Source organism: Palaemon carinicauda, chromosome 7 (genome assembly GCF_036898095.1).
Source record: "Palaemon carinicauda isolate YSFRI2023 chromosome 7, ASM3689809v2, whole genome shotgun sequence".
Lineage (NCBI taxonomy): Eukaryota > Metazoa > Arthropoda > Malacostraca > Decapoda > Palaemonidae > Palaemon > Palaemon carinicauda.
In genome coordinates, this window is record NC_090731.1 from 174287429 (window position 1) to 174359517 (window position 72089).

Consider the following 72089-nt stretch of genomic DNA (forward strand, 5'->3'; position numbering starts at 1 on the left):
GGTCCGTGATTTACGTAGTTTATATTCAACCTTACAGAAAAACTTATAACGGAGTATAATCAAACTTTGAATAATATATCTTTATCAAATATTACTATAATGGACAAGAAATATATTTTTGGGATATAAGAGGAAGACATATTTTAGAAAGTTCATAATGGGAGAATAAAAAGGAACAGAAAATCAAATGATCGATAATGAACCAATAAAAGAAATATAGGGAAAACCCGTTTATTAAAGAATGAAAATATCGAATTACTGTACATTAATGTGAACTTGGATTTACTGTATCTTAATGTAAACTTCGATTTACTGTACCTTAATGTATAAATGTCGATTTACTGTACCTTAATATAAACTATTGATTTACCGTACATTAAAGTAAACTGTAATGAGTTACTGTACCTTAATATAAACTATCGATTTACAGTATCTTAGAGTAAACTGTAACGAGTTGCTGTACCTTAATATAAACTATCGATTTACAGTATCTTAGAGTAAACTGTAACGAGTCACTGTACCTTAATATAAACTATCGATTTACAGTATCTTAGAGTAAACTGTAACGATTTACTGTACCTTAATGTAAACTATCTATTTACAGTACCTTAAAGTAAACTGTAACGAGTTGCTGTACCTTAATATAAACTATCGATTTACAGTATCTTAGAGTAAACTGTAACGAGTCACTGTACCTTAATATAAACTATCGATTTACAGTATCTTAGAGTAAACTGTAACGATTTACTGTACCTTAATGTAAACTATCGATTCACAGTACCTTAAAGTAAACTGTATCAATTTACTGTACCTTAATATAAACTGTAACGATTTACAGTCAGTATCCTACTGTCAACTGTATACCACATGTGATTCGGGCAGAGGCGTATTTAACAATTTGAACATGAATAAATCCCTTTTTAAAAGGCGAAAACACATACCACTACGTTTGGGTTTCTTTCTTACGTCACAAGAGGGACACATAAATATCCCTTTTTCAATAACAACAACAACAACAACAACAATAATAATAATAATAATAATAATAATAATAATAATAATAATAACCTACATAAATATCTCTTATAATACAAAATTCCGTCTGTAGAAAATTCTACTAAAGTTGAAAAAAAAAAAAAAATCACATTATTAAAAGAAATGTTTGTTTACTTTACAACCAGATGTCTATTGACATTACACATTTGTATACAGATTTCCTATGTATCCTTTTCATCACATTGCCACCAATGACGTAAACACGTCACGAGGAAGTAATGGAAGGATGAAATATTTTGGTTTCATCGGGATATTATGAAACCAGATTCAAAACAAGATAAAAATATCTCAAGCAATATATATATATATATATATATATTTATTTATTTATTTATATATATATATATATATATATATTTATATATATATACATACATACATATATATATATGTATATATATATATATATATATATGTATATATATAGTATATATACATATATATACATCATACTATATATAGGGCATCTATATATATATATATATATATACACACACACGTTGGTATTACTTAACGTAGTGAAAGAGATGTGTATCGCGATGATCAGCAAAGCTGTATTAATCAGGGCTTCCCATACTAGGTTGGTCTGCTGTGAGCGACCAGACGAAAACCTCCCACTAATCCGCAATGGTCAGCGTGGTGATAAAAACTGGCCAACCCCCAGACATGTATAAAAGCATATCTGAGGCCTTTGTCCTGCAGTGGACTAGAAACGTCTGCATTGATGTTGTGTTCTTCCTAAGACAAATAAGAATGTATATTATAGTATCTTGCTCTATGCCTATGACAATTTTGTCTTTCTCTAGACCTAAGACAATTCTGAAACACTTTTTTCACAAAGGGTGGCATATGGCCTATCAACCTAAACCACCTGCTAACACCAGGTATTTAAAAACTATAGTCCATTTCTTTTAGCGATGCATATTTGCACGGACTCGTAGCGGTGCCCTTTTAGCTCGGAAAAGTTTCCGGATCGCTGATTGGTTGGACAAGATAATTCTAACCAATCAGCGATCAGGAAACTTTTCCGAGCTAAAAGGGCACCGCTGCGAGTCGGTGCAAATATGCATCGCTAAAAGAAATGGACAATAGTTCTAAACACAAGGCGAGATCCAGAGCTTAGACCTTATGCCCAAGTACTGTACCCTGGTTAGCAACGTGGATTCTCCCAATCATTATCTCGAACACAGGTAAATGGGTTAATGCTGTTTCCCAAGTGTGCTTTAGACACGAAATTCCCTCATCTACTTCTCCTTTGCTCAGGTGCGTGTCGTTCAACGATGGCCACTGATGGAGAGCTGATGTTCGAAAACAGACAGAAAAACAATGTAGGATTTCCATTCTCTATTTTACTGCAATGAGAGATATCAATCTGGTTTGTTCCAATTGAGGAATGGATTTTCTTTCATGAAAGACTAAATTTAAATCACAACGTTATTTCTGAGTATGTGATTTCTACAATCACATTTCTTATACGTTTGCCACAATCACAACGATATTACTGATATGATTGCTACTATTACCACAATATTTTTATGTGATTGCTACAGTCACAATATTTCGGATATGATTTCTACAATCACAATAATACTTCAGAGAATATGATTGCTATAATTATAACCCTATTTCTGAGTATATGATCGTTACAATCACAACAATATTTCTGAGCATATGATTGCTATAATTACAACCCTATTTCTGAGTATATGATCGTTACAATCACAGCAATATTTCTGAGCTTATGATTGCTACAATTACAACAATATTTCTGAGTATGTAAATGTTACACTAACAAAAATAGTTCTATGTAAACGACTGCTACAATCACAAAAATATTTCTGAGTATATGATTGCTACAATCACAACAATATTTCCGAGCCTATTATTGCTATATTTACAACCATATTTTTAAGCATATGATCGTTACAATCACAACAATATTTCTAAGTATATGATTGCTACAATCACACCAATATTTCTGAGCACATAATTAATACAATTACAACCATATTTTTTTTTAGTATATCATCGTTACAATCACAACAATATTTCTGAGTATATGATTGCTACAATCACAACAATATTTCTGAGCATATAATTGCAACAATTACAACCATATTTTTTAGTACAATCACAACAATATTTCTGAGTATATGATTGCAACAACTACTCCTATCTTCAAGTCGCCAACAATGACAGGCCATCTATTATTTTTCCTTCAATATACCTATATAATTCAACAAGATTACGAGACGCCATGAAACACCCTCAACAAAAATTCGAAAGAAGAAGAAGAAGAAGAAGAAGAAGAAGAAGAAGAAGAAGAAGAAGAAGAGAGAGAGAGAGAGAGAGAGAGAGAGAGAGAGAGAGAGAGAGATTCCAATTTTATGACATTTCTCCCTATTGACCAGAATTATCCTCGAGGGCCACAGACGCAACTCGTGTGACGTTGGTAATAAGTCTTCACCTTGGCGACCGAGTTTACGTAAAGGTCGCTGTTTGAGGAGGAGGAGGAGGAGGAGGAGGAGGAGGAGATGGAGGAGGAGGAGGTCCTTCTCGTGTTAACAAGATTACAAAGGTTAAGAGGGATTGAGCCTGAGAACAGCACATCCAATGCTTGCGTATCACTCTCGACTGTCCGAAGTATTATTATGGACTTTGCGATCCTTACCAGCGATTGAAAAATTATCCCCGTTAGTATATATTATATTTGTTAATGTTATATTATGTATTTAATACATGTATCACATTTGTTTGTTTTATATTACACATGTAGAATATGGTATGTACTATATTTGTTAATTCTATATTATGTATGTAATACAAGTACTACATTTGTTAGTGTTATGTATATAAAACATGTATCATATTTGTTTGTTTTATATTATACATATAAAACATGTATCATTTGTTAGTCTAATATAGGAAGGTTAATTGCCCAAAATACTGGAAATATAAATAACTCAAATATTATATAAAGTTTATGAACGTCTTTTGGCAAAACTGTCTAAATAGGTATGCTGAAGTAATCATCTTTTCCTTAATTTGCAGTTTGGCTTAAGTAAAGGCCTTGGAGAATATGATGCCCATCTTACAATTTCCAGTGGTATACTAAAATCCCCTAATTTCATAACTTCTAAAAGTGACAAAAAATACTCCTTGGGGAGAAAACTATTATACAAAGACAACTTTTTTATTCGTCTATCACAGGAATGGCAATTGCACGAAATACTAGAAATATAAACATATACCTTTACATAGGCTCAGTACCATGGTCTTCCACTGTCTTGGGTTAGAGTTCTCTAGCTTGAAGGTACACTCGGCCACATTATTCTGTCTCATTTCTCTTCCTCTTGTTTTGTTAAAAAGTTTATAGTTTATGTAGAAAATACTTATTTTGGTGGTGTTATTCTTAAAATATTTTATTTTTCCTTGTTTCCTTTCCTCACTGGGCTACTTTTCCCTGTTGGAGCCCTTGGGCCTATAGCATCTTGCTTTTCCAACTAGGGTTGTAGCTTAGCTAGTAGTAGTAGTAGTAGTAGTAGTAGTAGTAGTAGTAGTAGTAGTAGTAGTAATAATAATAATAATAATAAAATATGCCCGACCATCATGGGAAAAAACAAGGTTGGGAATAAAAAAAAACTATACGAGAAAGATAAAATAACCCATAAAAGAACTACGCATGGCAGCCAAATAAATTACAAATGCATTCGGGGTGTTGGCCCTCAAAATCTAAAAAAGAAGAAATCACTAACTTACATCTGTTTGTTTGGATAGTGAACCCGGTAGTGTAAACACCAATCACATCTCGACCAGCCCTTATACATCATCAAACACGACCCCACCCCCTATTTCAATTCCGGGTTCTAAAACAATGCCGTAGAGGATCTACCACAATCACAATTTTAAAGAATTATACAAACTTTTGCCACCACAAAAAAAAAAAAAAAAAAAAAAAAAAAAAAATAAAATTGCTGAATTCCCTTTTAGACGATGGTTGAGAGTAGCAATACCCTTTAATTTTTTATTCTTTTTTTTTTGTATAGTCAAGGATTTTTGCTCTAGGTGGCTTTAGAAGCTACGGTTCAGTTACGAGGTAATGGGCATTCTCGTCTTACTTATCTCCAAGGGTACTAGATAAAAAAAAAGGATGGCTGAATGAAATGGGAAGGATTATGGTGTCGTAAGTCAAATCGTACCGTGGGAATACTTTTGCAATATCATAAGTAAAAATAAATACATTCATGATTACTTTTACCAAGTTCAGAATAATTTGCTTAATTGCAATTTTACAAACGTCATGAATGCATATATACAGTATATATATATATATATATATACATACACACACACATATATATGTATATATATATATATATATATATAGTGTATGTGTGTGAGATACAGAGAGAGTGAGAGAGATAGAAAGGGGCACATAAATATATACATTATGCGATATATATATATATATATATATACATAATATATATACTGTATATATATACATAATATATATACTGTATATACATAATATATATACTGTATATACATATATATATATATAGAGAGAGAGAGAGAGAGAGAGAGAGAAAGAGAGAGAGAGAGAGAGAGAGAGAGAGAGGCACACCCTCCAGTTATTCAAAAAGAAAGATAATGCAACTCTGATCCTCCCATTGTTTGCAACAGCACGACTTACCGTTGACTCGCCTTGGAAGTAACCCGTTTTTTTTTTGTCCAGATCAAATGTGCTGGCGGTGTACAAATGATGGAGAGAGAGAGAGAGAGAGAGAGAGAGGGGGGGAGGGAGGGGGGGGAGGAGAATAGCGGGATGCGCGTATGTAGGAGGGGGAGGGAGGGGGGGGGGACAAAAATAGATGCTGGGTGTCAGGCTCCAAAAGATTTCGTGACAAAGAAAGAAAAAGGAAAAGAAAAAACTAGAGACCGCAAGAGTAACTGGAGTTAGTTCTTAAGTTGACTGGTAGATATATAGAGAACATTAGCGCAACTGCCTCTTGATATATATATATATATATATATACATATATACATATATATATATATATATATATACATATATATATATATATATATGTATATGTATATATATAATATATATATTAACACAATAAACTACGTTGATATGGCGTACCGGTATGCATATAATTTCATTTACTACGTTAATATGTATGCATAAAATTATTTCATTACTAAACTATACGTTGATATGCCGTATGCATTAAATTATCTTATTTACTAAACAACGCTAATATGCCGTATGCATAAAATTATTCCATTGACCACGTTAATATAGTGTATGCATAAAATCTTTTTATTTTATAAACTACGTTAATATAGGGCATGCATAAAATCATTTTTATCTTGAAAGTATATAATTGATTTTTCATATTGATATAAATGAGCCTTAAAAATTATTATTCGAAGTTTCAAAACAACTAGGAGTAGTGTATGCATAAAACCATTTCATTTCGCATGTACATGATTTTTCATAGGGATATACATGAAACTTAAAACTTATCATCATAATCAAGGTCTATATTCTATAAACCTTGATTATAAATTTCTAAACGTCTAGGAATAAAATAAAAACAAACAAGAAAAAATTTACAGAATTCAATTTGCTCGTGTTGTTTTCACCTCGAAATACAACATAATGAACAAAAAGTTGTTTACACCTTCGTCCGATAGCTATAATAAAGCAAAACTATTATGATACTTCTGTGACCTTTAAATCCGTCATCATTATTACAGTAATAGTGTACGCGACCTGTCAAAAATGGAGGTTTGACTCCTCCCTCTCCTCATTACCCGAGGAATTTGGAGAACTGACAGTGACCGGAAATAATTTATATATATATATATATATATATAGATAGATAGATAGATACATAGATAGATACATAGATATATATATATATATATATAGATGGATATAAATATATACATATATATATATATATATATAGATAGATATATATATATATATATATATATGAGGGAGCTTCTAACTAATAAGAAAGAAACATATTTCCACAAAGTAATCTAACAAAAACGGTAAAGATAATAAAACAAAAGTAATACAAAAATATCTTGCATACAAAGCTATCATCCAGAACTCAAAATATCTCACTTGCAAACCTCCCATTCATCCAGAACTCTCCAACAAAACGTGACCATAAAATTACCACCCGCTTCAGGTGGGCACTTACCCTTCCTGAGAGGCGCAGGTAACCGCGAATAAAGAACTATAAAAAAAAGGGGTTTCATCCACTTTCTCTGGGCAATATGACCTACCCGTCGTGACAGTACACAGCCAATACGGGATTTGCATATCAAATAGATTCGACTTTTGAAAGTAAATGGTTCAAGTACCTGACGTCATTGAGCCCTCGACCTCTAACCTAGAAAAGTCCCTTTTGGGCTTTTTTTTATTTAAAACGTCAATATCAAAATGATTATAGCAAGGGCGAGGGAAAAAGATTTAATGCTCTTACTAGAGAGAGAGAGAGAGAGAGAGAGAGAGAGAGAGAGAGAGAGAGCTCAATATCAAAATGATTACAGAAAGGACGAGGAAAAGAGATCTAATGCTCTCACTGAAGAGAGAGAGAGAGAGAGAGAGAGAGAGAGAGAGAGAGAGCTCAATATCAAAATGATTACAGAAAGGGCGAGGTAAAAAGATCTAATGCTCTCACTGAGAGAGAGAGAGAGAGAGAGAGAGAGAGAGAGAGAGAGCTCAATATCAAAATGATTACAGAAAGGGCGAGGTAAAAAGATCTAATGCTCTCACTGAGAGAGAGAGAGAGAGAGAGAGAGAGAGAGAGAGATCCTGCTCAAGAAAAATAATCATGTGTGTATGAAACCATTTCGCTAATGCTATATCTTCATCACATTCTAAGGTTTCTTCTTCTTAGTTTTAACACTCTCTTTAGTTTGTACAAAGAATCAACAACAACAACAACAACAACAACAACAACAACAACAGCGAACCAAAAGGCCGTATCTTTCTGGCACCATTTTTTTTTTTTTTTTTTTGTCAGCAAGGATACAAGCATATGGATGTGGTAACCCCCCTATAGAACAACACAATGTTTAAATAGCAATCAGCCAAAGTGAACAATTTGACTTGAGGGGTGAAACGCGTTTGAATAATTATGCCAAAACGTATTTACCGAGTCAACCAAGATGAGGACGGAAAGATGGATTGATGGAATATCACTACTGGAAAGGGGGGAGAGTCAAAATATAAGAAGAAAGTTTTGCATATGTAAAGTAAAGTTGAAGACTAAGGAAGATCGTCTGAGGTACTATAGCCATGTAATCAAAATGGAGAGGTGGAGCCAATCAAGAAAGCTGAGATGATGAAAGTTGAAAGTGATGGGGGAATAGGAGTGTGTAGCATCAACGGATCAGATGGATGGATGTGGTCAGGAGGGATGTAAGTGAGGTGGGACTGAGAGAAGAAGATGCAAGGAATAGAAATAGATGGAGAAAGTTGAATTGAGTGACCAACCCTACTAAAATGATCGAAAGAAGAAGAAAAGGGAGGAGGAGGAAGAGGAGGAGGTGGAGAAGAAGAAGAAGAAGAAGAAGAAGAAAGAAAGAAAGAAAGAAAGAAAGAAAGAAAGAAAAAAGAAAGAAGAAGAAAGAAAGAAAGAAAGAAAGAAAGAAAGAAGGAAGAAGAAGCCCCACTGATTATAAATCGTATAGCTATCACTATAGCGCATATAAAATCACACCCATTATCAAGGGATGGCTTCAAAGAAAAAACATTACATACCAAGTTAACAAAAGCAAAAAGTTATACATATGCAAATTCTACTCGACTAAGACATTAGGATTTCTGTCACTCTTGGATGACAAGATAACGTAGAAGATAAAACATAAGAAAAATAAGCTCCTATTTAATAAATCATATCTAACCCTTGTTAGGATCAAAGTTAATTTGCAACATTTACAGCATTCATTGGAAATTATTTCTTAATAAACAAGTGTCACTATGTCTTCGTACTTGCTTTACGGTTACACAATTCCTAAAACACTGATTATTAAATTTTAAAGGCAATAATATCTATCATTTTCTTTAATAGATTAAAATTAATTTGAAAAAATAGTATGTGTATATATATATATATATATATATATATATATATATATATATATATATATATATATATATATCTGTGTGTGTGTGTGTGTGCGTGTGTTTATGTATTATATATACAATATATCCATATATATATACACTGACGAACCAAGAAAGTTTGCGGGTATGGACTGGCATTGGGATAGAAAGACCATAAACAGACGCAAAAGGAAGGACATGTCTGAGGCCTTTGTTCTGCAGAGGAATAACAGTTAATTACGATGATGTAATACACCCAATATATATATATATATATATATATATATATATATATATATATATATATATATATACATATATATATATATATAATATATATATATATATATATAATATATATATATATATATATAATATATATATATATATATATATACATATATATATATATATATATATATATATATATATATATATATATATATATATATATACACATACATAAAGTACCAGATAAAAATACATTTTCCCATAGTCAATAATAACCTTGACAAGTCCCTCTATGAGGAACCAAATCCCGTTGGATGGCAACAGAACAAGAGCGCAAACAAAACGAACAAATACTACAAGTGGCCTTAAAAAGAAATGCGGAGTCAGCTTGGAGAAGAAAAAGCCGTTTATGGAGGACAAAACGTAATCTTTGCGGATTAAAACGTCCTCAAAGGGACACAAAACGTCAATTTATAACTCTCGAGGGATCTTGTAAACTCAATTTATTGGTTTATTAATTCAATTGGATTTTCCACAGCAAAGGTCAATGACGCCATGACTCCACTTTAACGGTAAAGGTTAAAAAGATGAAATTACATTAAATTAAATGCAGAACTCAATAAATGTCATTCCAATAATAAAATAATAAAAAGACAATAAATAAAAACATCCGTCAATTATAAGTCAGTGATATCTACTTATTACTGACCTGGCATTACAACCAGTCACTTATGACTCAGGTATTAATAAATAATAATTACAGTATTGCATTATAAAAATGAGAGAGAGAGAGAGAGAGAGAGAGAGAGAGAGAGAGAGAGAGAGAGAGAGAGAGAGAGAGAGAGAGAGAGAGAGAGAGAGAGAGAGAGAATACAACTTATGTCTCAGGTATTAATAAATAATAATTACAGTCTTGGATTATAAAAATGGGAAGCCATATACGAATTGAGAGAGAGAGAGAGAGAGAGAGAGAGAGAGAGAGAGAGAGAGAGAGAGAGAGAGAGAGAGAGAGAGAGAGAGAGAATACAACTTATGACTCAGGTATTAATAAATAATAATTACAGTCTTGGATTATAAAAATGGGAAGCCATATACGAATTGAGAGAGAGAGAGGAGAGAGAGAGAGAGAGAGAGAGAGAGAGAGAGAGAGAGAGAGAGAGAGAGAGAGAGAGAGAGAGAGAGAGAGAGAGAGAGAGAGAATACAACTTATGACTCAGGTATTAATAAATAATAATTAGTCTTGCCTTATAAAAATAGGAAGCCATATACGAATGAGAGAGAGAGAGAGAGAGAGAGAGAGAGAGAGAGAGAGAGAGAGAGAGAGAGAGAGAGAGAGAGAGAGAGAGAGAGAATTATACAGTCTCAACTTGCATAGTTTCATCGTTTAATCTTTTGGGAGCTTAACGTTACAAGATAATCTTTCTAGTATCATTCAGCACGTTTTGTTTCCCCCTCAGGATTTCACTTTGAAAAAAAAAAAAAAAAATCTCCTTTTTTCGTGCACACCAAGTTTGACTGAAACCCTTTCAATCATGTACAGTAGTTGTAAATTAATAATGACAAAGTGAGTGTGTCAAATGCACTACCAAACATGGACACCAGCGATTGTTTATCTCTGCACCAAGTTTGTCTAGAATCCCTTCAACCATGTAAGAGGAATGATGACAAATTGACTATGATAAATATACTGACATATCTGTGACTGATAAGTCTCGCTGTTTATCACGTAAAGGAATAAAATCCTTTACTGTGTAGGCAGCAACAGTTATGCAATGCTATGAGAAAATAAGTATGACACACTTACTAAACGAAACTGATATTTGTGATATTCCCTCATAAACATATTATACATGATATTAAGCCAAGTTTGAATGAAATCCCTTTAATTATAATAATAGTGTTGCAATGAAATGACGATATGACAGACGTAATAATTGTACCAACCGTGTGTCACACAATTGTACATAATTCCTTTTGTATATATTATGCTTGTATCTTCACTCTTCCCTCGCACTAAAACGAACATGAAAATTCATGTCTGCTGTTTTCCTCTGTAACTTTGTCATTTCCTTGAACATGTATTTTCCTGTTGCCTTGAGGTTTTGTATATAAAGGAGAGTGTTCTTTAATATAGTACTCAGTTGATTGCATCCTGCCTTTGAGTCCACAACCCTCTCACATAATGAAGAGATAGAAAACAGACAGACAATCTCCCTTTATTCACATTTATATGACGTTACTTTGCACAGGGTATCAAGTTTGACTAAGGTCACTTGAACTATGAAGGAGGAGTTACAATGATGTGGTAACCATGGACCTTGACCTTGACCTTACAAAATTTAATTATTTCCAGCTTTTCACAAAACAGGTAATCCTTGCAAGTTTTATTACTCTAAGATTAAAATTGTGGCCAGGAAGTAGTTAACCAACAAACAAACACACATACAGGGGATAAAACATAACCTCCTTCAAACTTTGTTGGCAGAGGTAACTATGTAAAAGGGGTTGTGTTCACGATGTAAGTATGATAGACACAAAATCAAAGAGATGAGCAGACAACAAGTATAATCTTCCTTCACGCATATCTATGCAAGACAAAAATACTATGGTACCATCAATCAGTCAGACGAACTCATTTGACTAAGTAGGAGGAGGTAAAATTTACAGTCAATCTCTTTTCATTAACTTTCATGTATGATGGTTTACCTTTGTACCAGTTGTTTGAAATACCTTCAACTATGAAGGACGCATTGCGATAAAAAAAGTAAGCATAAGTTTCACTCTGACAAATGAGCTACATGCATTTCCATACAATTACTATTACCAGCAAAGCTAAGCAGAATACTAAAAGCACAGGGCTCCATTACGCAAAGCATCCCAGTGCACAAAGAAAACAGAGAAGTAACAAATACTGTAACCTATAACAGTAAACAGAAATACTAAAAAATTATGATAAGTCATATCAAGATCAGTGACTGTTAAATAGATAAATCATATATAAACTATGAAACAGGACATGTCAACCTGTTCAAAAAAAAAAACGCATTTTGGAATGAATTTGAACTTCTGAAAGTTCTAAACAATTCAACCACCAGGTTAGGAAGACCATTACAGTACTGTATTACTGAGCCTTAGGGTAGAGAAGGCAAGACTGTTAGAATCAACTGGATACCTAGTGAGACAGTCTAGGAAAATATGACTGCAAAGCATGGTCAAAATTATGAAAAATCCTATGCAATATGCACAAAAAAATGACTGAACTATACAAGAGATTAATATTCCAATCAGGGATACAAAACATAAGACTAAAAGTTTTTATCCAACAAACGATGATGAGAGTCAGCAGCTCAAGACTAGACAGGAGAATAATATTCAAAACATGATAGAATGAAAAAAAAATTTTTTTTGCCAGAATAGATTATCACTGCAAATCTAAAAAATTTCTAAATATAAATATTGTTTGTGTAATTTAAGAAGAAACAAAATCAAATAACACCTACAACTCTAAATGAACTGCTTACAGTTAAAGAGACAATGTTAATGATAAGACCTGAACGTTGAGGAGCTACAGTCCTTAACATACTTACAATCACATGAGTTTTGTTAAGCTTCAACTTCATGCCCCATAATTTGCACTATGCACTAATTTTAGCCAATCCCTGTTATGGGATTCAGCAATCACAGGTCTATATTCAATCGACAGAATTCATGCACAGAGAGAAGCATCCTCTGAATGTGGAATATGCTTGTTTTCAAGGGTAAACCACAAATAATGCAGTCACAAACAAAAATGGGCCAAGAACACTATCCTGATGAACACCCGATATTATATACCTATAGTCGCTTTGGTACCCATCAACAATTACTGTATAATATATGACTTACAAATACAGTGATGATACTAAGAAACAACTCCCATACTTCTTTCTGTTTAAGCTTGTAAACAAGGGCCTCAAATCTTTGCAAAAAGTTTGACTGAGATCCTTTTAATTTAAACTTGTAACAGAAGTTGCGATGCAAAGGCAAGCATGACAGACACACGTAGGGTCGCTTCTCCCTCGTGCACATAATTGCATGATGGGCTACCTATGTACGAAATTTGATTGAAAACCCTTAAATGGGCAAAAAAAAAAAAAAAAAAAAAAAAAAAAAAAAAAAAAAAATTGCAGAGGCAAAATAAGCATATATTTCTCTCTGATCAATTAAGTAGCTTTCTTCATAAAAATCTATGTAACAAGTTTGAGTGATACGCTTTTAAACTACGACAGTTGTGATGATAAGGTAAGAATGACAGCATACTGACAGGCAAAAAGAAGCTAAACGAAGTCTACCATTGCAACAAGTTTAATTGATTTACTGAACTGACGTAGCAATAACTTGGTAAAGTGCAACTAATATACTAATAGTAGATAATGGACTACTTCATAACATTCACTGTTAGGAATGAGGTATAATCTTGTGTTTTTTTTATCAGCATTAGACATCCACGCAAGGTTCTACTTTTATACCCTGTTTAATCAATATCCATTCTACTCTGTAGGATTAACAATAAGGTAAGTATACCTAATATACTGAAAGAAAAGCAATAGACATTCTCATTTCATAATGGACAATCTCATTTTATCCACAGCTAGGAATGATGGTCTACCACTTACAAAGGTTTCCCTGACATTCCATCAATAGTGTATGAGTAGCAATGATTTAACATAAATGAACTATCTTCCTTCATACACATCTATTGAAAGATGGGATACCTTTAAAAAAAAAAAAAAAAAAAAAAAAAAAAAGGTAGAAGATGTGATGATAATACTATCCGTCAGACAGACTCTCACAATCTACTTTCATGCATACTGTACCTACTCTACTGTAATGTACAGTATAATAGCCTACTAATTAATTCCTTCAAACAAGAAAGAGGTTTTGTAGTGACCTGCTAAAAGTTAGAAACTCCAAAGAACAGATGCAAAATAACAAACAATCTCACTTTTCTAATATCTAATTATCATCGTTAACACTTTATCAAGTTTGACTAGAATTCCTTGAACTGTGTAAGAGAACGAGGACTTACAATTGCACTGTAACCATGACCAAAAACACAATGAAATAGTGACAGACAGACACAACCTCCTTCCATATACATCTACAGTATGTATGATAGTTCAGTTTTGCACCAAGTTTACCTTAAATATCAAAAACATGTAGGGTTACTTGTGATCAAAGGGTAGGTGTGACAAATATACAGCTTGAAAACCATGTGGATGATATCCCTTCACATACATCCATGTGTGAAGGTCTACTTTTTTGCATAATTTGACTGGAATCTTTTTCACCATATACAGTAATTAACTTGAAATGATAAGGTAAATTGGACAGTCAGTGACACAGTTAAACAGATAGGTGATCTAGTGCTTCCATATACATATAAGCATGGTAGTCCTCCTTTTACAACATATACAACCGGATACAATTAATAATGGTAATAAGATAAGCATAACAAAGTAAAGGATATACAAATGAATGGCCCAAAAAGAGGAATGGAAAAGGAAAGGAAAAACTACAATCCTCTTGAGCTTATCAATAAAGGAAACAAAAATATTTTTCATCACAAGTAGTACTTAATTAAACAGTACTTCAAACAGGGGAATAGGTAAAAAGTTTCATCACTAGTACAGTACTAATATTACTCTTAAAAAGAATTATAAGTTATGTATGAAAAAGTTCTATCCACTGTAATTTCACCTTAGGTATTCTTTGTATAAATATGCATGACCACACATGGTCATAAAAACAAACAGTTTCTCTTCATACACATCTAGGCTCTAAGTTCAATCTTTATACCAAGTTTGGAATTCCTACATTTGGAAAATCTCCCTTCATATACATCTACAGTATTCATAATGTTTACCTTTGCACCAACCTCAACTGGAATATCTTTAACAATGTAAAAGTTCCAATGTCATGGTAAGTATGGCAGACAATTATATATTATGGTCTACCTTTGTAAAATGTTTGAATGAAAGAGCTTCAACAGGGACCGGAGCTGCAACGGCAAAGTACAAGATACACAATGAGAAGTAAGCAAATAATCTTGAATTATGCATAAAATTGCATGACAGTCTACCTTTGTACCAGTTTTGCTGAACTATTGACAATCATGCAAAAGGAACTACGGTGAAAAGGTAAATGTGAGACACATTGATTGACAACCAGATACAAACACACACACAAAAGTACAATCTTCCTTTTTGAATATCTAAGAACAGTGGTTATTACTGTACCAATTTGAATTGAAATCCTTTAAACAAAGGAGGAAATGCAATTAATGTACCATAAACAGACATAATAACAGACTAATTTTCCCTTTAGGCACATCTATGCTAGATAGTAACATTTATACTGTACCACAATCAAGAAATAAAATTACCCTCAACAATATAAAGAGGAATTGTGATAAATAGTGGGAGAGGCAGACTGATAATATCCCTTCACATACATCTGTGTATGGTGGTTTAAGTTTGATATGCATTTTACCATGTGGAAAAAAATTTAAATGACATTGACAGATATGTTGCCAAGCAAACAAGCTGGCCAATTTCACTTCTTCTACATCAATACATGATGGTCTACCTCTGCACAGAGTTTGAAAGCAATCCCTTAACCCATGTACAGTATGAGTAGTTGCAGTGCCATGGTAGGAGTAACAGAAACAGTAGAAGATGGACAAAAGATCTCTTTGCTGTGCTCAAGTTTGTATCAAATCCCTTCAACAGTACACGAGAAATTGCAGTGACAAGGTAATTGCATTAGTAATGAGACAAAAAGATTGTTGATCTCTTACTGTGCATATGTATAGATGACGGCTTATCTTTATATTGTGCCAAGTTTGTTTGAATCTCTTCAATTATGAAAAAGGTGCTGTAATGGCAAAGAGCAATTGACATATATACATATGATGAACATGAACAATCTCAATTAATACACAGCTCTGCAAAGCGGTATACCTTTAAACCAAGATTTACTAAAATTCCTTCAATAGTGTAATAAAACATCTACAGAGATGCATACTACCAGACAGGCACACAGACAATCTCCCTTTATGAATTTAGATGCAAATAAACAACCTTTGAAGAGAACTCCCCTTCATGAACATCATTTCATTTTGTGCTAAACTTGAAGGGAATTCCCTAAACTGGGTACAGTGAACCCTCGTTTATCGCGGTAGATAGGTTCCAGACGCGGGCGCGATAGGTGAAAATCCGCGAAGTAGTGACAGCATATTTACCTATTTATTTAACATGTATATTCGGACTTTTAAAACCTTCCCTTGTACGTAGTACTGTTAACAAACCACCCTTTAATGTACAGAACACTTAATGCATGTACTACAGCACCCTAAACTAAAACAGGCACAAATATTAAAGGCGATTTTATATCATGCGTTTCCTAAACACCTAAAAAGCACGATAAAAAATGGCAACCAATGTTTTGTTTACGTTCATCTCTGATCATAATGAAGAAACAAACTCATTTAGTGTACACATATATGTATAGGTTAGTTTTTGCATCGATTATATTGATTATACAGTACTGTATGTTGATTTTTTTATTACCAATGTTTTAGTTTACGTATTTTTCTTAGGACTTCCAAATGAAATCTTTTTCTTTATGACGCCGCCTGAAACGACGGCGTGTACGCTCAGTAAACAACCACGCTCAGAACAAACAAGGCATTTAACGCGCATGATGATAGTGATAAATAATGATACAGTACATACAGTATTTACAGTAAAAGCATTTACAAAATATGTTACCTTACAAATATAAATTATACAGTACTTGTACGTAGCAAAGCAGGAAAACAATTTGAGAGAGAGAGAGAGAGAGAGAGAGAGAGAGAGAGAGAGAGAGAGAGAGAGAGAGAGAGAGAGAGAGAGAGAGAGAGAGAGATTGTTTTACGTACGTAAATGTAAATTTTAAACAAAAAAAATATGATAGGTTACAACATGTAGACTTTTAAAACCTTCCCTTTAACTTAATGCATACAGTACGTACATTACTAAACTATAAAACAGGTTAAAGTAAAAAATAAAGATTGTTACTGTACTCACCACGAAAGAAGTTGAAGAAAAACTTGAATGGCGATGGCGATGAATTTGCTGCACAGTAGAAATGATGATGATGAAGCTGATGATGTGTTCTACTGTGCAGTCAATGATAGTATTTTACGTCTCTTCAGACGGAGGTGTCTTTTCCTGGGACACCTCTTCAACTTCTTCCTGGGAAACTTCTTCAATTTCTTCCGAAGGCGTACTAGCAGGAGGAACTGGCTCTTTTTTGCGAGGCTGGAAGAACATTGTGATCGGAAGTTGTTGCCGCTGCTTCTTTTTTCGATCCAAGAGCATTTTGTAGGGAGTCATGTCTTCGTCGATCTTGTTGCAGAATTGCATCGAGCGAACCATATCCTCGTCCCACTCTTGTAACATTTCTTTCGCCTCCTTCATATGGTTGCAGAACTTGGCAAGCCGTTCTAATGTTAAGCCCGTTTCTTCGACATTTTCTTGGGTCTCTTCCTGGGTACCCTCACTCTCTTCCTCACTTGCCGATTTCGTCAGGTCTTCGAGGTCTGCGTCAGTTAGGGGCTGGGAATGGCAGTCCAACAACTCGTCGACGTCTTCAGTCGTCATGTCGCCAAACCCGTCACCTCCAATTATGGCAGCCAACTGCACAGATTTCCGTATTGCAGAGTGTTGGATTTCCGACGGAGTAAATCCCTTGTCGTCGTAAACAATATCGGGCCACAGCTTCTTCCAGCTCGCATTCACGGTTGCAGGTTTCATCTCTTGAAGTGCCTTTTGAATATTCTGCAGGCACGTGGCTATGGTGTACTGCCGCCAGTACGCCTTCAAGTTGAAATCTTCATCCTCGTCATCTTGGGCAGCATCCACACACGCAACGAGGTCCGCCAAGGTATTCTTCGTGTAGAGGGCCTTGAACGCCCTGATAACCCCCTGGTCCATCGGTTGAATTAATGACGTGGTGTTGGGTGGCAGGAACTCAACCTGAACGCCCTCACGCGATAGGTCAGTTGCGTGTCCACCAGCGTTATCCATAAGGAGAAGGATCTTGAATGGCAAGCCCTTCTCTAAGAGATATTCATGGACTTGCGGGATGAAACACTGGTGGAACCAGTTGGAGGTCAGCATCTTCGTAATCCATGCTTTTTGATTATGCATCCAGTACACGGGAAGGAGATTCTTATTTTTATTTTTCAAAGCGCGAGGATTTTTCGACTTATAAATAAGCCCCGGCTTTAACAAAAATCCAGCAGCATTGCCACACATCACGAGGGTAACGCGATCCTTGAATGCCTTAAAGCCAGAGGCTTTGGCTCCCTCTTTGAACAGGAAAGTTCGCGACGGCATTCTCTTCCAAAACAAGCCGGTTTCATCCATATTAAACACTTGTTCCGGCTTGTATCCACCTTCAGCGATAATGTTCTTGAAAGTCTGGTTCACGTAAGTTTCAGCAGCGGCAGTGTCAGCGGAAGCAGACTCCCCATGCAGGGAAACGCTTTTCAGGGCGAAGCGTTTCTGAAACTTCGCGAACCATCCTTTGCTTGCGGAAAAACGTTTCTGAGGCTGGGAATCAGTGGATGTCCCTGGTTGAGGATCATCTGCATCATCATCATCTTCAGCATGGTTGCCGTCGTCGTCTTTAGGTTCCTTTGCAGCAAAATTCTCATATAAGCTCAAAGCCTTTGTTTGGATGGTGTTCGTATCCAACGCTATGTTCTTCTTCCGGCAGTCGGCAATCCACACAGCTAAAGCACCTTCCATGCGTACGATCGTTTTATTACGCGTTGTAACGACTCGCTTCGCTGATCTGCTAAAGGTGATTGCAGCAGTCTTTCTAATGTTCGCCTCGTCCTTTTTGATATAGCGAACGGTGGATTCGTTGATGCCAAAATGGCGGCCGGCGGCCGCGTAACTTCTACCATCTTTTAACATGTCGAGAAGCGTAATCTTCTCAGCTATCGTCATCATCCTTCGGTGGCGTTTAGGCTCACTACCAGCCTTACTAGAAGCAGAACGCTTGGGAGGCATTGTACAGTAGGATTTAACAGAAAGTTCAACAAAAAGTTCAACTTAAAACAGTCGCACACAGCACAGATTAAACTTCACAAACTTAAGAACGTCTACTCAGCAATACGCGGAAAGAGAAAGTGAACGATCCAGCCCCGCGAGAACTTTGATGCTGCGGGTAGAAGATGCGGGCAAAACACCAATCACAGGCTAGATAACAAAACTTGAGTTTTGATTCGTCATCTATCAGCGCTTGAACCAATCACAACCCGTCTTACAGTACTATGATGCGTTGGTTACTCATAGAAGATGCCCCGCGCATAATGAACGTACGTAGATTAAGTACAATACCGTAATAATAATAAATAATGATAATAATACTGTACAGTAATAATAATAATAATAATGATAATAATAATAACAATAATAATTTTATTAACAACAACAACAATAATAATAATAATAACAATAATAATAAAAATTTACGTACGCTATTTTACGCTCTCTCTCTCTCTCTCTCTCTCTCTCTCTCTCTCTCTCTCTCTCTCTCTCTCGTACGCTTACAGTATTCGAAATGTGATTTTTGCAACAAAGAATATTATTGGATGCAGTACTGTACTACGTACGTATACATACAAAAGATTCATGGAAAAGAAGCACATCCATTACAGTACACACCATTCTAATATGGTATGACTGCATCTGATTTGCGTTTCATGTTCGATTTAATTTTACTACGTACTGAATTATCGTATGATCACATTCTCTTTTCGTGTTTTATTTCTTTCTGTGCTGAATTATATATCATATGTAATGCAATGAACAATCAGTAAGAGCAGATATTACTAATTACAGTATTAATGGAATTACAGGTAACAAAATATCGTATTTGGTTGTCTTCAGATTTCGCGGTACTGTATTTTCGAATTTTCCGGAAAATCCGCGATATGTATATATATATGGGTTATGGGAAAACCCCGCGAAGTGGTGAATCCGCGATTGTCGAACCGCGAAGTAGCGAGGGTTCACTGTACTATTATTGTCCTCATCATTATTACTAGCTAAGCTAAAACCCAAGTTGGAAAAGCAAGATGGTATAAGCCCAAGGGTTTTAATAAGAAAAGCAGCCCAGTGTGGAAAGTTGAAAGAAAAATATCGAATAAACTATACAGGAAAATATTCTAAGATAAGTAACAACATTAAAACAGATCAGTCATTTATAAACTACAAGATAAGTAACAACATTAAAACAGATCACTCATTTATAAACTATGAAACAAAACCTATGCCAACCTATTAAACAGAAATTAATTTGTAGTATGTTTGAGCTTTTGAAGTTTAACTGATTCAACCACAAGATGAGGAAGATCATTCCACAATCTGATGACAGGTGGAATAAAACTTCTATAATACTGTGTATTGAACTTTATGATGAAGAAAGCAAGACTTTTAGAATTAAGTGCATACCTAGTACTATGTACACGATTGTCCAGTCTTGGAAGATCTGAATGCAAAAGAGGGTCAGAATTATGAAAAATCTTCTGCAACATGCACAAAGAACTAACTATCAGGAATAACAAATTTAATGGACCATGAGTTTTTGTCCAACAAATTAAAATGAGAGTCAGCAGTTGAGCACCAGAAAGGAGAAAGATACTCAAACCATGGTAGATTGAAATAATTAAAAAATTTCCTCTGGATAGATTGATCACTGAAAATCTTAAGACTTTTTCAATGTGACAGTTTTTTTGTACAATTGAAGAAGAAACACTCTGAATGTGTTTCACAAAAGTAAATTTGCAATCAAGAATCATAAGTAGGATCTTAAAATTAGCTGTACCTGTACAGTATACAGTACTGTACAATTAGAGATACTGTATTGTCAATGCAAAATCTGGATGTTGAGGTGCCACTGTTCTCCACCTACTTACAATAATACTTTTGATATTAAGTTTTGTTAGGGTTCACCTTCATTCCACATAATTTGCCCCATGAGCTAATTTTTGATAGGTCTCTACTATGGATTTGCAATGGCAAGGTAAGGGAGAGAAGTATACTGATGGACAAACAAATATCTTTGCATGATGACTTACTTTTGCAGAAAGTTTGACTAAAATCCCTTTGACTGAGTACCGGGTGTTACGATTAAAAATGGTCATTGACATGCTGATGACTAAATATACAGTATATTGAAATATGTTATTTTCATTAGTAAAATAAATTTTTGAATATACTTACCCGATAATCATGTAGCTGTCAACTCCGTTGCCCGACAGAATTCTACGGACGGGATACGCCAGCGATCGCTATACAAGAGGGGGGTGTACTCACCAGCGCCATCTGTGGTCAGGTACTCCAGTACTTCTTGACAACACCACCTCAATTTTTTCCTCGGTCCACTGGTTCTCTATGGGGAGGAAGGGTGGGTCAATTAAATCATGATTATCGGGTAAGTATATTCAAAAATTTATTTTACTAATGAAAATAACATTTTTCAATATTAATCTTACCCGATAATCATGTAGCTGATTCACACCCAGGGGGGTGGGTGAAAACCAGTGTACATGTTAATCAAGAAGCTAAGTATCCCGTATTTCATATTATCAGTTATTCAAAATAACAATGAAATTATAAGTACCTGGTAAGGAAGTCGACTTGAACCATTACTCTGCCTTTAATAAGTTCGTCTTCCTTACTGAGCGCAGCGTTCCTCTTAGGAGGCTGAACAACTCTAAGGTGCTGAAGTATAAAGGGTTGCAACCCATACTAAAGGACCTCTACACAACCTCTAACCTAGGCGCTTCTCAAGAAAGAATTGACCACCCGCCAAATCAACTAGGATGCGGAAGGCTTCTTAGCCTACCGTAACAACCCAAAAACAACAATAAAAGCATTCAAGAGAAAGGTTAAAAAAGGTTATGGGATTAAGGGAATGTAGTGGCTGAGCCCTCACCTACTACTGCACTCGCTGCTACGAATGGTCCCAGGGTGTAGCAGTTCTCGTAAAGAGACTGGACATCTTTGAGATAGAATGATGCAAACACTGACTTGCTCCTCCAATAGGTTGCATCCATAATACTCTGCAGAGAACGGTTCTGTTTGAAGGCCAACGAAGTAGCCACAGCTCTCACTTCGTGTGTCCTTACCTTCAGCAAAGCAAGGTCTTCATCCTTCATGTGAGAATGAGCTTCTCTAATCAGAAGCCTTATGTAATACGAAACTGCGTTCTTGGACATAGGCATCGAAGGTTTCTTAATGGCACACCATAAGGCCTCTGATTGTCCTCGTATAGGTTTTGACCTTTTAAGATAGTACTTTAGAGCTCTGACAGGGCAAAGAACTCTCTCTAGCTCGTTACCCACCATGTTGGAAAGGCTAGGAATTTCGAACGACCTAGGCCAAGGACGTGAAGGAAGTTCATTTTTTGCCAAAAACCCGAGCTGTAATGAACATGTAGCTGTTTCGGATGTGAATCCTATGTTCCTGCTGAAGGCGTGAACCTCACTAACTCTTTTGGCTGTTGCAAGGCAGACGAGGAAAAGAGTTTTGAGAGTAAGGTCTTTGAAAGAGGCTGACTGGAGAGGTTCAAATCTAGGAGACATAAGGAACCTTAAGACTACGTCTAGATTCCAGCCTGGAGTGGACAAGCGACGTTCTTTAGAGGTCTCGAAAGACTTAAGGATGTCCTGTAGATCTTTGTTGGAGGAAAGATCCAAGCCTCTGTGGCGGAAAACTGTTGCCAACATACTTCTGTACCCTTTTATCGTAGGAGCCGAAAGAGATCTAACATTCCTAAGATGCAACAGGAAGTCAGCAACTTGGGTTACAGAGGTACTGGTAGAGGAAACTGCATTGGCTCTGCACCAGCTTCGGAAGACTTCCCACTTGGATTGATAGACTCTGCGAGTGGATATCCTCCTTGCTCTGGCAATCGCTCTGGCTGCCTCCTTCGAAAAGCCTCTAGCTCTAGAGAGTCTTTCGATAGTCTGAAGGCAGTCAGACGAAGAGCGTGGAGGCTTGGGTGTACCCTCTTTACGTGAGGTTGACGTAGAAGGTCCACTCTTAGAGGGAGAGTCCTGGGAACGTCGACCAGCCATTGCAGTACCTCTGTGAACCATTCTCTTGCAGGCCAAAGGGGAGCAACCTACGTCAGCCGTGTCCCTTCGTGAGAGACGAACTTCTGAATAACTCTGTTGATGATCTTGAACGGCGGGAATGCATATAGATCGAGGTGGGACCAATCCAGCAGAAAAGCATCCACGTGAACTGTTGCCGGGTCTGGGATTGGGGAACAGTACAATGGGAGCCTCTTGGTCATCGAGGTAGCGAACAGATCTATCGTTGGCTGACCCCACAAGGCCCAAAGCCTGTTGCACACGTTCTTGTGAAGGGTCCATTCTGTGGGGATGACTTGACCCTTCCTGCTGAGGCGATCTGCCGAGACATTCATATTGCCTTGAATGAATCTCGTTACCAGCGTGAGGTTTCGACTTCTTGACCAAATGAGGAGGTCCCTTGCTATCTCGTACAGCTTCCTCGAATGAGTCCCTCCCTGCTTGGAGATGTACGCCAAGGCTGTGGTGTTGTCGGAGTTCACCTCCACCACCTTGCTTAGCAGGAGGGACTTGAAGTTCATTAAGGCCAGATGTACTGCCAACAACTCCTTGCAATTGATGTGAAGCGTTTCCTGTTCCTTGTTCCATGTTCCCGAGCATTCCTGTCCGTCCAAGGTCGCGCCCCAGCCCGAGTCTGATGCGTCCGAATAGAGATGAAGATTGGGGGTCTGAACAGCTAACGAGAGACCCTCCTTGAGAAGGATGTTGCTCTTCCACCACATGAGAGTGGTCTTCATCTCTTTGGTAACAGGAATAGAGACCGCTTCGAGCGTCATATTCTTGTCCCAGTGAGCTGCTAGATGGTATTGAAGGGGGCGGAGGTGGAGTCTCCCTAACTCGGTGAACAGGGCTAACGATGACAGGGTCCCTGTTAGACTCATCCACTGTCTCACCGAGCATCTGTTCCTCTTCAGCATGCTCAGGATGCACTCTAGGGCTTGGTTGATTCTTGGGGCCGACGGAAAAGCCCGAAAAGCTTGACTCCGAATCTCCATTCCCAGGTAAACGATGGTTTGGGAAGGAATAAGCTGGGACTTCTCTAAGTTGACCAAAAGACCCAGTTCCTTGGTCAAGTCCAAAGTCCATCTGAGACTCTCCAGACAGCGACGACTTGTGGGGGCTCTTAAAAGCCAGTCGTCTAAATAAAGGGAGGCTCTGATGTCCGCCAAGTGGAGGAATTTGGCAATATTCCTCATCAGTCGCGTAAACACCATGGGTGCCGTGCTTAGGCCAAAACACAGGGCTTGGAATTGGTACACAACCTTTCCAAAAACGAATCTCAGAAAAGGTTGGGAGTCTGGATGAATGGGGACGTGAAAGTAGGCGTCTTTCAGATCCAACGAGACCATCCAGTCCTCCTGCCTGACCGCTGCTAGGACCGACTTCGTCGTCTCCATAGTGAACGTCTGCTTGGTGACATAAGCATTGAGCGCACTGACGTCCAGCACCGGTCTCCAACCTCCTGTCTTCTTGGCCACCAGGAAGAGACGGTTGTAAAAGCCCAGGGATTGATGATCCCGGACTATCACCACTGCCTCCTTCTGTAATAGGAGCGACACCTCTTGATGTAACGCTAGCCTCTTGTCCTTTTCCTTGTAGTTGGGAGAGAGGTTGATGGGAGAAGTGGTCAGAGGGGGATTGCGGCAGAATGGGATCCTGTAACCCTCCCTTAGCCACTTGACAGACTGGGCGTCTGCACCTCTTCTTTCCCAAGCTTGCCAGAAGGTCTTGAGTCTGGCTCCTACGGCTGTCTGGAGAGGAGGAGAGTCAATGTTTGCTTTTCGAAGACTTGGTACCTTTCTTGGACCTGCCCCTGTGACCGTCTGGGCGGGTACTTCCTCGGCTGGGGGCTCTGCCACGAAAGGGCGGAATAAATCTGGTAGCAGGAGTATCAGCCACTGGGGTGCGGTAAGTTCTTGGTACTGAAGGTGCAACCTTAGCCTTCCGTGCTGAAGAGGCCACGAGGTCATGCGTATCCTTCTGTATAAGAGCCGCAGACATTTCCTTGATAAGATCCTCAGGAAACAGGAACTTAGAAAGAGGAGCAAAAAGTAACTGTGACCTTTGGCAAGAGGTGATACCAGTGGAAAGGAAGGAGCAAAGTTGTTCCCTTTTCTTGAGGACTCCCGATACAAACATAGAGGCAAGTTCGCCGGAACCATCGCGAATTGCTTTGTCCATACAGGACATAATCAGCATGGCCGAGTCTTTGTCAGAAGGGGCAGTCTTCTTGCTCAAGGCCCCCAGGCACCAGTCGAGGAAATTAAAAATTTCAAAGGCGCGAAAGACTCCCTTTAAGAAGTGGTCCAGGTCAGAAAAGGTCCAGCAGACCTTAGAGCGTCTCATAGCTGACCTTCGTGGAGAGTCAACCAAACTTGAGAAGTCAGCCTGGGCAGAGGCAGGGACCCCCAAGCCTGGTTCCTCTCCCGTGGCATACCAGACGCCCGCCTTAGAAGCCAGCTTAGGAGGCGGAAACATAAAAGACGTCTTTCCCAGTTGCTGCTTGGACTGCAACCAATCCCCTAACATTCTCAAAGCTCTCTTTGACGATCTGGCGAAGACAAGCTTAGTGTAGGCAGACTTAACAGGTTGCATGCCTAGAGAGAACTCGGATGGAGGAGAACGAGGGGTAGCAGAAACAAAGTGTTCAGGGTATAACTCTCTGAAAAGAGTAAGGACCTTGCGAAAGTCAATGGAGGGTGGCAATGACTTGGGTTCCTCCACATCAGATGAAGGATCATCCAGGTGAGCCGCTTCATCCTCAGAAACCTCATCACCTGAGTGTTGAGAAGCGAGAGGTAACGATAAAGCAGTATGCTGAATGGCTGAATCCTGAAGAACGGGTGCATGCGCACTAGCGGATTCATCCTCAAGACTCTGCTGAAGAGGATGAGGGCTGGTAATGACAAAGTCCTGAGGCTGGGATGAAGGAGGTTCTGCGGGGGTCTGAGGAGCAAGCGTGGTGAGAGGCGAATGCTGTAAAGCATGAGGCTCATGCTGCATAGTCTGCGGTTCAAGTTGAATAGGAAGCGGCTTAAGCTGAGAAGAATGTGGTTGCTGCATGCGTTGAGGTGGCTGTCTCATAGCATGAGGTTCCTGCCTCAAGGGTTGCGCTTGCCTCAAGGGTTGAGGTGGCTGCGCAGAGAGAGGCTCTTGTCCCACGAGTTGAGGTTCTAGCCTCAAGAGTTGACGTGCTTGCCTCGAGAGTTGAGGTTCTCGCCTCGAGGAAAGTGGAGGTGGCTGCTGCAAGAGTTGAGGTTGCTGCCTCAAGGATGGTGGAGGTTGTCGCACCGCAAGAGGTTGCTGCCTCGAGGATGGTTGCAACGCAAGAGGTTCCTGCCTCAAGGGTAGAGGAGGTTGCTGCAAAGCATAAGACTCCTGCCCCAAGTGTTGAGGAGGTTGCCGCGTGGCAAGAGGCTCCTGCCTCAAGGAAAGTGGAGGTTGCTGCACAGCGCTGGTATCTGGCAACTCCCAAAGTGGCAGCTCACGCATGGAGGTAGCTTGAGGAACCTCAACCTCATACGTCTGGCAGGCTGGACTGCGCAGAGGTGGGGGAGCGCTCGCAGGAGGAGGTGTGATAACCTTCTCTGCCTGAAACTCCTGCATCAACACCGCAAGCTGCGACTGCATAGTCTGCAGCATAGCCAACTTGGGATCAACAGAAGTTGAGGTCTGTTGAGGCATAGCTTTAACAGAAGTTGAGGTCTGTTGAGGCAACGCTTTACCTCTCTTAGGAGGCGTGCAGCCATCCGATGACTGCGGCGAGTCCGAGCTAGCCCAGTGGCTACACCCGGGTTGTTGGACTCGCGCGGTCTGGACCTTACGCTTAAGAGGCCTTGAGACCTGGGTCCAGCGTTTCCTCCCGGAAACATCTTCTGCAGACGAGGAAATAAAGGGCTCAATCGTCTGAGAGTGGAAGTGACGATCTCTATAAGATACGCCCGCAACCACTGAGGATACTACTGTGCGCCGATCAAGGCCTGCCGAACCCTTTTGCCCTTCGACATTGCTTCTCCCCTGGGCTTGGGAGCTTGCAAGAGGTCCCGGACTGGGAGGACGACTGGCACGCACAGAAGTATCCTCATGCGCAACACTGACACTGACACTAGGCACAGCACTGGCACTACCACTTCCCACTGCACTTTTCACTTAAGTTCCTTGACATCTGCCAAGAGAAACTTGTGGTCACTCACTACCGACTCCACCTTATCACCTAAAGCCTGAATGGCACGTAAAACATCCGACATATCAGGCTGAGCACTAATAATAGGTTCGGGGGTAGCCACTACAGGGGGAGGAAAAGGTTGTATACTTGAGGAATCGAATAAAATCAAATTCCGAAAGTCCGGCACATTCCTCACATCGATCTTCCAACTGACAGGATTTTCCCCTACAGTCGGAACAAACGGTGTGAGGATCAACCGAGGCCTTCGGAAGACGCCTAATACAAGTCCTACATCGTCTTTGGGGAGGAGCTTGAGAATGGTCGGACATCTTGAATCAGAGAACAGTCAAGGGGGATTCCAAATTAAAGCAAAGATCGTTATACCATTAATCAAAATCAATCCAAAAGCTATCTAAGCTAAGGGAAAAGCTTCCTGTATAGCGAAAGCTGAAATCTCAGAGCAATACTTCACCAAAACCGTGAACAAAGACTCCAAAATCATAAGCGTATCCATGTAGGTCTTGCCGGAAGCACGACAGAGGAAAAATTGAGGTGGTGTTGTCAAGAAGTACTGGAGTACCTGACCACAGATGGCGCTGGTGAGTACACCCCCCTCTTGTATAGCGATCGCTGGCGTATCCCGTCCGTAGAATTCTGTCGGGCAATGGAGTTGACAGCTACATGATTATCGGGTAAGATTAATATTGAAAAACATGACTTCTGTTACCCAAATACATGCAAAATGGCCTACCTTTGTACCAGTTTGAATGTATGCCCTTCAGCCATTTAAGAGTAATTGCAATAAGGTTGGTATGACAGATAAACTGGTAGGCAACCAGAAGTGAGGGAGTCAGGCAAACAGTACAATGGACTTCCCTCATGCTAGTACTGTATATCATTGAACCTAGTTTGATTAAAAACCCTTCAACCATGTAGGTTTTATGATGACAACTCAAGTGTGAAAAACACGACAGAAAGGCAGGCAATTATATGGACACCAACAGCAATTGTTTGATGGTCTACCTTAATACAGATACAGAAACAAAGTTTGATTGAAATCTCTCAAACTGTGTTTTAAGAGCTGTCAAAACAATAGAAGGTAAATACCACACTGGATATCAGGCATAAGAACAGTCTATGTATGACAGTATAGTTTTGTATGAGGTAAAATCTGAAATACCTTCAAGAGTACAAGGAACAGCACTGACTAAGGTAAGCAGAACTCACAATTTGATAAGATCAAAAATATCATTGCATGCACATCTATGTATGATTATATTGTTACAAAGCTTGATGAGCATTCTTTCAAATGTATATGAGTTGTTGCAAGAACAATGTCATGTAATGGGCTTAATGACATATAGTTCTGGGGCGGACAATCTTTTTATAAGTGAAGCTATGCCAAAGCAGGCATCTACTCAGGAACAGGGAGATTTGTGTAGGAGCTAACCAACAGACAACGTGCATTAACAACCATAGACAAAGAATGCTGAGTGAAGCCAGAAGGGGTAAGATACCAGCATTAGCTCCCTATGGCTTGGACAAAGATTTCACAGGCCTACAAAAATCTTTCATTAAAAGGAAATGTGACCTATAAGGCCAAACTAACCAAGGGAAATTTAATGACAAATAGTATTCTCCCACACAGGAGGTATCACACACAATACCTTACTCTTAGTATAAAGCACCAAGACACTGTAGGAGTCTACTTTTGCAGGGAACATATTCCTAAAATTGGCGATGAAGCTCAGGAAAGCAAGGAAAGAGTTAGGTCTTTGCAGCTTCCACCATGTACTCAGCACTTGTGTTAGCTGTAGAAAGGCCTTGGGGGAAAAGAAAAGTAAAGCACCTGGTATCAACACACACTCACTACAAGGAGGGCACAAAATTACACAAGGAGGAGCAATAAACTGTTTTGCACAAATCATCTACCATTTTCAACAGCACAACAATATTTTACTGCAAACATCATATTTTTTCATATAACAGCCATCCTATGTTAACTAAGTTCATATCCATGGCCCCTATTGCCTGCAATATAAGAAATCCTGTAATCACCACGGCCGTAAAGGTTACCTTCTTTGATGAATTTCTCAGGTCTTTCAAATGCTGTACACAAACTTCATTTAATTATGACATAGATCATGTAGAAAGGCATCACTTACAATGAGCCTTATTTTATGGGCCAGACTGTAGATAATAATAAATGTTTTCTGAAGCAGTCTTTTGGCTTCAGCAACATTGTCTTGCATTTTATACTTTTTATCTGTTGACTTTGGTATCTTTAACTTTACCTGCCCCCAGTTTTCACCCCATATTTAGGAATAAATACTTTATGTGAATCATAAAACAAGCTTAGGAGTGTGACTCAGTGGATGGGTTAAAAGAACTTACTGTATACTGTACAGTACAGTACAGTACTAGAAACTATCGAGCTTGAGCAGTCTAACAGATTGTAAAGCAGGGACATTTACAACAGTTTACTACAACCCTATTGAAATAGAGAGAGCAGGCTCACCTCTCCTGCCATACAATTCTTAATGGTTATCTCAAGGTCTGGGAGTATTATTTCTTATCACTGACTGGAAACTTCTGCTTCCATGTAATGGTTAAGTAGAATACTGTGATTTTGTTAACTGGACATGTCTGTGGCCACTTCATCAGCTCATCATGGGTGACTTTGCCATCCATAATAAAGAATGGAATGGAACATGCGTTTTATGCTTAACGGCAAGCACTGAAATCCAAGTGGTCATTCAGTGCTTCAGGGAATTTTCTTATTAATTATTGTGAAGGATGATTGATATATTTTATTAAAAAAAAGGTATAAAAAATCAATGAAAGTGAAGTTACTAAAATTGATTAATATGTACAGCAACTGCATGGACTATAAATAGCCATTAAAATGGCTATTTTAGCCTTGTATAACTTAAAACAGTCACTAATCATATCTCTTCCAGTAGTCTCAAGAGGTGACACAGAGACTGGTGTGGTGGTAGACGGCTTCGAAGGGAAAGGTCCGAGAAGGGGAGAATCTCTCTTCTTTGCTCACATTGGAGACAAATCGAAGGTGTCCAGCACTTCTTTCGGAGCAAGCGCCGTCACCAACAACTCCCCCGCCCTGCAGTCCCAAGGAAGTCCATACAACTCGTAAGGCGTAGTCAACCTGTAAACAAGATGATGAGGCCTCCTCCAGAGGGGGAAGCCCTTCTGCTCCTCTAGGGGAAACGGGAAGGTCTTCCGACCTCAAGACTTGGCATACAGTTAAAGGGCTACCACTCCTCTCTGACAGAGAAGGGTTGGAGGAAAGCATACTTGGGGTCAGAAGAAGAGGTTAGGATTTATTCGACATTGAAGATGACCCTGAAGGGGAAGAATTCTATTTGGACCTCTTCTTCCTCTTCCTGCCATATGCAAGTAACTGGGAGGGTGACCACTCCCGACATTCATGACAAGGAGATTCATTCCTGCAGGTGTGTCCTCTGCAGGTAGAGCACAACAGGTGGGGATCCTTCTCATTATGATGGTACCGCAACATAGTTCCGACACCCCCGGGAAAATCTGCATACCTGCAAGCATCGCCACAGCAAACAATAAATGAAAAGAAAGAGAAATTAATAAGCAAAATCTCCAGCTAGTGTGAGAACATCTGTTCTCACTGACGGCTGAATTCAAAGTGAGCGCTCAGTGAGCAAGCATGGGGACGCGGCTTCCTTGCTCCTAGCCGTTAACTACCGGCCACCTGTTTACACCTCGTTATAAAAGCTTAACTGTCGTATACTTGAGCTTCGCTGAATTTCTATCCTATGTTGAGGATGAGGGCTTGTATTTGTGCTGGAACAAAGGCCCTTTCAAATGGTATATGAAGCAGGAACACTAAAGCTATTTACACACACATAAAAAAACATACAAGAAATTCTTCGCGCAATCCTAAACATAGGCCGAACGAGAAGCCTTGATGGGCTCATGAGTGTGTATATCTACACTGACATTTTTTGTAAATACCTATGTAATGAAAAGCCAATGGCAATGGCATTGGAAAGCTGAATAAATTACCTGTATATAGCATGGATAAAATCAGGTGGTGTTTCAAGGAAATATTAAGTATTTGTAGCTGAAAGATAGGAAAATATCTTGATATGCAAGTCAATTTTAAGACAAATGTTTTTGCCCTTTATCTTACCATGTGAAGAACCTAAGTATACCCTTTCAACCATGTGAAGAACCTAAGTATACCCTTTCAAACTTTATATGAAGCATGACCGTTACAATTATAAATTAACAATAAAAAAAATATATGTAATGAAATGAAATTTTCTTATTTTACTATACAGTATATAAAAAAATCCACGCTCAGTATGTATCCCTCTAATAACAATTTCCAGCATCCCTCTCATAATCTACACATATAAGGCAGCAACATGAGCCCCACAATCTTGCCCTTCATATGAACACAAGCATTAGCATAAACAAGATGTAATTTTTGGAGACATCTAACTATATATTATAAAATAAAATAAGGGCATTAGTTTACACAAGATGTAATTTTTGGAGACATCTAACTGTAGATTATAAAATAAGAGAAAGTCAAAACTTGCAACAGTGAACACCACAGCACAAAACATTTCAAATATCCTACCACTGAAAAAATAAGAAAGAATCCTATGCAGTATTATAAGACCTTACCTTTTAAGGAGAGTGATGGATAGCTGCCCTATCTATAATAAATGGACATGCAGTACTTCATAACAAACATAATTGCATTTCATACCTGTAAAAAAGAAGTAACTTTAAAGTTCCCGATTTACAGAATCTCAAAAAATATAAAAATTCAAACAATTTTAAAGGTTAGGCTAATAACAAAATATTAGTTTAACTCTGAACTTTTAACACTGTCTATGAAAATAATGGACCAGTGGTAATTACACAAGTACAGTAATTAGAAGGGCTGCTGAGTAAATATGAGGAAAATAACAAATTTGTAAGTAATTTGAATTTTTCCTAACCATACAAACATAAGCTCTTTACCATGGATATATAAATACGGCTTGATGGAAAACAAGCCATAAACTCTTAACGCAAGATAAACAAACCGCAGCTAGTTTGCAATTGGGGAAGGTTAGTGCAGGGTTGACCAGCCAACACACTCAACTAGACTGCATATCCAGTTTTGATAATGGCAGGATTTTCTAGGGGGATAGGTGAAAGCAGGCCAAGTATGAGTAAAGAGCTCAGGTTTGAATGGTTAGGAAAAATACAAATTACCGGTACTTCCAAACTTGTCATTTGTTCCTACACAAATAAAAACAATTCTCTGTTTACTATGGAGACTCACCCTCAATTGGGTGGAAGTCCAAAACTCAATTACCTGGAAACTTGACCTGGGGTGCGACTTTGAACTCGTGCGAGCGTGAGAGGGGCACCCTTGTTACCTCGCAAACTCTTGGTATGTCATGCACGAGAGTTGACTGCTTGGGTAATAGTGGTGAAAGTATGCAGAAAACTTTAAGCACTGTGACTTGAGCCAGGTAAGATTACCTAGACATTGCAGGCTACACAAGAGAAATTGTTATTACTGTACCTTACAGTTGGAGGTAGGTCGGGCACTCAGTCATCCAGATGCTGTACCTCAAGAGAGGGGAAGATGAAGGAAGAAAAGGCCAGACATTATTTCCATTCCTCTCAGACTAATACCGGGTAATATCTGCCCTCAACCGACTGCTACTTATCCTGTAAGAGAGCTGAGGTAGCTTATACCACTTGTTATGCTGCCACCACAGGACCTATGGAGAAGGTATCCAGGTTCCCGTGGGTTACATCTTGCAGGAAGTGGGTTGTAAATATGTTCTGATGGTTCCAGAAACCCACTTGTAGAGTTTGTATCACAGAGAAGTTTCTCTTACATGCTAGAGACGAACTGACACGCCTAAAATCATGTACTCTGGTCCTACGATCTCTTGGGTGAGAGTCAGGATTCAGCGTTTATTTGATTACCTGGCAAATCCATGCAGAGATCACATTCTTTATGACTCTCCTTTTGATCTTGCCCGTGCCGACAAAACTTCGTTTGACGTGCGGGCGAACTCCAGAATTTCGTTAAAGATAACAGCTCAGCACTCTCACAGGACATAGCAACAGTTGATCAGGATCATCGGTTACATGAAAAAGACTCAAAATCATGAAGGTCCTGAACCTAGAGTCGGCTATAGCCAGATTCTGAGTTTTAACAATTAACTCAAGGACATAATTGAGCATTACCTGTCCCTCACCTCCTTAAATGGGCTATGTCACAGTTAAGACCTTGCAACAAGCTGACCCATTTGACCGAGGTCAGGGAGAGGAGGGAAACCGTCTTAAGGGTCAAGTCACGATCTCAGGACTGATGAAGCAGTTTATGAGGCGCACCTTTCAGGGATACTAGCATACGTACTACATTCCAAGAAGATAGTCTAACTTATGACTGAGGGAAATTAGGCTCAAAATTATATTTTCATAATAAAATAAATTTTTGAATATACTGTACTTACCCGCTGGTTATATAATGGCCAAGTCCCTGGATGCCTCGGCAGGAAATTCAAAATCTCTTGCGCACCTAGCGCAGATATGCCAGGTGTACCCAGGCGCCCTCGTGGTACAACAGGTAGAACTATACCCAACCAATTCAGATTTTCCATGCCCCATTGTCTCTAGAGGGGAGGAGGGTGGGTCTAAAACTTATATAACCAGCGGGTAAGTATATTCAAAAATTTATTTTATTATGAAAATATCATTTTTAAATATAAAACTTACCCTCTGGTTATATAATGGCTGATTGACAACCATTGGTGGCGGGTCAGAGACGGCCGTATAATTGGAAATTCACTTAAGAGTTACATAAACAACTTAAGCAGTTCTAACCTGATAAGGAAGCTGACAGCAATGCTCTGCCTCATTTTGTCTGCTATCCTTAGGAGATCCAGTGATCCACTCGGGGCTGATGATCTCTAGGAGCTGTCAAACGGTACAACCACCTATAACATGACAGGACCTCAACTAATACCCTTGTTCCGGGCGCTCTCTAGGAACAAAATGACCACCTGACTAGGTCAAAGATTGCGGAAGATTGCCGAGCAATCTTCACATACAATCATAAAAATATATATAACAGTTCCAAGAGAAGAACAGGGGTACTAGGAATTTAGGGAAATGTAGTGGAGAATGTTTCACCTACTACTGCACTCGTTGTTGCAAGTGATCCCAAAACGTAAACGTCTTCATAAAAAGACTGGACACGGTAAAAGTAATGCAAGGCGAATACAAGATTACCGCTTCACAAGGCTGTATATGTGATGCTTTGCAGAGAACAGTTTATTTTAAAAGTTACAGAAGTTTCTACAGCTCTAACTTCGTGGGTCTCTACTCTTACAACATCTTACGATCTGTCACCCAACCGTGCGGAAGAACCTTTCTAATCAAAGTCCTTACGAGATGATATAATGTTTTAGACATGGATAGCGCAGGCTTCTTGACCGTTACCCAAGAGTTATGAATAGACTCTTAACTTCTTTGTTCTTGTCCCAATAAAACTTCCTCGTTTTAATCGGGCAAAAAACTCTTCTCAGCCCATCCCAAACGAAATTCGAGAGAATAGTGATCCCGAAAGATTTAGGCTATGGATGAGAAAGATGTTTGTTAATGAGCAAGAATCCAAGTTGCAAGGTACCTATCTATGGCTTAACCAATGTGAAGTCCGTGTTCTTGCTAAAAGAGTGAACTACACTGACTCTCAACTATGGCAGACTTACTCAGAAAGCCTCCAAAGTTAGGCCTTAAAAAGAAACCAAGGGTAAAGGGTCGGATCTGTCACTACCGCGAAACTACAGAATCGAACCCTAAATTCCAGGCTGGCGCATCTTGCTGATGCCTCCAAGTCCTCTCAAATGAACTGAGAAGAACTATAAGGTCTCTATTTGATAGATCCAAACTTCTGCGTCTGAGGACAGATGCCTGCATACTCCTGTCCTGTACCCTTTGACGGCCGAGGAGGAAAGAAAATGTGTTTTCTTCTAAGGTCTAAGAAAAAATATACCACTTGTGTTAGAGTTACCTAATGAAGAGCTGGCTCTAGCTCTACACCACTCCATAAAACACTCTAATTGGGTTGGAAAACCTTGAGGCAAATGTCCTTTGTACAAGCGAAAGCCTCAGCTGTCTCCTTCAAACAACCCTCTAGATCTTAGGGGTTTTCCAAAATACTGGAGGCAGCTAGGCCTAAAGCTTGAAGGTTTAACATAAAACGTTCGTGATCCTGACACGGGGAAAAGGACTAAAGACATGCTTCCAGCATGCACCCAGCATGGTCCCAGCATGAGTCCAGTATGGTTCCAGCATGCTGCATACACCCAACATGCCGTGAGAGAGAAGAGGGATCTAGAACCACCTCCCAAAACTTGTCCATATCGGTCGCAAGAAACCGATATTAAAGCTAGGCTTGTTGAAAAGAAGCATCAACAACGTGAACCTCATGCTGTGAGGTTAAGACCTGATCGTGTGTAATCAGCGAGTGTTCAACAAACTTAAAGCCAAAGCTTGACACGAGGGAGCGTTAGCTGCGAAGCCAGAGAGACGCGAAGGAGAGACAATAGTCTGTTTAAACTGCTGTGAGAAAGACTTGACTGTATGCATGTGCTTGCATTGCCGTAAGGTGTCAGCGTGCCGTATGCGTTCACCTTGTCGTGTGGAAACAGCGCTGTGTGCGAGCCCCGCTTGCTGTAAATCTACAGCGTGCTGCGAGGAGGCGACGGCATCTCGACCGGTCATTGACGGAAAGACGGAACTGATTGCCGAGAGTGGTCCCGTGTAGGATGCGTCCGCATGAGTGAGAGTCACGCGTCCCGCAGGCCGCGAAAATGTGACAACTAGTTGAAAGGATCAACTTAGGCTGTCAGCGTCCAACATACGACCAGACTGGCGTCTGCGTCTGTGACTGCGTGAGGGAGAGACCAGAACCTGCGTCTGTGTCTGCGTGACGTCTGCCGTAAGAGAGAGACCAGACTTCTACAAGCACCCGCTCTAACGTTTCTCGTAACACGAGCATATCTCTGCGAGGAAGCGTTACTAAGCATAGGAGAACTATACCTCCTGACACTGATCGAAAAACCATTTCTTTGATCTCTGGTAGTCCTTAGACTCTTTGGGAGAAATAGACCTCTATTAGCTCAGACCAAATCTACACTCGCGGGGTAGCGAGTGCGCCAACCCAAGCATGGGCGAAGGCCGGGAGAGAACATCAAACGTAGTCCTGAGAGCGACCTGGGAGAGTCCCTATGACATTTCAAGCGCGCCTTGTGCGCGAACTGAACGTATCCAATGCTGTGAGATACCGTCAACAGTAGTCGCTAGACCTTAGAAGAAAGTAATAGAGCTTTCCCCAAACTGGGGAAGGGAAAGAAGTGTGAACAGAAGCAGACTGAGCACCTTTTCCCCCCGAAGAACTATGTGTCTTACACGATTCTGGTGCAGACACGTCGCCTTCTTCTGAAAAGAAAAAACTTCCGGCGAATGTTAGATACTGCAGGATAAGAAAACATATGACTCCAGAAAGGTCTAGGACAAATTTATTGGTGACTACCAAGTCTAGGTTTTGCAACCTTCGATGAGGGCAAAGTCTTTCCTCCCTGAAAGTGAGTCAGAATCCAGAGTAAGAGCTAGGATTGTATGTGACTTGTCTGACTTCCGCTTCTATCGCGGAAGAAAAAACACACTTGATTGCTTCCTGTTTAAGCATCAAACACGTTTGCTGCGAAGGAAAATTCTGTTCGAGTGCATACATGACGGGTAACTTCCTAGTCTAGAAGACAGGGAAAACGTAGACAGTCATTCTCGTCAGGGAACTGCATTCTAATATGCAGAAAACAGTTACAAGATCCATGATACCATAGCGATGACGAACTGATCGCTTCAAGACATTCCAACTTCGTCATTCCAAAGTGGAGAAAGAACGTCTTGGACTGCAACAACAATATCGCTCGGCGGAACAGACGTTTAATGCACAAGGTCCGTGAATAACCTCAGCCTACCCACCTTCCTTCTCCCAAGGATTGGAACGTAAGGAAGAGATATAGGACTAGGGGCAAGGTGAACACGAACATACACCTCCTCCAGGGCACTGAGCTATGTTTACGAGTCACTAACAAGAGCGGTTTAAAAGCATAATACAAATCATAAAAGATCTGCCCGTGGTGGGAGATATACTTTTACGTTCTATTCTCATAAAAGGCCTTAATGCCCTTTCTGTTGTTGCAGCTGCAAGCGCTGTATCAATCTCTATAGTAAGGTTCGTTATTTTCCTGAGAATGATTTAATGTTAATTTATTAATTCATTTTACCATAAATTTACTAGGCCAACGTTCCCTAAAGGAGCCCTTTGGGTTAAAGCATCTTGCTTTCCCAACTAGGGTTGTAGCTGGCCTGTAATAATAATAAAATAACTAGAGACACCATCAACTCAACTAGCGAAAACTCTGAAGTCGGAACGAGGAGCAGCAGGTAAAAAACATGAGGGAAACTCTTAGAAAAATTCTCATGAGTTTCTGAAAGTTATTAGCTTCCTTTTACAATCTCTGTCCTAGGAAGAGAAGTCTTGATTCTTAGGAATCCACTCCTTATGATTCTGAATTCAGACCTCAATACTTAGAGGTTTTAATTCTAGTTCTCACAACCAAGATTTAGTGCCGGCCTTGGTCCGAGAATATAAAATCTTTCTAGTTAAGATTTATTTTTAAATATAGCGCCTGGAGCAACAATAACTTAACACTAGACATTCATGGTCAGGTAGACATCAAAGTCTATTGTCATAGGTAGCGAAGCGTCCACCCGGACGCTGAAGCGTCCACCCGGATGCTGAAGCGTCCACCCCGACGCTAAAGCGTCCACACAGATGCTGAAGCGCCCACACTAGCGCTGAAGCGTTCACACAGCCGCTGAAGCGTCCACACTGACGCTGAAGCGTCCATACTGACGTTGAAGTGTCCATACTGACACTGAAAACGTCCACACTGACGCTGAAGCGTCCACACCGACGCTGAAGCGTCCGCACTGACGTGGTGCTTCGCTCCATTCCGTCGACGTTCCGTTTCCGTTGCCGCACCGTTCCGATGACGCTACGCCGGCCTGCTGCCTGGAAAACGTCGGCGCGTTTGTATAGACTGATACTAGGTGCTATGAGCAGTAGGTTTGCGTTGAGCAGGTAATCGAAGTAAAGCATCCACTTTCCCCCACCATTGAACATTGCGGTTGGTAAGCAAGCTGCCTGTGCGACATCAAGACCTCACCGTTAAAGACACGACGCCTGTGCGACCGTGTCAAAGACCGGAATCGAGACATCCACCGCAATGTTAACGGCAGGCTGAAAAGACTGCATAAACAAAGATAGATGCTGTTTCATGCCTAACTACAAAGATCAAGGATCAACCTTAGGCGAAACGTATTCAGCATTAACTGCGTCGAACCATAGCGCTTGCCACTGTCGAGAGACGACACCCATCAGGTGGCGGTGGCGGCACTGCGTCTGCGCCGCATGAAACATAACACACGCAGAACGAATCTAATTTTGTTTTCAGCTTAGCGCCTTTGAAAACACTAATACCTCGCTTTATCTATCGCGAGGGTGAGCGTTCTGGTGATCGACAGAAAACGCTCGAGAGGACTTCAGTTCGGGTCTTAAAAGACTGTAACGCCTGGTTACCCTCTCGATTCCTTTCGTCATTTGTGTGTTTTTCTGTCGAGCCGCTGGAGCAGCAGCTATTATATATTCACCGGGTAAGTATATTCAACAATTTCGTCATTCTCCCCTGGCTCCGGGAGCTCGACAGAGTTCTAAGGCTAGGATAACGACAGGTCCGAATAGAAGCACTCTCCACTAAATAAAATTCACTGCACAATTTATCACTAAAAAATTTGCACTTTACTCTTTGGCACAACGATAGTTTCATAATTATATGAAAACCAAAGAATACACTCTCTCAAAGGAAACGAACTCCGTAGGGAGAGACTGATAATTCTGTTACTGGACAATTCTTTGAATGAGAATACAAAGTACCGAATCCCATATAAATGTAACAAAATATTAAATATCAAATATTAAATATCATGTAAGTAGGTATAACATTTATAAAATAAAACAAACCCTTAAATTAAGGAATTCCAATAAGAGACGAATCATCACTCGTATTATTTGGAACATTTACACTTAATATAAAAACGATCTTAGTATTCCACTACGGAAACAACGATAAATAGAATCGTGCACTACATCGATTCGTATAAACATTGAGTGAAAATTAACTTCCTTTAATTTCTGACTAAGGAAAAATACTGACAGGAACAATTAATCTCAAAATAAAAAATTCCTTTTTATAGTACAACTAAAAAACTTGAGAAGTAAGAAGAATGTACTATTCATAAAAATCTCTACGAAATATCGTAATATTGTAACAATACTGATAACTGCGTAACAACTGAACGCTAGTTAATCTTGAAAACTAATAAAAGGATAAAATTTTCTTAGATTAATAATCCTTTAATTAAATTTATAACTTAATATTTCAAAAGAAAGTATTCACTTATAATCTTTGTAAAAGCAAGTCGGACTTATAGCCTACACATAAGGCTGTGACGTCATCAATGGACGAGATGTTTACCTTTCGTCCTATGCTTTCGTGAGGTTTAAAAAAAAGCTCAATAAACCTTTTAATCTTACCTATTAAGTTATAAATACGTGATCACATTTCAAATAAAAGAGGCGAAAGCCTAAACTCAAAAATCGTTAATACATCACCAAATAACGTACAAACAGAGTAAAAAGCGAGAAAGAATTTCCAATTAAACCGACGGCCACACCGGCACGGAAAAATCTGAATTGGTTGGGTATACTGTAGTTCTACCTGTGATACCGCGAGGGCGCTGGGGTACACCTGGCATATCTGCGCTAGGTGCGCAAGAGATTTTGAATTTCCTGCCGAGGCGTCCAGGGACTTGGCCATTATATAACCAGCGGGTAAGTTTTATTTTTAAATATTTAACTTAGCCGGTGAATATATAATAGCTGCTGCTCCAGCGGCTCAACAGAAAAACACACAAAAACTCGCGAGCGATCGCTATGAAGGTTGCGGGTGTGCCCACCAGCGCCAACTATCGGCCAGATACCGCATATGCATGTAAACAAGCCTCAATTCTTCTCTGTCGGCCTTAACGACAAGACGTATCATTACTCGCTGTATAACCTGGAGTTTTCTCAACAGACTAGGTGAAGTACTTCATTTTGGTTTGAGCTTTGGCAGTGCAGGTGTTTTTCCTCAACTTAAACTCTTGAACTCTTTTTTGGACAGATTTAATTGTTGATGACTTGGATTGTTTTTTGGACTTTCTTTGGCTAATTCAAAATGGCTGACGCTTCTCAAGTTCCTAGATTTCGTAAGTGTAATGCTAGGGATTGCAATAGGCGTCTTCCAAAGGCATCTCTCGACCCACATACTGTGTGTTCTAATTGTCGGGGTAAAACCTGTCAATTAGGAGATCGGTGTGAGGAATGCGTGGGCCTTTCGGAATTCAATTGGCTAGAATATGACAAATATTCTCGTAAGCTAGAGAGAGATAGGGTGAGGAGGAGTTCCTCTAGATCAGTAGATTTTTCCTCTCCCCATGCCCCTGAACCTAATCCTTCCCCTGTAGTGGTTGTGCCTGAACCCCCTACTGGCACTCAGGAACCATCAATGCGGGACATGTTACGTGCCATTCATGCTTTGGGTGAAAGAGTTGAGTCATTAGCTACAGATCGTAATCAACTCATGGCGGACGTTAAAGAGCTAAAGTGTCAGAGTGCCACAGCGGAAAATCGTGGGAAAGTGATTAGTGCGCAAAGTGTTTTCAGTGTTGCGACCGAGGGTTCGTCTGTTCATGCCTGTCGTTCGCCTAGTCCGAGACCTCTTGCAAGCTCCCAAGTCCAGGGGAGAAGTAATGTCGTACGACTTATGGGTTCGAGAGGCCTTGATCAGCGAACAGACGTTCCCTCTATGGTAACAGGCGTGTCTCATCAAGACCGCCCCTACCATAAGACGAGAGAGACCATTTTCTCCTCGTCATCCGAAGGCTTTTCGCATAAGAAACCGTGGAGCAAGGTTTCAAGGCCCTTGAAGCGAAAGTCGGTCCCTTCAGGACAGGTCCAGCGTCCTGGTTGTAGCCATTGGGACAGCTCTGACCCCTTACAGTCATCGGAAGACTGCTCGCCGCCTAAGCAGCAACGTTACACAGGCTCAGAGAGTCTTGGTGTAGGCAAGGTTGTGCAGTCTCAGACGTTAACCCCGTCTTTTACCGCACCCATTCCCGTTGATCCTAAATGGGTTGTACTGCAAGACATGCAGATCAAGCTCGCCTCCCTTATGGAAGACTATTCTGCTGAAAAGGTTCACGATGATCCTCGCCGCTTAGCTAATCGAGATCCTGGCCTTCAGCCGCCAAAACGAGCCTTTGCTCGTCCTGTTGACGTTGGCGTTGCTAAGTCACGTCAATCGCGCTTTGTAGAGCCTCACTCGATGCAGTCACGTGTTGACTTTCAGCCGTATATGGACGTTCAGCCACTTCCTAATGCTCTTGTTGACGTTCAGGACGTTCGCCAACCAGCGGAGTTGACTTGTTTTGACGCTGAGCGTCAACCACCGCAGTCTAGAGTTGTTTTGACTGCTCAGTCTAGGCAGTCAAAACAGTCTCGAGTTGACGTCGAGCGTCCTCCCGCTCCTGTTGTTGTTGACAGTCAGGCTGTTAAGCAGTTACATGACGTAGCGTCCTGGACTGCTACTAGTACACCAGTGTGTGTGGACTCTGCGTGTCAAGCATTGCCAACCCCTTTGCTTGTTACTCAGCAGTTGTCGGATGAAGATCCTTCAGATGAGGACGTTGCTGACCCTCATCATGATGATCATCCTTCGGATGTTGACGAACCTAGAACGGCTCCTCCTTCAATGGACTTAAGAAAGTCATGTTAATTTTCAAGGAGCTTTTTCCCGATCACTTTGTTACCGTTGCTCCTCGTTCGCCACCGTCTGAGTTTGCTCTAGGCTTACCTGCTCTCATGCCAGCCTTTACTAAGCTAGTGCTCTCTCGCTCTTCCAAGAGAGCTTTACGACTTTTAGGCGACTGGTTGGATACCAGGAGGAGTTTGGGGAAGACGGCCTTTGCCTTCCCTCCGTCAAAGCTCTCGTCTAGATCGAGCGTCTGGTATGCCACGGGAGAAGTTCTCGGCTTGGGAGTCCCTGCCTCTGCCCAGGGTGACTTCTCAAGCCTCGTAGACTCTCCCCGCCGCCTAGCCATGAGACGCTCGAAGATTAGTTGGTCCTCCTCAGACCTTGACCATCTGCTGAAAGGCGTATACAGGGCCTTTGAAGTTTTCAACTTCCTTGACTGGTCATTAGGAGCTTTAAGTAGGAAAATCTCGTCGACTGATAGAGATGTTTCCTTACTGATAATGTCTTGTATGGATAAAGCCATCCGCGATGGTTCCAATGAGCTCGCCTCCTCTTTCACGTCGGGAGTCTTAAAGAAGCGAGAGTCCCTTTGCTCTTTTCTTTCGGCAGGAGTTACTCCCTGTCAGAGATCAGAACTGCTCTTTGCTCCCTTATCAAAGTTTTTGTTTCCTCAACAATTGGTTAAGGACATAGCTTCTTCGCTTGTGCAGAAGGACACCCATGACTTAATGGCGTCCTCTGCTCGCAAGGGGACTCCTTCTACATCCTTTGCTGTAAGACCCAGGATCGACACTCCGGCATCCAGATTTATCCCACCCTTTCGTGGCAGAGCTCCCAGCAGGGGAAGTACTCGTGCCGAGGGAAAGAGAGGAAAGAAGAGAGGAGCCAAGTCCTCACGTGGCAGAGTCTGACTGCCCACAGCCTCAGACAGCGGTAGGAGCCAGATTGAAGAACTTCTGGCAGGCCTGGGAGAAGAGGGGCGCAGACCAACAGTCTGTTCGGTTGCTCAGAGAGGGGTACAAAATTCCGTTTGTACGCAAACCTCCTCTAGCGACAACTCCCATCGACCTCTCTCCCAGGTACCGAGAGGAGTCAAAGAGACAAGCCCTAAACCTAGAAGTGTCTCTGTTGCTAGAGAAGGGAGCGGTGGTGAAAGTCTCGGACCTTCAATCACCGGGGTTTTACAACCGTCTCTTCCTAGTCCCAAAGAAGACAGGAGGTTGGAGACCGGTGCTAGACGTCAGTGCGCTCAACGTTTTTGTTACGAAAACAAAGTTCACTATGGAGACCACGAAGTCAGTCTTAGCAGCGGTCAGAAAGGGAGACTGGATGGTCTCTCTCGACCTACGAGATGCGTACTTCCACATTCCTATACACCCAGATTCCCAACCGTTTCTGAGGTTTGTGTTCAGGAATGTGGTATACCAGTTTCGGGCCCTGTGCTTTGGCCTAAGTCCTGCTCCTCTCGTGTTTACGAGGCTTATGAGGAATGTGGCAAAATTCCTCCATTTATCGGGAATTCGAGCCTCCCTGTACTTGGACGACTGGCTTCTCAGGGCTTCGTCCAGTCATCGCTGTCTGCAGGATCTTCATTGGACATTGGATCTGACCAAGGAATTGGGACTTTTGGTCAACCTAGAAAAGTCCCAGCTGATTCCATCCCAAACTATACTGTATTTAGGGATGGAGATTCGCAGTCCAGTTTTTCGGGCTTTTCCGTCTGCCACCCGAATAGATCAAGCCCTGCTCAAAGTCCAACTAATGTTGAAGAGAGAACGGTGCTCAGTCAGGAGTTGGATGAGTCTAGTAGGAACTCTATCATCCCTGGAGCAGTTTGTCTCGCTAGGAAGACTACACCTTCGGCCTCTCCAGTTCCATCTAGCCTTTCACTGGAACAAGGACAAGACGTTAGAGACGGTCTCAATCCCGGTCTCTGAACCAGTAAAGGCATGCCTGAAATGGTGGAACAACAATATCAGTCTGAGAGAGGGACTTTCCCTAGCAGTTCAGAACCCAAACCACGCACTATTCTCAGACGCGTCGGATTTGGGTTGGGGTGCGACCCTGGACGGTCGGGAATGCTCAGGTCTGTGGACCTCAGTCAGAGGAGCATGCACATCAACGGCAAGGAGCTTTTGGCAGTCCACTTGGCCTTGATGAAATTCGAGAGTCTCCTTCGAAACAAAGTGGTAGAGATCAACTCCGACAATACCACAGCCTTGGCGTACATCTCCAAGCAAGGAGGCACCCACTCCCTCACGCTGTACGAGATCGCAAGGGACCTGCTCATTTGGTCAAGAGATCGAGGAATCTCCCTGTTAACGAGGTTTATCCAGGGCGACTTGAACGTCTTAGCAGACTGTCTCAGTCGGAGGGGTCAGGTAATTCCTACGGAATGGACCCTCCACAAGGACGTGTGCAAGAGTCTTTGGGCGACTTGGGGTCAACCCACCATAGACCTCTTTGCCACCTCGATGACCAAGAGACTTCCAATCTATTGCTCTCCAGTCCCAGACCCAGCAGCAATACACATAGACGCATTTCTCCTAGATTGGTCTCATCTGGACTTATATGCATTCCCACCATTCAAGATTGTCAACAAGGTACTGCAAAAGTTTGCCTCTCACGAAGGGACAAGGTTGACGTTGGTTGCTCCCCTCTGGCCCGCGAGAGAGTGGTTCACCGAGGTACTTCGATGGCTGGTAGACTTTCCAAGAAGTCTTCCTCTAAGGGTAGATCTGTTACGTCAGCCCCACGTAAAGAATGTCCATCAAAGCCTCCCCGCTCTTCGTCTGACTGCCTTCAGACTATCGAAAGACTCTCAAGAGCTCGAGGCTTTTCGAAGGAGGCAGCCAGTGCGATTGCAAGAGCGAGGAGAGCTTCTACCATTAGAGTATACCAGTCGAAGTGGGAAGTCTTTCGAGACTGGTGCAAGTCAGCATCTGTGTCCTCGTCCAGTACCTCTGTAGCCCAAATTGCAGATTTTCTTTTACATCTTAGAAAGGTTCGCTCCCTCTCAGCTCCCACGATTAAGGGCTACAGGAGCATGTTGGCTTCGGTCTTTCGACATAGAGGCTTAGATCTTTCTAACAATAAAGATCTCCAAGATCTCCTTAAGTCTTTCGAGACCTCTAAGGAACGTCGTTTGGCAACTCCTGGATGGAACTTAGACGTGGTCCTAAGGTTCTTCATGTCAGACAGGTTTGAGCCATTACATTCAGCCTCCCTGAAGGATCTCACCCTCAAGACACTTTTCCTAGTGTGCTTGGCTTCGGCTAAAAGGGTCAGTGAACTTCATGCCTTCAGTAAGAACATCGGCTTTTCTACAGAAAAAGCCACTTGTTCACTTCAACTTGGTTTCCTGGCCAAAAATGAACTGCCTTCTCGTCCTTGGCCTAAATCTTTTGATATTCCTTGCTTATCAGAGATCGTAGGCAACGAACTGGAAAGAGTATTATGTCCTGTTAGAGCTCTTAAGTTCTATTTAGCTCGTACTAAGTCATTACGAGGTAAATCTGAGGCATTATGGTGCTCAGTTAAGAAACCATCATTGCCTATGTCAAAGAATGCTTTGTCATATTTTATCAGATTTTTAATACGAGAAGCTCATTCTCACTTGAATGAGAAAGACCGATGTTTGGTTCAGGTTAAGACACACGAAGTTAGAGCTATAGCAACCTCCGTGGCCTTCAAGCAAAATAGATCTCTGCAAAGTATTATGGACGCGACTTTTTGGAGAAGCAAGTCAGTGTTCGCGTCATTTTACTTAAAAGATGTCCAGACTCTTTACGAGGACTGCTACACGCTGGGTCCATTCGTTGCAGCGAGTGCAGTAGTGGGTGAGGGTTCTACCACTACATTACCCTAATTCCAATATCCTTTTTAATCTGTCTCTTGAAATGTTTTTAATATTGTTTTTTTGGGTTGTACGGAAAGCTAAGAAGCCTTTCGCATCCTGGTTGATTTGGCGGGTGGTCAAAGTCATTTCTTGAGAGCGCCCAGATTAGGGGTTTGATGAGGTCCTGTTTGTATGGGTTGCAGCCCTTGATACTTCAGCTCCTGGGAGTCTTTCAGCATCCTAAGAGGATTGCTGGGCTTCGTGAGGAAGACAGACTTACAAGGCAGAGTAATCGTCTAAGTCAACTTCCTTACCAGGTACCTATATATTTGGGTTTTGTTATATTATAACTGTCAAAAACTCTAAGCATATACGCTGTAAACTTAATTAACTCTGGTCTCTACCCACCACCTTGGGTGTGAATCAGCTATTATATATTCACCGGCTAAGTTAAATATTTAAAAATGATATTTTAATTATAAAATAAATTTTTGAATATACTTACCCGGTGAATATATAAATTAAAGGCCCTCCCTTCCTCCCCAATAGAGACGCAGCGGGACGAGAAGAATTGAGGCTTGTTTACATGCATATGCGGTATCTGGCCGATAGTTGGCGCTGGTGGGCACACCCGCAACCTTCATAGCGATCGCTCGCGAGTTTTTGTGTGTTTTACTGTCGAGCCGCTGGAGCAGCAGCTATTATATATTCACCGGGTAAGTATATTCAACAATTTATTTTATAATCAAAATATCATATTTAAAAACTTTGTATGAGGAGAGACATTTCTGTCGAGGAGGAAACGCTAACTACATTCAGCTTAAAGACAAGGCTCCAGGTCAAGCAGTAGTATTTCATTGCAGACTTATTTTCTCTAAATTGCTTATTGTACTATTCTACAATTTTACCCTCTTAGCAAGTTTACAGAGGGACTACCTGAAAGACCTAAGGAAGCTGAGGGCTTCTTGCTTCTGATGCCTACTCTCCGGAGACTGAACCAGGGATGTTGGCCACAGATGCCCCCACTGAGGAGGCCAAAGCAGCAAAAGACTTCTTCGATGTTTTCTTGGGTGTAGGCTTAGTTCGCTTCTTTCCCTCTAGGCCGTATGCTTGCCACTGCACAGGCAGCCACAACCAAGGGATGAATGCAAACAATCATGGCCCCTAGAGGGAAAAGGCTATGCATCAACAGCTGGTTTACAGTATACATAAATTGTTTGTAACATCCACGCTTCCCCCACCAAGTATCAATCTCTTGCTTATTCACTTCCATTCTACAAATGGAAAAGCCAATAACATTCACTGCTTCTTAAAAAAAAAAAAAAAAATCGTATTCACCAGCAGCCGAAACAAAAGTGAAGCTTCCAAGGTAAAACTATAGATTAGTACAATAAACAGTTTGCAGAATATAAGAATGTCATGTAGTGTATTTTGTGGTGTTTTGAAATTTTTTTATAATGATTCCTGGTGGAAATCCGTGGTTCTTCATTTAGGGTGGGTCGACTACCATAACTGAAATGCTATGGGTTTACGCAAGGTACCGTCATCAATAAAGTTAAAAAAAAACTTAAAATATATGTGTAAATAAACTTTTTCAAACTTTGTTGTTTCCTTCAGTCACCATCAAAAAGAACCAGACACCGGAATAAAAAGGAACATTTACCGTAATAAAAACCCAGTAATAGCAATGAAACACGTCCAAAACACTGGTGCTTTTGTTTGACAGGCCTTTCAGTCGCATAGAAAACGTGATCTTTTCAATGCCATTTCCTATGATCTCCTTCATAGCCGTGTTCATTGTGCTACAAATAGCTTATCATGTATGTTGGTATGCCAAATTAACAATAGTTATTTATTGGTTTTAGCTCTCACGTAGATCGCTTCGCTCACAAATTAACAATATTGTACATATCTCATTGTTACCTATGTCTGGCAAGCGGAACATGTTTCGCTAAACGTGTTAACCCCGTGAGCTAGTATTTTGTTGTTATTTTATTATGATATTTTCATAATAAAATAAATTTTTTAATATACTTACCTGCTGGTTATATAAGTTTTAGACATTATATAACTAGCAGGTAAGTTTTATATTTAAAAATGATATTTTCAAAATAAAATAAATTTTTGAATATACAGTACTTACCCGCTGGTTATATAATGTCTGAAACATATAACCAGCGGGTAAGTTTTATATTTAATATATATAATTTATCTTAGTTCAGTTTTACAAACTTAAAGGGCTAGATACACACTTAACAAAGGGATGAGTTGCAGCTTCGCGCTCCAGCCTCTGTTCAAACGTGGACTTGCTTCTAGTTACTATTATCAGACTAAATATACCAAAGCACCTATTTCTACCCTAACCGTTCATTGTTAACATGATATAAAAATAACAGCTGCAATTACATTACATATACAGTACATTCCGATATTGAAAACAAATAACCAAGAAGTTTAGAATATAAAACATTTCCCCTTTGATTCTGTTCGAACAAGTAACTTACTACAGAAGTATTGCGCGTCAGTTTTTTACTGAACTAGGAAGTTCCTGCGGTCTGTGCCAAGATGACACAAGGAGCAAAACGGGATTGAAAATAGTGTATTTGCAAAGATCTATTCAAATATGATATTTTGATTATAAAATAAATTTTTTAATATACTTACCCGGTGAATATATAATAGCTGACGTCTCCGACGGCTCGACAGATTCCAAAAACTCGCGAGCGATCGCCGTGAAGGTTGCGGGTGTGACCACCAGCGCCGACTATCGGCCAGATACCGCATATACTTGTAAACATCTCCAGTTCTTCTCAGTCCCCTAGGTCTCTATCGGGGAGGAAGGGAGGGCCTTTAATTTATATATTCACCGGGTAAGTATATTCAAAAATTTATTTTATAATCAAAATATCATTTTTAAATATTAAACTTAGCCGGTGAATATATAATAGCTGATTCACACCCATGGTGGTGGGTAGAGACCAGTATTAATACAATAAAGGCGTATATGCTCAAGAGTTTTTGACAATTATTCAAAAAACAGACTTAAATATAGGTACCTGGTAAGGAAGCAGACTCTGATTATTACTCTGCCTCATTAGTCCGCTATATTCATGAAGCCCAGCGATCCTCTTAGGATGCCGAAAGACTCCCAGGATCTGCTATAACCAGGGTGAACACCCCTATAACAGGACCTCATCAATACCCTTAATCTGGGCGCTCTCAAGAAACAATATATTGACCACCCGCCAAATCAAAAAGATTGCGAAAGACTTCTTAGTCTCCCGTACAACCCAAAATAAGATTAAAAATTTCAAGAGTAGATTAAAAGGATATTGGGATTAAGGGAATGTAGTGGTAGAGCCTTCACCCACTACTGCACTCGCTGCTACGAATGGTCCCAGTGTGTAGCAGTCCTCATAAAGAGTCTGGAAATCTTTCAAGTAATATAAAGCGAAAACCGACTTGCCTCTCCAAAAGGTCGCGTCCATAATACTTTTAATGGGTCTATTTTGCTTAAACGCTACAGAAGTTGCTATCGCTCTAACTTCATGAGCCTTGACTTTAAGTAAATTATGATCCTTCTCACTTAATTGAGAGTGTGCCTCCCGAATCAAAAGTCTAATAAAATAAGACCACGCATTCTTAGACATAGGCAAAGAGGGCTTTTTAACGGAGCACCATAAAGCCTCTGAACAACCTCGTCGCGGTTTAATTCTGGATAAACAAAAATTAAGAGCTCTAACGGGGCACAGCACTCTTTCAACTTCATTCCCCACAATCTCAGAAAGACACGGGATTTCAAATGATTTAGGCCAAGGACGAGACGGAAGTTCATTCTTGGCCAAAAAAACCAAGTTGAAGAGCGCATACTGCTTTATTAGCGGAGAAACCGATGTTCTTGCTAAAAGCATGTATCTCACTAACCCTTTTAGCCGAAGCCAAGCTCACCAAAAAAAAGTGTCTTGAGGGTAAGATCCTTCAGGGAGGCTGAATTTAATGGTTCAAACCTGTCTGACATAAGGAACTGTAGGACCACGTCCAAGTTCCAAGCAGGAGTCGAAATATGACGCTCCTTGGAAGTCTCGAAAGACTTAAGCAGGTCTTGAAGATCTTTGTTATTAGAAAGATCCAAACCCTTATGCCTGAAAACAGAAGCTAACATGATTCTGTAGCCTTTAATGGTGGATGCAGAGAGGGAGCGACTGTTTCTCAGATAAGGCAGAAAATTCACAATCTGCGCTACAGAGGCACTTGGAAGAGGAAATAGAGGAGGACTTGCACCAGTCTCTAAATACTGTACCTCCCATTTCAACTGATAGATCCTGATGGTAGAGGATCTTCTAGCCCTCGCGATCACTCTAGCTGCCTCCTTCGAAAACCCTCGAGCTCAAGAGAGTCTTTCGATAGTCTGAAGGCAGTTAGACGAAGCGTGGGGAGGCTTTGATAAAATCTCTTTACGTGAGGCTGTCGCAAGAGATCCATCCGTAACGGCAGACTTCTTGGAACGTCTACCAGCCATAGAAGTACCTCTGTGAACCACTCTCTCGCGGGCCAGAGTGGAGCAACCAATGTCAACCTGGTCCCTTCGTGAGAGGTGAACTTCTGCAGCACCTTGTTTAGGATCTTGAAAGGTGGAAAGGCATAAACGTCCAGGTGAGACCAGTCCAGCAGGAAAGCGTCTATGTGGGCTGCCTCTGGATCTGGAACTGGAAAGCAGTAAGTCGAGAGCCTCTTTGTCAGAGAAGTCGCAAAAAGATCTATGGTGGGTTGACCCCATGTCATCCATAGCTTCTCGCACACAGTCTTATGCAACGTCCACTCCATGGAGATGACTTGTCCTCTTCTGCTGAGGCAGTCCGCCAAGACATTCATTTTTCCTTGCACAAATCTCGCCAAAGGAGAGATGTTACTTGCCTTAAATGGAGTTCCTTCTGATCCGTGGATCAAAGACCCGAGCATTCCAGACTGTCCAGTGGAGCTCCCTAACCCAAATCCGATGCATCTGAATACAACACATGGTTTGGGTTCTTGATTGCAAGAGAAAGACCTTCTCGAAGTCTGATGTTGCTGTCCCACCAAGTCAGACATGTCTAGACTGAGTTGGAGATTGGGAAAGAGATACTCTCTAAGCCCTTCTCCTTGTTCCAATGGTTTAGGTGAAATTGGAGAGGGCATAGGTTGAGTCTCCCCAGAGAGATAAACTACTCCAGCGATGAAAGAGTTCCCACGAGGCTAGTTCAAACTCTTACAGAGCAACTGTTTTTCTCTTGCAAGTGAAGGACTTTTAACAGAGCTTGTTCCATTCTTGTGGGAGACGAAAAGGCCCGAAAAATCAGACACTGTATCTCCATTCCCAAATAAAGAATAGTCTGGGATGGGGTACTGTAAGTTACGACTTCTCTACGTTCACTATGAGACCTAGCTCCTTGGTTAGGTCTAATGTCCATTAGAGGCTCTCCAGACAGCGATATCATGACGACGCCCTGATTAGCCAGTCATCAAATTAAAGGGAGGCTCTGAATCCTCAAAAAATGTAGAAAGCTTGCTACATTTTGCAAGGGCCTTGTAAAAACAAGAGGAGCAGGAATGAGGCCGAAGTACAGTGCTCGACATTGGTACATTACTTTCCCGTCCACAAACCTCAGATGTTGTTGAAAGTTTGGATGAATCGGGATGTGGAAGTATGCATCCTGAAGGTCGAGAGAGACCATCCAGTCGCCTTCCCTTACTGCTGCCAAGACAGATTTGGTAGTCTTCATCGTGAAGTTTGTCTTGAAAATGAACACATTGAGCGCACTTACATCTTAAGTACTCCTGCAGTGAACGTGGCTGCCAGATCATTGGAGCCATCCCTGATAGCCTTGTTCCTGCAGTGAACGTGGCTGTCAGATCATTTTGGAGCCATCCCTGATAGCCTTGTTCATGCATGACATAATTGTACAGCGATACATTGACAGCTTGAGAGACCTTCTTACTTAAGGCTCCCAGGGACCAATCCAACAAATAAAAACTTCAAACGCTCGAAAAACTCCTAACAGGAGATGGTCTAGCTCTGAAGTCGACCATAAAATCTTGGAGCGTCTCATGGCCAGGCGACGGGGAGAGTCTATGAGGCTTGAGAAGTCTCCCTGGGCAGAGGCAGGAACTCCCAAGCCGAGAACTTCTCCCGTGTCATACCAGACGCTCGCTCTAGAAGCCAGTTTAAAAGGAGGGAAAGCAAAGGCTGTCTCCCCCAAACTCCTCCTGGTGATCAACCAGTCGCCTAGCAAACGTAAAGCTCTCTTAGAAGAGCGAGAGAGCACTAGCTTAGAAAACGACGGCTTCGAAGTAGCTAGGCCTAGCGTAAACTCTGACGAAGGCGAACGAGGAGCAGCAGTTACAAAATGGTCCGGAAAAAGATCCTTAAAAATCAGTATGATTTCTTTTAAAATCCTTAGAGGGCTGAGCAGCTTTAGGCTCCTCTCCGTCTGACAAAGACCCCAAAGGAATATCAGTAGGAGGAGGATCAGCAACTTCCTCATCTGAAGGAACCTCGTCCGACAATTGCCGAGTCTCATGAAAAGGAGAGACCTGACGCGGCGGCAACGCTTGACAGGCAATGTCAACAAGCAAAGGAGCAGCAGTAGCAGTAGAGGAAGCGACGTCACGCCGCTGCTGAAAGGACTGAAATCCTTGTGACTGACCAACAACAACAACTGAAGTTGATTGACGCTCGACGTCACGTCAGAACTGCCTTGACTGCATAGACTGAGCAGGCAAAACAACCTTCGACTGCGGTGATTGACGCTCAACGTCAAGTCGAGGCAACTGAGCCGGTCGGCGAACGTCAGGTCGGGGCTGCGGCGGCAGCGGCTGAACGTCAACACGAAACTGCGGCAGCGGCTGAAAGTCAACACGAGACTGCAGCGAGGGAGGATCCATATCACGTGACTGACGTGAAAAACTACTGACATCACGTTTCAAAGTACAAGAAACGTCAGCACTAACGTCAAACGGACGAGTAAATGCTCGTTTGGGCGGCTGACGGCCAGAGTCTCGTTTAGCGTAACGGCGACTCGAAAGCGAAGGTTCATCGTGAACCTGCTCAACGTCATACTTCTCCATAAGGGAGGCAAGCTTAGTCTGCATGTCCTGCCGGACAACCCATTTAGGATCAACGGGAGTCGGAACGGGGCGAGACGACGGTAACGTCTGTGTTGGCAAAACATTGCCTTTACCGCGACCCTCGGACCCCGTGTTACGCTTGCGTTTAATAGGCGAACAGTCTTCCGACGACTGCAAAGTGTCAGAGCTGTCCCAATGGCTACAGCCAGGATGCTGGACCTGTCCTGAAGGGACTGACTTTCGCTTCAAGGGTCTAGAAACCTTGCGCCAAGGTTTCTTTTGCGAAAAGTCTTCGGATGATGAGGAGAACACAGTCTCACCCGTCTTATGGTAAGGGCGATCTTGACGAGAAACGTCCGATACCAAAGAGGGAACGTCTGTACGTTGGTTAAAGCCTCTCGTCCCCTTAAGTCCTACGACATTACTTCTCCCTGGTGCAGGGGAGCCTGAAAGAGGTCTCGGACTAGGGAAGCGACAAGCACGAACAAACGAACCCTCCGCAACACAGAACATGTTTTTTGCACTTACTTCACTGATATCGTATTTTTCAATAATTTCACATTAGGCATGAATAAAACTGATTTCTACCTGAAGCACGCAATTCTCCCTTACATCAAAAGGTTATAATTGCGAAATGAGTCGTATAATGTAAGCACATTAGTACAAAATGAAACACACATGCAAAAATCAATAAACATATACATATATATCGAATAAAACAGAAATATATAAAGTTAAAAAGGATCAGTGACTGGGGAGGAGACTAAACACTAGTTCACCAAAGACTACGTTTTCAATCTCTCACCGTACAGTGCCTTGGGACGAGAATAAAAACTAAAAACGTTTTATCCTCTCTCCCCGTACAGAGACTTGGGACGAGAGTAAAAAAAAAACTGAATCGAGAACAACGTTACTCGCTCCCAAACTCCTTGTACAGAGACTTGGGACAAGAATAAAGATCGGATCGTTCTCTCTTTCTCTCTCTCTCTCCGTCTCTCTCTCTCTCTCTCTCTTGTCACACACAAGAGAATTGCCCACTCACCCTTCGTCAATAAACAGGTTATTTGACCAAAGGAAAAAACTGAAAGGACTAAGAAATTGAAAATTAACAAGTTCCTTTAAATTAGTATCTAAAACACTTCAGTTTGAAAGAAGAATGAACAAAACGTCAAAATCGATTTACTCTTTCTGCAAAGTGAAACCGTGATTCTCTCTTTCTCTATCGTAATGATAGAGCGCAAACTGCGTAGCATAAATAAACCAAACGTTAGTTCATCTTTGAAAAAAAACAGCAAGAAGACTATTCAAAGAATATATTTCTTAAAATATTTTCTAAAAAATATTCATTCCATAACTCTTACAGAGCAATAGATTTAAACTTAACAAAAATAAAAGTTGAATGGGCTCAACGTTGTTTAACTTCGTTTCCAAGTTAGGACCGCCTACAAGGAATAGGTAAAGGCTGCATATAAACAAAACATAAAATTTATCTTGATGTTTAGTATAAATGGAAAGCTAATCGAAGAGGCCTAATAAAGGCGGGTGAGATATAAAATATATAGAGGAAAATTTATAAATATCAACAATAATTTATAACGTGATAAAATAATTACTAAAAGTCTTAAACACACTTCCGTACACTGAGGGAAGGGTCGGCCATCTTTACTCTAAGGAAAAACCAGAGATAAAAAAAAAAAGCATTTCTTTTGAAGATAGTATTGAATAATCCAACACGGCGAAAGCAATAAAACCAAAACCAAGTACTTCACCAATTCGGTAGAAAACTCGAGGTCATAAAGCGAGTGGAACCAACTTGTCGACAAGACCGACAGAGAAGAACTGGAGATGTTTACAAGTATATGCGGTATCTGGCCGATAGTCGGCGCTGGTGGTCACACCCGCAACCTTCACGGCGATCGCTCGCGAGTTTTTGGAATCTGTCGAGCCGTCGGAGACGTCAGCTATTATATATTCACCAGCTAAGTTTAATATTTAAAAATGGGAGTTCCAATGTCCTAATTAATATTACACTGTTCCATAATGAAACCACTTTCAAAACGGTGAGAGAGGCGGGACTTCTCGCCCGCACCCTTCATCAGCAGTTTACAGACTAGCTAAACAATTCTCGCACTGAAACAATATCCCAAATTAAAGGACAATGGTTTGTATGTCCTGTAGGAACAAAGGCAAGTATGGTAATATATGAGGGCGGTGTCAGCATTGGTATTCGTCAAATAAACCTCTAACCCCGGATAGGCCTGACCAGAGGACAAATAGTACAATTTTGGTTGATGTAAAGTTAACCAAACCAATAGGTGGAACTGTTATAGAACCGTGTAAGATAACTGGCCTTCACATTTCATAAAACATAAAAACTAAGCTAGGCCTATGGTCCTCAGAGTCAATACTGTACCACTTCAAGGCTTGGTTCACACTTCTCTAAAATGACTGGGTTTTTGCCATGTTAGTTTATTTCCTTTTAAAAGCATATTTGATAGCACGTTCCTTAGTTTCAGGGCAGTTTTATCCCTAAGACTAGCTAGGCTGATGCCAACCCCAGCAAGGGTAAGGGCCTATCAAAATTTAGGCCTATGCAACTTTCTTTTTTTTCATTTACTGTTAAGTATTAAAATTATGGATATTTTACTTCATTTGTAATATTATTAGGCTTTATTACATTCGAAATGAGAGCATGAAATTTACAAGGGGGGGGGGGGGGGGTTTAGAGGATGTAGTGGGGCCCAAAGAAGCTCGAAGGCTCAGGTCCCTGACATAGGTTAATACAATACTGACATTTTATGATGATTATTATTAAATAATTTAACTTCAGTAAAGTCTCAACTTACCTTAGCATCGATGGGATCAAAAATTAACCGAATTTAACGATGGATAAATAAAAGATAATCCTATTTGCTTATTTCACTCGATTAAATGACACGTCACACGTCACTGATGCAATGGTAAATAAAGATGTAATGAGCATTGATGTTTATGAACATAAACACATGGAATTAAAATATTCTTAGATTAGTTTTTGGATTTGTAACTCTTAAATATATTAGAAAATAATACAAATAATCTCTATGGTATATAATGTTAAATTTATGCTTACATATTAATGAATAAAAACACATATCAGATGCTCAATTGTACAGCATATGCGTCTCGGACTGTTCTCTCCTACTGGAAGTGTGTTTATTGTAGGTGTCAGTGTCGTAATTCGTATATTTTGCGTAAATATTTCGTCTATTTTGCGTATATTTCGTGTGTTGCGTTACTCATCAAGGTCTGCAGTACTTTTTAGAGTAAGTATTAAATCAATTAATTATAAAACACAAAGGAATATTTTACAGAAGTGGATATTTTAAATGGGAGGTCGAGACCTCAATCATGTTCTTAGCATGTGAATCTGTAACAAGCTTTCTTACTACTGTACGAATCCTATTTCAAAGGTTATTTTGTAATGCATGTATTATAAGCTTGTATATGTTTTTTCTATAATGGTTTTATGGGATATGATTACACAAGGGTCCTGTGTTAGGTGTCCAATGCATCCTGGTTATGCAAGGGTCCTGTGTTAGGTGTCCAATGCATCTCCTGATTACGCAAGGGTCCTGTGTTAGGTGTCCAATGCATCTCCTGATTACGCAAGGGTCCTGTGTTAGGTGTCCAATGCATCTCCTGGTTATGCAAGGGTCCTGTGTTAGGCGTCTAATGCATCCTGGTAATGCAAGGGTCCTGTGTTAGGTGTCCAATGCATCTCCTGGTTATGCAAGGGTCCTGTGTTAGGCGTCCAATGCATCTGATTACGCAAGGGTCATGTGTTAGGTGTCAGGTGTCCAATGCATCTCCTGATTATGCAAGGGTCCTGTGTTAGGTGTCCAATGCATCTCCTGGTTACTCAAGGGTCCTGTGTTAGGTGTCCAATGCATCTTCTGATTACTCAAGGGTCCTGTGTTAGGTGTCCAATGCATCTCCTGATTACGCAAGGGTCCTGTGTTAGGTGTCCAATGCATCTCCTGATTACGCAAGGGTTCTGTGTTAGGTGTCCAATGCATCTCCTGATTACGCAAGGGTCCTGTGTTAGGTGTCCAATGCATCTCCTGATTACGCAAGGGTCCTGTGTTAGGTGTCCAATGCATCTCCTGATTACGCAAGGGTCCTGTGTTAGGTGTCCAATGCATCTCCTGGTTACGCAAGGGTCCTGTGTTAGGTGTCCAATGCATCTCCTGATTACGCAAGGGTCCTGTGTTAGGTGTCCAATGCATCTCCTGATTACGCAAGGGTCCTGTGTTAGGTGTCCAATGCATCTCCTGATTACGCAAGGCTCCTGTGTTAGGTGTCCAATGCATCTCCTGATTACGCAAGGGTCCTGTGTTAGGTGTCCAATGCATCTCCTGGTTACTCAAGGGTCCTGTGTTAGGTGTCCAATGCATCTCCTGGTTACGCAAGGGTCCTGTGTTAGGTGTCCAATGCATCTCCTGATTACGCAAGGGTCCTGTGTTAGGTGTCCAATGCATCTCCTGATTACGCAAGGGTTCTGTGTTAGGTGTCCAATGCATCTCCTGATTACGCAAGGGTCCTGTGTTAGGTGTCCAATGCATCTCCTGATTACGCAAGGGTCCTGTGTTAGGTGTCCAATGCATCTTCTGATTACTCAAGGGTCCTGTGTTAGGTGTCCAATGCATCTCCTGATTACGCAAGGGTCCTGTGTTAGGTGTCCAATGCATCTCCTGATTACGCAAGGGTCCTGTGTTAGGTGTCCAATGCATCTCCTGATTACGCAAGGGTCCTGTGTTAGGTGTCCAATGCATCTTCTGATTACTCAAGGGTCCTGTGTTAGGTGTCCAATGCATCTCCTGATTACGCAAGGGTCCTGTGTTAGGTGTCCAATGCATCTCCTGATTACGCAAGGGTCCTGTGTTAGGTGTCCAATGCATCTCCTGATTACGCAAGGCTCCTGTGTTAGGTGTCCAATGCATCTCCTGATTACGCAAGGGTCCTGTGTTAGGTGTCCAATGCATCTCCTGATTACGCAAGGGTCCTGTGTTAGGTGTCCAATGCATCTCCTGATTACGCAAGGGTCCTGTGTTAGGTGTCCAATGCATCTCCTGATTACGCAAGGCTCCTGTGTTAGGTGTCCAATGCATCTCCTGATTACGCAAGGGTCCTGTGTTAGGTGTCCAATGCATCTCCTGGTTACTCAAGGGTCCTGTGTTAGGTGTCCAATGCATCTCCTGGTTACGCAAGGGTCCTGTGTTAGGTGTCCAATGCATCTCCTGGTTACGCAAGGGTCCTGTGTTAGGTGTCCAATGCATCTCCTGATTACGCAAGGGTCCTGTGTTAGGTGTCCAATGCATCTTCTGATTACTCAAGGGTCCTGTGTTAGGTGTCCAATGCATCTCCTGATTACGCAAGGGTCCTGTGTTAGGTGTCCAATGCATCTCCTGATTACTCAAGGGTCCTGTGTTAGGTGTCCAATGCATCCTGGTTATGCAAGGGTCCTGTGTTAGGTGTCCAATGCATCTCCTGATTACTCAAGGGTCCTGTGTTAGGTGTCCAATGCATCTCCTGATTACGCAAGGGTCCTGTGTTAGGTGTCCAATGCATCTCCTGATTACGCAAGGGTCCTGTGTTAGGTGTCCAATGCATCTCCTGATTACGCAAGGGTCATGTGTAAGGTGTCCAATGCATCTCCTGATTACTCAAGGGTCCTGTGTTAGGCGTCCAATGCATCTGATTACGCAAGGGTCCTGTGTTAGGTGTCCAATGCATCTCCTGATTACGCAAGGGTCCTGTGTTAGGTGTCCAATGCATCTCCTGATTACTCAAGGGTCCTGTGTTAGGTGTCCAATGCATCTCCTGGTTATGCAAGGGTCCTGTGTTAGGTGTCCAATGCATCTCCTGATTACTCAAGGGTCCTGTGTTAGGTGTCCAATGCATCTCCTGGTTACGCAAGGGTCCTGTGTTAGGTGTCCAATGCATCTCCATAATGTCACTTTGGCTGCTTTCTTATACCTATCACGTAGGCGTTAGATTTCCAGACATAGTTACTATATGTGCTTTTAGACTAAAACAAAAATGGTTTATGTGTAACCAATGTTTCCTAAAGAAAGATTGTGGATGAGAGATTGATTGATTTATGAAAATTGAGCCATTGTGACTTTCACTTGGTTGGGGAGACCATTTGTAAATTTAGTGCCAAGGTTCAAGTGGACGAAAAGTCTACAGTCGCACCGTGTTTTTTCTCGTGTAGTTTGTAGCGCTACGGCCAAGCGTCCTAATTTGCTTATTATCGCTCCGACTGTTATCTTGTATAGAATAAAAACGTTTGGACATGGTCTACGGACCTTAAATATGTTGTGTAAGGGGGGGTGCGGAGGGGGAGGGGGCGCAGCCCCCTGGGTAAGGACATGGCTTCTAGCATAGGTTAGGTGGTTTTTTTAAGTTAGCTTCTCCCGTCGTACTCGTAGGTAAGGAAACTGTTGTGTAAGGGGGGCTGGGCGAAGGCCCCCTGGGTAAGGATACGGCTTTTAGAATAGGTTAGGTGGGTTTTTTAAGTTAGCTTCTCCCGCCAAAATCGTTTTTAGAACGACTGCCACAATTCAGAATATTCCCGTTTTCTATGGGATCTGGCCGTCACCCTACAAAGGCTCCTTTTTCTCTAATGGTTCATGGAATATGATTATGCAAGGGTCCTGTGTTAGGTGTCCAATGCATCTGTATGTCACCTCCATCCTTACTTGGGCTGCTTTCTTTGACCTATCACGTAGACGATAGATATCCAAGTGTGGTTACTTTATGTACTTTTAGTTTGAAGACTAAGACATGAATGGTTTATTTGTAACATACATTTCCTAAAGAATGAGTGTGGATGAGAGATTGGTTGTTTTATGAAAATTGAGCCATTGTGACTGGCACTGTGGGAAGACCATTCAGTAACTAAATTCAAGTGGACGAAAAGTCTATAGTCGCACCATGTGATAAGAGATGGGTAAAATTTTTAGTTGCGGACGGAACAACATATTGAACAGAAAAATAAAAAATTGTTTTCCTCTATTCATTCAAGTGGTTTCACTGAATTTGACTTTCATTTCAACAGCAAGTAAATTGAAAAACGATTAGACCGTCTAAGAATGGGGATACCTAAAAAAAAAAAAGGGGGAGTTTTTACTCCACCGTGCGCTCGCTTCGCTCGCGGAAAAAGAAAAATATCTAGCTCCTATGTACTGGTAAGTGGTACATGGTGAGCTGCGCACACTAACCCCATTGATAATTATTTCATAGTTAATTAGATTTCTGTTTGCAACAAAAATAAGTGTCATATTAGAAGATAACGAACGTTTTTCTATAGGAAACACCTGTGATTTAATAGAAAAGCTTTATGAAATTTGAGTCATTGTGACTGGCACTGTGGGGAGACCATTCAGTAACTAAATTCAAGTTGACAAAAAGTCTACAGTCACATCATATCATAAAAGTTGGATAAAATTACAGATACTGACGGAACAACATTTTGAACTGAAAAAATAGTTTTTCCTATTATAAATAATGTGCTTTCACTAAGTTTAACCTTCCTTTCAACAGTAAATAAACTGAAAACCCATTAGACCGTCTAAGAACTGGGATGTTTTTTTTAGAAATCAAATTGGTTTTGCTCTGCCGTGCGTTCGCTTCGCACACGGTGAAAAAAAAAATATCTAGCTTTTATGTACTGGTAAGTGGTACATGGTGAGCTGCGCACGCTAACCCCATTGATTATTATTTCTTAGATAATTAAGTTTTTATTTGCTGTGAAAATAAGTGCCATTTTAAAAGAAAACGAATGTTTTTGTATAGGAAGCACCTGTCTTTAAGTAGACAAGCTTTCTCCGTCCGTAACCATAATAAAACCAAAAGTTGAAGTTTATTAGCAAAACGTAAGATGTTTTGTGTTGTATTTCCTGCTGAAGCCCATCTTTTGAATAATATTTCTGGTAAATATTAATTTTAGACCTGTAGGCATAGCCTAAGAATGTATGTTATAGTTCTGTTGATGGTCTTGGATTGGTAAATATATATGGTTTTACCGCAATTCCAGTTTTTTACGGCGACTGAAGTTGCTGATGTATTCAGGTTGTAAAGAAATGAAGATGATAAGGGTAATTATATGATATTTTAATTTCCAGCCAAATACATGAACCATATAACGGGTAGTTTTCCAGTTGGTTGCTGGTATCTTGTTTATAATCCATTTTTGACCATGATTAGGTTTCATTGTAGAACAGTGGAATATTAGTTACGTCATTGAAACACATAATTAAATAGATATTTGCAAATACACTATTTAGAATCCCATATATTATTGGCAGAAACCATTATTAATGAAGTTACAGGTTTTAACAAAAAATATCCCATCTTGCTCCCTTTGTCATAGCGCATACCGCAGGAGCCTCCATCCACTCAGTAGTTCAGAATATCACTGATAGGTGGTGCTTCTGTACCAAGTTCCTAGTTCGGACAGAATAAGGGACCCAACGTTTTATAAACCTCTTGGTTATTTCTTTTTTGTATTGCAATTTACAATTTCATCACAGCTCTTATTTTATTTATCATTTCAGTAATGATAGTTAGGCTGGAAACAGGTGTTTGGTATTTATAATCTGATAATGGGGACTGGAAGCCAAGTCTATGTTTGAAGATGGTGGAGCACAAAGCTGAAGCTCACCCTTGAACTCCCCTTAGTTAAGAGTGTTTTACCCTATAAGTTTGTATATCATTGCTTTTATTTTGTCAATTATACAATATTTCTAAGTACTATAATAGAAATGGGATTAATTTTGTACTGCCTGCCAGAAGAGGACCAGTGAAATAATGTTAAATCGAGAGCGAAGCAAGCCAAGGCAGAGTAAAAACCAATTTCAACTATGTGATTTTCTAGATAATTAAAGTAACGCCAAAATATTAGCCAACGAGGATAACGCACACTGCGACACATGTTCCGCTAGACAGAACATAGGAACAGGAGATGATGTTAAATTATGAGCTACGGCAGAACAAAACCCAGTAAAGGATTGTGTTAATTTTGCGTACCAATACAGTGGAACCTCTACACATGAACGTATCTACATCCGAATTTTGCAACACCCGAAGTAAAATTCGAGCAATTTTTCGACTCTACACTCGAATTTTATTTCGACACACGAAGTAAGCAATTTTCGTCGTACTGGTTGTATTCGAATTTTTCGACACGCGAAGTACAATTCGAACACGTTCCTACTCTACACCCGAATTTTTTTTCGACACCCGAAGTAAACAATACCCGTACACGTAGATGGTACTCATAGCGCCGGATGTATTTTTTATTTCCGCCGATAGAAGGCAGCATTTCTACCTCGGAGGGACCCTCAATTAGCGTGGCTTGGGACATTCCTCTGTTCTCGTCGGCCGTGTGGTTGTGCCCTGTGCGTTCTGCTATTAACTGTGTTTTAATCGTGATTTTTTACGTTCATCCTTTTATGGTATTTTACGTAAATCATGGGTCCTAAAAGGCTTAGTTTCGCAAGTGGTAGTGGTAGTGGTAGTGGTGAGAAAAGGAATAAGGAAATGCTTTCTTTAGAAGTAAAGCAAGGAATTATTGAAAAACATGAGCGTGGCGTCCGCGTGAGTGAACTTGCAAAAGAACATCACGACGAACTTACTACAGAGGAGCTCAAGGAACTCCATGCTATGTTTGAGCACATGAGTGATGACAAGGAAGGGATCGAGGAGGTAGAATGTGTTAGGTTCGGCGCAAATAAAAGAGGTGTTAGGAAAATATCAAGACGTGGTCGACTTCATCGACAAATACCATCCAAAAAAATTGCAGGTTTGTCGTGTAGTTGCGCAGTTCGATGATGTTTCCCTAACTTATTTTCGAAACATTCTGAAAAGCTGTACCAAGCAACTTTCTATCGATAGCTTCTTTAAAAAAACTACGAAGCGAACTCGTGATGAAGAGGAAGGAAGTGGTTCAAAGAAAACGGCAAAGAGTGAAGCAAAAGAAAGTGAAACAAAGAAAACGGCAAAGATTGAAGAGAAAAAAATTCAATCAATTTTAAGTGTAGAGTGAAAGTGATTAAAATTAATCAAAAAGAAAGAAAGAAAATGTAAAGAAAATATAAAATATAAAAATAAAAAAAATAAATAAGCCAAGTTAGGTTAAAGTTCACTTAGTGTAAGTTAGAATAAGTTACGGTAGTGTTTGTTTATCGTAGTCACCCTCTCTACCTCCTCGCCGCCCGTCCATCTCCTCTCTGCATAGCAAGACCGACACCTGCGCTGGACTTTCTAAGGTAAAGTGACGCTAAAAACCCATTTATTATTTCTTTATAATTATTCTTTTTTACATGCCTATTATCTAATTTAGTGTGCATTATTGTCATGTGTAATTATGTGTAGTAATTTATTAAGGAGTTATCATAGGTTTTTGGGCTCAACCACGGATTAATCCTATTTCAATGTATTCTTATGGGAAAATTCGTTTCTACAACCGAACATTTTCTACACCCGAAGTCGGTTGTGGAACGGATTAAATTCGTATGTAGAGGTACCACTGTATACAGAAAAAATTAAGTAAGGAGGCTTTTGTAGTCCGGTACGATGAACACAGCTACGAACGAGTCCATCAAGAACGTGTTTCAAAAGTCACGTTTTCTATGTTTGGACATCATTGCGAACAAAATCTCCAGTGTTTTGATAATATTTCCTTACTATTACTGGATTTTTAATTTCAGTAACTGTTCTTTTTCATTATGATGTGTGGATTTTTATAATGATTGGCAGAAACCGCGAAGTTTGAAAAAGTTAATTTAAAGATAGTGTGCAATGAGACTAGTACAATTTATATTTTAAGATGTTTTTAACATTATTGATGACTACTGTATACTTAGTGCAAAGCCATAGCTTTTCAATTATGGTAGTCAACCAATATAACTAAAAAATTATGGATTTCTGCCAGAAATCATTATAATAAATGTTAAAAACACCACAAAATACACTATAAAACTCTATTATTGTCTACAAACCGTTTCTTACACTACTGTACTGTATTCTATAATTTTTCCGTGCTGGATTGGTAAATATATACGATATTACCGTAATTCTTGTTTTTTATGCCGACTGAGGTCACTATGCATTCAAGATTGATGGAAAGGAAGGGCATATAGGTAATTATATGATACGTTAGTTTCTAGTCAAACGCATGAACCATAGCCTATGTTTTTCCCGCTGATTACTGGTATCATGTGTTTTATCCTTTTTTACAATTGAATTTAAGAAGAAACTAAAGACATTACTTTTCACAAGATCATATGATTTAGAAGATGCTACAATCAAAGAATTGTATAAGTTATAATGAAAATGTTTCGTTAGATGATTAATATGGACCCGCCCGAGAAGTAGTTCACTCGTCTTCAGTGGAGGGTTGGATTTAAACCCCCCAAAAAACAAGTAAGTAAACATTGATTATAAGTACAAATCACAAATCACCTGTGTATTAGTTTTTTCCTACCCCCTTTAGTAAAAATTATGCGGGATCCCTGTGGGAAACCTGGTATTTCAGTGGCTAAATACCTCCCTGGTCCTAGCTTGGGTGGAGAGGGGGCTTGGGCGCTGATCATATGATATATGGGCAGTCTCTAGGGCATTGTCCTGCTTGCTAAAGCAATGTAACTGTCCCTTGCCTTTGCCATTCATGAGTTGCCTTTAAACCTTTAATAGTAATGATCAGAAATGCATAATAACACCAAAATAACCAGGTAGAATAACATGATATGGCTCATGCATATTGGATGAAATGAAATGAAATTATTATTTCCTATACTGTAATATATATGGCTTCCATTAAGTGGTCTTTGGTCTGCAGTGGCATGCTTCCTTCCCAATTAAATATTCTAGGTAGGCTCGTAGGATACTAGGAGGAGGTACTAGTTATGTTGCGTATGCCAACCATGTTGGTGATATTTTTTACTTTCACTTGTAGTGAACAGAGAGTTATGAATATAATACATTACAGAAATATATAAAATCATCATATTTTACCCAAATAGATTGGAGGCCTTTCTGGTGTATATATATATATATATATATATATATATATATATATATATATATATATATATATATATATATATATATATATATATCCCTTTCTGAGTGGGGATACCTTTACATGGTGAAAGGATTTTTGTACTGCCATGATCAGTAGAGCTGTACTAGCCAGGATTACCCATACTGGGTTGATTTTCTGTGAGTGATCTACATTGGACTAGAAATGACTGTTGTTGTTGATATATATATATATATATATATATATATATATATATATATATATATATATATATATATACATATATACATATATATATATATATATATATATATATATATATATATATATATATATATATATATATATATATATATATATATATATATATATATATATATACATACAGTACATACATACATATACCAAAGGCACTTCCCCCAATTTTGGGGGGTAGCCGACATCAACAAATGAAACAAAGCAAAAAAGGGGACCTCTACTCTCTACGTTCCTCCCAGCCTAACAAGGGACTCAACCGAGTTCAGCTGGTACTGCTAGGGTGCCACAACCCAACCTCCCACATTATCCACCACAGATGAAGCTTCATAATGCTGAATCCCCTACTGCTGCTACCTCCGCGGTCATCTAAGGCACCGGAGGAAGCAGCAGGGCCTACCGGAACTGCGTCACAATCGCTCGCCATTCATTCCTATATTTATGTGTGTGTGTGTGTGAGTATGTATGTATGTATGTATGTATGTGAAGAGTTGGATCTGTGTTATTGTTCATATTTATTCAAGATGTCTTTTTTGACAGCTAAAGTACACTAGTATATTATAATGAATATGCAATATTTTAGTTGCAGCCAAAAATTCAAGACAGCATCTCTCTGAACAAACTCAGCTTCAGTTAGTTTTCAGGATAACAGGAAAACTGCATTTATATTTCTTCATGTATTATTTGGTGTTAATACATGCTTTGAGTCTTTTTGTTCCTACACTAATACAATCGTTTATTCCTTACATAGGATGGATACCAGCAAAGCTGGAGTATGTAGCAGTTACTCTTTTATAACGAGGTGATCAGTAATTGCCTGTTATGTAGCGGGGAAGCTCTACCCCCTTTCTTGTTCACTGAGCGCTCACTCTGATTCCAGCCTTCAACAAGTCAGTGGGAACAAATATTCTTCCACTGGCTGGAGTAGTTTAGTGGTATAATTGCTTTTCTTTTCATTTCAGCATGTTTGTGATTATTTGCTGCCCTAGGGATGTCTACGGTTAGGCAAACGTGGGTTTTTGAAAATTTTTGGGGGGGGATTTGATCCCTTGGAAGGAGAATAACTTACGTGTCTTATGACATTTTTCTTGGGTCTGAACTCGATTAATATTCTGCCCATGAGTCAGACTTCCCTAATTGTCCAACCCCTAATAGTTCGGGAGAAGACAATATTGGGAGGAAGAAGCTCTCCTTCCCTAATGGAGACCCTATCCTTCTGTTGATGCGCTCGTTCGTAAGCAATATGTCTCCGATTGCACGGTGTTTGGACTGTGGATCATCATTTACCGATAAACATACAGTACTGATTCGCGCACAACCTTTTCAGATTAAATTGGAAATCCTGTGCGCCAGACCTTGACTGTACTAATCGCACTCCTGATGCGCGCACATCATTCTGATGTAACAACAGTGCGCTTAATATTAGTGAGCATGGGGCACACTTATGCTGTACTGTATCGTGCTTAACAAGTAACAGAGCTTCATGCGATCAAATGGATTCGCCCGTCTCTTCCTTAGTGCGCTCTTGCCTCCTGTGCGGCCTCCCTCTGGCACGTGCACGCTGCCCATATTGGAGAAGTGCACTTCTCACTTGTATCCCTGGGTTGACGAGCACATACAGTGTCTCTCAACACGTGCGTAGCCATGACCACAGTTACACAACTAAGCACGCTAGTGCTCTGGGGTGCACAAGTGGAGTGCTCACTTGTCTCCACCAGACAAACCCTCCTCTTCTGAGACTATGGTGACAGTGTGTGTTACCAAACCACGCGCCTCACTGGTACGTGCTCTACCGCTGAGGGTTTTGAGCAGATAGGTTACCGACAGTGCTTGTCACAAGCCTCACCGCGAAACATGCTTATCCACGCTGTGCCTTAGTGCGCTGCTGCTGTTAGAGTGAAGGTTGCGTCACAGGGTCCAAGGTGTGCCCCTGCAGTGCACGCATCCATACTGGAGTGCAGCTATGAATTCTATTTAAGGAGAAGCTTGATGCCTGCAAGAGGCAGAGTGCGCTCTCCCTAGCCCGCATTCATAATTATTGACCTGCATGTTTGTCCAGTAGACCTTCCTGATGATTGGAGTCTTGTCCATCGATGTTCAGTTACTCCTCAGGGTGATCCTTGTCCTTGAACTTATCACGGTTTGAGATCAACCAGTGTAGTTTCTTTCAACAACAATCATCGATTGTCCCCAATTGAATTTTGGCCGAAGAGTTCCCAGTAGGAAATCTCTTTAGTCTCTTTTGGAACAGAGTAGATTTCGTTCAGATCCAGATTGCCCTGATGCCTCGTAGGATAGGAGTTTCCATCTAACCGCCTTTCCCCAGTAAGATCTTCAGTCAGTAACGAAGAACAGATATTTTCGCATGCCAGAAGGGATTCGTGAGCTCCCTTGGAGATCATTAGTTGGGATCCAGACCTGATTCTAGAATGAGTACTGGGAATAGCCCTTCTTGTTATCATTCTTCTCCAAGGGGAGAGGAGTGCAAGATGTATTTGTGTCTCTACCTTGCCCTACACTAGCCGGGTTGTTCTTCCTAATGGGAAATATATCCTTACGTCCTGAATGCGTGTAACGCGCACTTTTGATTATCACAAAACTAGCGATGATATTGAGCGTGCTCATTTAAAGCGCTCGCCTTCCCAGGTAGGCAAATGAGAGTCGATGAAGTAGTGTGACAGGGCACAACTTTAGAGCATTTATCCTTTATTAAACGCTTTCTGAACAGAGGGAAACTTCTGTACAAGCGTCCATTAGTACTCTTAAGTTCCCTCGGTTTCAGGCACATAGTCAGTCTGCTGACTTTGTATACACTGCCAGTCAGAAGAAAACAGGGCCGCTGCCCTTCTTTTTCCCCCATTGGATGATTAGTCTAGTAAGCTGATCGATAGGAGTTTCATATAAGTAACTCCTACTGTTTCTCCCCCAGTGGGAGAGAAAACGTTTGCTAATCCTTCACAGAAGACGGAGAAAGAGATGGTGGGTTTTGATGCTGCTGGACTTTGATTTTTCCTCAGCTGTTTGTTGATAGCGATCATCTATTGCAATGATATTGCGAACATCTATTGGAATGTTACCACTTTTGCTCATGATCACGGATCTGTTGGCGATCATTCGCTCTTACAGTATATCCATATCACCAGTTTGCTCTCCCATAAGAGTAATACTAGGCATGCTATAGGTGTCTGTACACTCAATCCCAATCGATCTTGCACCCTCTCACCTGCCTGCTAGAGCACTTTCCTATGGTATTAGTGGTGCATCTATCTAGAGCAGTCACATGCTGGTGCTCTCCTACCTATTTGCACTCAGGTGTCTAATTTAGGGCAGGTGTTTTCCTATATATTTGCACACATCGGCAGCTTCTGCAGCATTTCTTTGTCAGCATGTGAAGAGTTAAGAAGAAGGTGACTAAGAATACGATCTCCTTTTGGCTGAGGGAAGTTGTTAATCATACCCATTTGAGACCCTCACCTTCTGCTCAAGGTAGAGCCCAGGTGAGAGCTCATGAGGTCAGGGGCATAAGCACGACCCAGGCATTCTGGAAGAATCTCTCTATGTAGCAGGTACTTCAGACAGGCATCTGGAAAAGATAGACCACATTTACTGCACATTACCTGCGAGAATTTACCCTCAGGTCCCTAGATAGGACCTGTTGCACAACAGGTGGTATAGCTGCCTTGACTCCTCTCACAGGACCATTAGATCGAGGATGGAGGTTACGTGTTAGACAGAGATGAAAGTGATGATTGACTTGCCCTTTTCTTTCCTTTTCAGCTTCCCCTCTCTTGGGGTACAGTATCAGAAACCCTATCAGCTAGAATCAGTTTGCATGCAGACAAGCCCCATTTAGCCTGCAGTATTTCTATTGCATATAAGTGTCATTCCTCACACTCCTTACTAGGAGGATTGTGTTGTAACCAGGGAAACCCATCGATATATTTATGCCTTCGAGTTACTACATGAAGAATTTCTGCTCTACATCCTTTATTGCACGGGCCATGGATCCTCTGGTACTGTATTGCCAAACCACCAGTGCACAAGGTGTAAGGAACCTAAATTCCGCACCACTTTCAACAGTCCGAGTTTTGGTATCGTAGGATAAGTATCCAGCCAATTGGAATAGGAACTTCCTCTCACATAAGGATGGGTCTCCTATGTAAAGGACGAAGGTTTGTAACAGTGTAGGAACAATTACAAATTTAAAATATTAATATTTTTCCAAACTATATAAATCTGAGTCCTTTATTCAAACCTTCCTGCCATTACCTACACCTTAGAAGTCCTGAATGCAACCAAAGTGAAGGCTCAGTGACCAACCAGTAGTTACCAGCCACTTGTTTAGACCTTGTTATAAAAGTTCAACTGCTGAATACTTCAGCTTCACTGGTATCTACCCTATGTAAAGGACTCAGGTTTGTATGGTAAGGAAATATACAAATTACTGTACTTACATATTTGTAATTTTTATGTGACTTCATCACGACTATATCGGCTGAACGATGGATTTATACCTTAATGTAAAGGCTATGTTAGTGAACATTTTAGGATGCAAAAATATTTGGATACTCCAAAATTAATTAACAAATACTGTACTGTATTGGTAAGTGATGACTTGTAAGATTCTTACAAATGAAAAATTAAAAGTTTAATTGTGAATCGCATGAAGGATTTTCACTAGACTTCACAGAATTCATGACTGATCTCACAGTCCCTCCCCCCTCTTGTACGAAGCTCATGATTCCTTTCTTGCATTAGGACTGATGTCGGTTCTTCAGGAACGTTATCTCATGTCCAAAGCAGACTAAATTGTGAGGCTTACTTGGCCCCCATAGAAATTTATTTTTGTGGTCTGTGTTGGACTCTGATTTTATTCCATTTGGAGCGCCGCTTTTCCTTATGACAGTTTTTGGTTACGATGCTCCTGGATTTTCTCTGCAATGATACATTTTCTGCACTCATGTAGGCCATCCAAGCCATTCCTCACTTCTATGAAGTTCAAGATTCCACTATTGCGAAGGGGTTGATGCACAGCTTTCAAAACTGGTCTCGCTTATGGAACGCAGCTTAGAATATGAGATTTACTCTCCTACTCAGAATATCTAGTTGCTCCTACATAGAATACAAACCATTATCCTATACATTGGAGAATGATATAAAGGTGTCAACGACTGACAGGTAGCTCTCTGACAAACAACTTAGATAGCAGCTGTTGGTGAGAAAAGTCATTCTCCCTGCCTAGAGCTTTGGCAAACTTAATTTTCTTTTATTTTCCAGTGAGTTTATGAATTGTATATTTTTTCAAGGGGTTTTCAGTAGAGGTTCTGTGCCTTCTTGACTGAGGGAAGGGACTCTTGCGCTTGTATGCTTTCCCGCAGAGGCTTCGACTTTAGCCAAGGGCTTCTTGGGAAGATTGTGTGTTATGGAATCCATTTGGATGCGTCCCTGCCTGACGTCTACAAGACGGGAATCTGAGACCCGTTAAAGTTTCACATTATGCTTTATATACTGATGGCTAAATCTGAAACTGTTGCTGTCTGTACTGCATCATCCTCAAACAAAATTACTCAGCTCTCATTACCTATTAAAGCATATAAGTTTAAGCCCTTCATTAATGTGGTCCATGGTGAGCTTGGACTTTTCATAATTGTTGTACTGGAACTTCAATGTTTCCTGTAACAAATAACAAGATATAATTTCATTCTCCATCTCTGAAGCACTTTTGTGCTAGTTTGTGCTAGTTTTTTATTGGTTGCCCATTTGGTACAAAGGCAAATGTAATTCATTTAAGTTTCTTGGAATTGTTCCTCCAATGTTGTTGGCTCGATTACCGACATTGTTGGTTGGTTTGAACATGATCTTTGCCACTGTTAATTTCCTCAGCAATACAGTACTATAGTCCATTTCTTTTAGCGATGCATATTTGCACCGACTCGCGGCGGTGCCCTTTTAGCTCGGAAAAGTTTCCTGATCGCTGATTGGTTAGAATTATCTTGTCCAACCAATCAGCGATCCG